We start from the raw sequence: 72089 nt of genomic DNA, 5'->3' as shown, positions 1-72089 counted from the left end.
AGGAGTAAAGGCCGAGTTCACTCAAACTATTCTCATAAGGCATGCTCCCCAATCCAGGCAACGTCTTTGTAAATCTCCTCTGCACCCTTTCTATGGCTTCCACATTCTTCCTGTAGTGAAGCGACCAGAACTGAGTACAGTACTCCAAGTGGGGTCTGACCGGGTCTTATATAGCTGCAACATTACCTCTCGACTTCTAAATTAAATTCCACGATTGCTGAAGGCCAATACACCGTACACCTTCATAACCACAGAGTCAACCTGCGCAGCTGCTTTGAGCGTCCTATGGACTCAGACCCCTAGATCCCTCTGATCCGCCACAGTGCCAAGAGTCATACCATTAACACTATATTCTGCCATCATATTTGATCTACCAAAATGAACCACTTCACAGTTATCTGGGTCGAACTCCAACTTCCACTTCTCAGCCCAGTTTTGCATCCTATTAATGTCCCGCTGTAACCTCTGACAGCCCTCCACACTATCCACAACACCTCCAAACTTTGTGTCATCAGAATACTTACTATCCCATCCCTCCACTTCCTCATCCAGGTCATTTATGAAAATCACGAAGAGAAGGGGGACCCAAAACGGATCCCTGAGGCACACCACTGGTCACCGACCCCTACAGATTATGACCCGTCTACTACCACTTGCCCTTCTGTGGCATCCAATTCTGGATGTACAAAGCAATATCCCCTTGGACCCTAGGACTCCTTACTTTCTCAATAAGCCTTGCATGGGGTAGCTTATCAAATGCCTTGCTGAGATCCATATACATGACATCTACTGCTCTACCTTCATCAATGTGCTTAGTCACAACCTCAAGAAATGCAATCAGGCTCGTAAGGCAGGACTTGGCCTTGACAAAGCCATGCTGACTATTCCTAATCATATAATGCTGCTCTAAATGTTAATAAATCCCGCCTCTCAGGATCTTCTCCATCAACGTACCAATCTCTGGTCTGCAGTTTCCTGGGCTATCTCTTCTTCCTTTCCTGAATAAAGGAACAACATCCGCAAACCTCCAATCCTCCGGAACCTCACCCATCCTCATTGATGATCATCGCCAGAAGCGGAGCAATCTCCTCCATCGACTTCCACAGTACCCTGGGGTACATTACATCCGGTCCCGGCGACTTATCTATCTTGATGCTTTCTAAAAGTTCCAGCACATCCTCTTTCTTAATATCTACATGTTTAAACTTTTCAGTCCGCTGCGGGTCATCACTACAATCACTGAGATCCTTTTTCCATAGTGAATACTGAGGTAAAGTATGCATTAAGTACCTCTACTATTTCCGCCGGTTCCATACACACTTCCCCACTGTCACACTTGATAGGTCCTATTCTCTCACATCTCTTTCTCCTGCTCTTCTCATACCTGTGGAATGCTTTGGGGTTTTCCTATGTCTATCACGGTATTCCTCAGCAGCTTGCAAAAGCTACCTGAAGAATATGAGATTGCTCAGCATCGGGACCTTGCGAAGGATTTCAAATATAATCAAATAAAATTCAAGTTTCATTATCATTCAACCATACATGAATACACCCGAACGAAGCCACGACCGCACACACGGACACACACACACACACACACACACACACACACACACACACACACACACACACACACACACACACACACACACACACACACAAGCACACACACACACACTCAAAGGTATATTTGAGTATATTTGGTATATTTCAAAAGTGATTGTAGGAAGGTATGAGAGGCGTCCAAGGTTTCGTTTTGAACTGAGAGCAGCAGGGGCAATGAACACAGTACCGAGAGAAGTAGTAGAGTTAGATACATTCAGGACATTCCGAGGACTCTCAGAGAGGCACATGGAGTAAAGGAAAGTGAAGGCCTATATGGGACAGCAGGGTTAGATTGATGTTTGAGTAAGTTAAAATATCGTATCCTCTCGTATTTGATTTGATATTGCTACCTGTGTAAACTCGTTGTCTGTGCATGATTATTTTAAACACGCCTTAAATGTTATCATTGTTTTTGTTTCTACCATTTCTAATGGGACTGCTCGGGTACCGAGCACCCTGTGGGCTAAAACCTGTTTAGAAACGTTCATTAAAACACCTCTCCCGCTATGGTCACCTGTATACACTTCCCCTACCATTAGTCTTTTCCACCCTCGAAGAATATTCTTTCATTGTCTGTCCCTGCTGTTCCTCTCTCAATCGAGTGGTTTCTCATTCTCCAAACTCCAAATAAACAATCCAGGTATGTCCTTTCTCTACTTAGATCTAATACTCTCTAAAGTGACGACATCCTAACGAGACTTTTCTGCACATGCTCCAAAACCGTCAGCCTTCCTGTAATGCGGTCACCAGAATACGTGAAATACAATTTCACCACAGTACTGAGGAGTTGCAGTTTAACCTCCCGACTTTTATACTTAACATCCAGGCCCACAAATTCAAACATTATTTATGGCCATATATGTTGTGCTGCCACTCCAAGAATGCATGGACCTTGCCATCAGCTGTGCAGTCGGCTCTTCAATTGGATCTCACAAGATGAGTTCGGCTGTGACGAATCACAAGAGTGAGTTGTGCAAATGGAGCTAATTTTCAACCAGTTCGCAGTTAAGATTCAAAAGGCAGAGCTTCAGGGCAGTTTCTCTGAAACGGCCTGCGACTAATCATCGAGTGGGATGCAATTGAAAGGGCGAATGATAATAATGCAAGTGTAAACGGAACGGCCGCTCTATTAAGTGCGCCGGTGTTGGTTTGCGTTGCTTAGCTGAGATCGGACTTGGGACAGGTAAAGTATTGTCAAGTTTCTCTCCTTTTTGTACGAAGGTGCTAAATCACTAAAAAGGATAAAAAGGCCCTGGTGGGAGTTATATCCAGACACCTAAACAGTAGTGAGGATGTGATGTATAAATCACCAAGGGCGACAGAAAATGCATGCCGAAGTGACAATGTTACAATAGATATGCGGGATTTAAATATACAGATGTATTGGGAAAATCAGGTTGGTGTTGGATCCCAGGAGGCGAAATTTCCAGATTATCTCCGAGAGGGCTTTTCAGAGCAGTTCGTGGTTGTGCCCTGGATTGTTTGTTGTGTAATGAACCAGAATTTATTAGAGAACATGAGTTATCAGAACCCTGATCATAATATGATGGATTTTACAATAAAATTTGTCAAGGAGAAGCTAAAGGCAGATGGTTCAGTATTACGGGATAGTAAAGGGATTTACAGGGACATGAGAAGAGAATTGGCCGATATTGATTGGGAAAGAACACCGGCAGGGATGACGGCATAGTAGCAGTAGCTTGAGTTTATGGAAGCTATTTGGAAGGCCCACTACATGTAGATCCGAAAGAGAAATAAGCTTTCTAAGGGCAGATGACACAACTGTGGCTTACAAGAGAAGTCAAAACCAATATAAAAGACAAAGATATGGCATATGATAGAGAAATGTTTTGGGAAGTTAGAGGATTCTAAAGCCTTTAAAATCCAACAGAAGGGAATGGAATGGTCATTTAGAAGGAAATGGTGGAATATGAGAGTAGGAGAGCAAATAACATTAAACAGGATGCCAAAAGTTTTTTTCGGATAGGTAAAGTGTCAAATAGGAGCAGGAATGGATGTCTAGCCGCTGGAAACGAAGCTGCAGAGGTAGTACTGGGGGCAAGAAATTGGCGGACGAACTTTTTTATCAGTCTTTGCTGCAGAACACACTGAGAGTACGATTTAAGTTCAAGAGCGTAAGCGGTTAGAAATGTGTGATGTTGCCATTGTTAGGTAGAATGTCCTTGGGGAGCTGAATGATCTCACCGTAGATAAATCGGATGGATCAAGTGGTGTACGCCCCAGGGATCTAAAAGAGGTGGCCGAAGAAATTGTAGAGGCATTAGTAATGATCTTTCAATATTCTGTGTAGTCTGGAACGTTTCCGGAAGACAGGATATTTGCAAATGTCTCTCCAATCTTAAGGAATTGAGAGAGGCAAATGAAAGAAAATTATAGGACAGTTAGCCTGAGCTCAGCAGTTGGGAAGATGTTGGAATCGATCGATAAGGATGTGGTTCCACGATACTTGGAAACACATGATAAAGTAGGCTGCAGTCAGCATGGGGTTTACAAGGCAAAATATTGCCTGACAATTCTGTTAGAATTCTTTGAAGACATAACAATCAGGATAGACAAAGAAGAATCGGCTGATGATTTGCACTTGGATTACCAGAATAACTTTGTCAAGGTGCTGCACATGAGGCTTCTGAACAAGTTCTGAATCCATGGTAATGCAGGAACGATATTAGCATCGATAAAACTATGGTTAATTTGCGGGAGCCAGAACCTTGGAACAAAGGAAAATTTTCCGTTGACCTGCGGTGACTAGTGGTGTTCCACAAGGGTCTATGTTTGGTCCGCTTCTTTTTAAGTGACATGTAAATGACTTGGATGACAGAATTGATGGTTTTGTTACAAAATTTGCGGGCTATACAAAGCTAGAAGTAAGGGTTGATAGTTTTGAGGAAGTCGAGAGATGTCAGAAGGTAGTTTAGGAGAATGAGAGAAGTGGCAGATGGAACTCAGTGTCCCGAAATGTATAGGCACGCATTTTAGTAAAGAAATAGAATGGTGACTATTAAAAAGAAAAAGAAGCTTATCTGTGGCCCTAACGGGGGTCCCTTCAGAACTGAGATGACGAGCTTTTATATTCAGTGGTGTATCTGAGGAATTCGTTGCCTTGGGCATCTGTTGAAGCCAAGATTTATGCATATGTAAGGCAGAGGTTGTTTGATTCTTGATTGGTCACAGCATGAAGGGATACAGGAAGAAGGCAGGAGTTTGTGGCTGAGAGGGATGATCAGTTAGCCATGACGAAATGTGGTAGGTGGGTTTAATGGCCTAATTCTGCTCCTATATTGTATCGTCCAGTGGTCTAAGTGCAGGACACAACACATATCTGTATTCAGAGTAACGTGTTTCTTCTCCTCCCACAGTTCAACTGTTCTGTTTCCTGCTGAGGAATCCATTGACAATATTGCTCGCTGTCCATAACTCCCCCACTTTATTGCGTCTTCCGCAAACCTGCAGCTATTCCACGCACATTTTCGTCACTAATCTTCACTGAACAAAGCTAGTGTCTGACTTCCAGTTAGGAGAAAATTTCCCAACACACGCAGTGTCTTTCATTGCTAAGTCATTTTCAAATCCAAACCCCTAAATCATCATGAGTCTCAAGGGGATTTTTAAGCTTTCCACGAGGAACGATTTCACAAACTTTACCTAGATTGATGTATATCGCATCTGAAGCCTTTTCTCCATCAGTCATCTTTACCATCTCCTCATAAAATCTCAGTCAGGTTTTTAAGAGATTACACAATCCCGAAGAAATCTTAATCGTCTATCCCAAATAAGTTTGTGCTGCCGCAAATGTGAGAAAACCTGGTGCCATTAAATCTTTCCGCGTAAGTTTTGCCACTGATGTAAATTTCAGCGGACTATAATTCCTAATTTGCCACGTGCTGATTCTAAAATCTCAGTTGTTTGTAAACTATGAAATCTAGAGTAGTTCTTGTCCTACCTTGCATATGACAGAGCACTCTGGATAAACCCCGCTCAGTGTCCATATAGGCGAACAGACCTGAACCTAATGAAGGAAAGGCATTTTCCAGTAAACGAGCTTGAATAAATGTAGGAAAACAGGTTGCGTTTAAATCTGAACTTGACTACACTGTCTAAAGTTGCCGTACCGTGCTCCTCGATTTCTTGCACTATTTTCTTCAGCTTCGGTAAGGTCTGGCGCATTTCTATGAAAGACTCCCACATCACCCTCCGAGCCCGAGACCCTTTCTCCATTACTAGGTTCAGAAGTAGTTTGGAACCGTTCTTCCTGCTACCTTTTTCAGCGAGTTGAGTAACCTTCTGCAATAAGTGATAAAAAAAATATAAATACATATAACATATGATCCTCCGTTCATGAATGTGTCATCTTCTGATTCATTTTTTTTCCGAACAGAAAGCGAGCCATGGACATGTACAAATATGATGAAAGTACCTTGGTTAAACTTATTTCTCTCCTCCTACATGACCTCCTTAACTATTAAAGCGGTGCAGAAGTATGTGTTCTAGAACTTTTGACGCCTTTAGAATTACAATTTATAGTACAGAGAAAATAGAATTAAAAAGAATGCATGTTGGAAATACTTAGATCCTGACACCGGACTCACATTATCTCGCCAGATCTATGAAATGTCTCTCAAGTGTGCAACCAAAATTACATTTTCAGGAATCTTGGGCAGCTTATGGATATTAACTGGTAATATGTTACTAAATGTATGAGTTTGGTTTACATGCTCTTACGAAAGAGTGGACTTTAGTTGCTTGAATACCCAGACGCAATGTATCCACGTGGACAACCGTTATAATGAATTAAATGAAGACAAAGGTGGCGGGGACCTGCCATAAAGATTACCTTAGGAGTTACCATGAATAAATGGCTATTGTCCAAATGCAGTATGAAAATCTGTCATGAGCGCTGGTGCCGGAAAGGTAACTTCCTGTCTTTGAAATTCTGCCTCCATTGGCATAAACTCTGTCTACATTTCTCCTACTTACGTGATACTCTTGGCCGGTGAATTGGTCTGCGCCTGTTAACATGAGACTGATGCCGTCCACCCCCTCTTCAATCGCCTGCTCCAGTCGGTCTCGGTAGAATCTCGTCAACTGCAGCAACTGGTGATCGTCACAATTTGACAAGAAACACGTGATTTTGGAGTTCGGATCTGTAAACAAAGCATCCAGAATCTGAAAACATGCCTCACCACTCTCCATATATTTCGAAGTGTTAACCCCAGATATAAAGCTGCGGACTCATCTCGTGCAGGTAGAACCAGACATGTGGCACTGACAAGAAGAACATAAATTACAGACAACTGAACAAAGCGTAGCTAAATTGTGAGAGATAAATGAGCGTTCTGGGGCAAGATTGCTTACTACCTCAACGATAACTTCCACTCAACGTCAGTAGAACAAAGCAGCTGATTTTTGACAGACGAAAGGGAAAACTCGGCGAACATACACCAACCTACATTGCGCCGAAAAATATCTGAAATCCAAATGCTTCCCGTGTGCAGAGTGGGAATACTCTCTCTTCTGAACATATTGTCCCTGGCTGCATCAAGCGCAGTCACGTTCCTCTAAAATTCGTCGTCCAATTCGATAGGAAAGGAACTGCAGCTCACACGTTGTTCTCACAACTCTAGCCCAGCTGATCTTGAGTATTATAGTTTTGTTCTTCAAATCAAACTACGGAAGTTAAATCTTGCCATTCTTTTATTCATGTAAACGCAAATATCCTATTGCTCCCACATTAAAACACGTTCTTAGAGAATCCCACAGCATGCGCAGGCCATCTGCCTAATTCTTCAGCGGCATCTGGAAGTTATCGTTGAGGTAGTAAGCAATCTTGCCCCAGAACGCTCATTTATCTCTCACAATTTAGCAACGCTTTGTCCAGTTGTGGGTACCTTTCCTTATAAACCCTGTCCCCATCACTTCGCCCACAGCGATAAATGCCTCAGAGATTCAGATTTTCATCGACATACGTCTCAAATACTCAAAAATACAACTGCAGATGTTGTGGATCAAAGGATACGTACACAACGCTGGAAGAACTCAGCATCCGTGAGAAAAGAGCAGCCAACGTTTCGGGCCGAGACCCTTCATCAGGAATGGGGGGGGAGAGAGCCGAAGCCCAGTAATAGAGATAAGGGAGGTGGTAGGGCTAGAGGCGCCAGGTGGAGAACCAATCAGAGGAAAGATAAAGGGGAGAGGGGATAAGCATGAAAGAACTGTAGAGATAAAGGAGCAGAAAACTGAAAGGGGAGCGAGGCAGAGAGAGAACTGGGGTAGGGGGAGGGGGAGGGAATTACCGGAAATTGGAGAATTCCTTGTTCATGCCCTCAGGCTGGAGGCTACACAGACGGTAGATGAGGTGTTGCTCCTCCAACCTGAGTTTGGCCTCATCATGGCAGTAGAGGAGGCCATGTATGGACATATCTAGATGGGAATGAGAGGCAGAGTTGAACGGGGTGGCAACCTGGAGGACCTGCCTATTGTGACGGACGAAGCGATCCCCCAATCTACGTCGGGTCTCGCCGATGTAGAGGAGGCCGCACCGGGAACACCGGATGCAATAGACAAGTCCAGCAGACTCGCAGGTGAAGTGTTGCCTCACCTGGAAGGACTGTTTGGAGCCCTGAATGGTGGTAAGGGGGGGGGTGTGGGGACAGGTGTAGCATTTGCGCTTGCAGGGATAAGTGCCGGGTGGGAGTTCTGTGGGGAGGGACGTGTGGACCAGGTAGTCGCGGAGGGAACGATCCCTGCGAAAAGCTAAGAGGGAGAGGGAGGGAAAGATGTGTTGGGTGGTGGGGTCCTGTTGAAGGTGACGGAAGTTGCGGAGGATAATGTGTTGGATCCGGAGGCTGGTGGTGTAGTAGGTGAGGACAAGGGGGACCTTGTCCCTGTTGTGGTGACGGGAGGATGGGTTGAAGGCTGAAGTGCGGGAAGTGGAGGAGATGCGGGTGAGGGCATCTTTGATGACGCCAGAAGGGAAACCGCGATCCTGAAAGAAAGAGGACATTTGAGAAGTCCTGGAACGGAAAGCCTCATCCTGGGAGCAGTTGCGGCTGAGACGGAGGAACTGGGAATAGTGAATGGCATTTTTGTATTGGGCAGGGTGGGAAGAGGTATAGTCAAGATAGTTATGGGAGTCTGTGGGTTTTTAGAAGATGTCAGTGGATAGTCTGTCTCCGGAGATGGAGACCGAGAGATCAAGAAAGGGGAGAGAAGTGTCCGAGATGGACCAAGTGAATTTAAGGGCTGGGTGAAAGATAGAAGCAAAGTTGATGAAGTTGACGAGATCAGCATGGGTGCAGGAAACAGCACCAATGTAGTCGTCGATGTAGCTGAGGAAAAGTTGGGGATTGCTGCCAGTATAGATTTGGAGCATAGACCCACAAAGAGGCAGGCATAGCTGAGGCCCATGCGAGTGCCCATGGCAACACCCTCGATCTGGAGAAAGTGGTAAAAACCAAAGGAGAAGTTATTGAGAGTTAGAACAAGCTCCGCCAACCGGAGAAGTGTGGTGGTGCTGGGGAACTGGTGGGGTCTGTTATCCAAAAAGTAGTGGAGGGCTTTGAGGCCTTCTTGATGTGGGATGGAGGTGTATAAGGATTGAGCATCCATAGTAAAAATGAAGCGGTCGGGGCCGGGCAATTGGAAGTTATTGAAGAGGTGAAGGGCATGGGATGTATCCTGGATGTAGGTGAGGAGAGTCTGAACTATGGGGGATAAAATGGAGTCCAGGTAGGCAGACACAAGTTCGGTGGGGCAGGAGCAGGCTGAAACTATGAGTCTGCCGGGACAGTCAGGCTTGTGGATCTTGGGGAGAAGGTAAAACCGAGTTGTGCGGGATGTGGGAATTATGAGTTTTTTTGGCTGAGGGAGGAAGGTGTCCGGAGTTGATCAGGGTGGAGATGGTGCGTGAGACAGTGGATTAATGTTTTTTGGTGGGGTCCTGTGACAGGGGTAAGTACGAGGAGGTGTCGGAGAGCTTCCGTTTGACCTCAGTGAGGTAGAGGTCCGTCCGCCAGACTATTACAGCACCACCTTCGTCTGCAGGTTTGATGGTGAGGTTGGGGTTAGTGCGGAGAGAGTGGAGGGCAGTGCGTTCAGAGGGAGTGAGGTTAGAATAGGAGAGAGGGGTGGTGAAGTTGAGACAGTTGATGTCTCGGCGACAGTTAGAGATGAAAAGGTCAAGAGCAGGTAGAAGGCCCGATGGGGGTGTCCAGGAGGAGGAGGAGCATAGAAGCCGAGAGAATGGATCCTCACTGGGGGGAGGGGGAATCCTTGTTGAAGTAATAGGCTCGGAGATGTAGGCCGCGGAAGAAGTGTTCAGCATCATGGCGGGCACGGAACTGACTGAGGTGGGGGCGGAGGAGTACAAAACTGAGGCCCTTACTGAGGACAGAGCGTTCTACCTCAGATAGGGGAAGGTCGGGGGGTGGGTGGTGAAGACACGGCAAGGGTTGGGACTGGGGTTAAGGGAGGATAAGGAGTGGGAAGCCTCAGGAGGAGGAGGGGTATTGGAATGTTCAGGGAGAGCGGGCAGAGGGGAGGATGAGGGATCGGAAGGATGGAGAGGGGATAGGGGATGAAGGAAAGGCTGGGAGTCACAACGAGAATAGGAGGTAGCAGGGGAATAGGACGGGTGGTAGAACCGCGGCAGCACCGAGAGTCCCGGCCATAGGATCCCGGTCTGAGCCAGATCCGGAGCTGGGGCCTCTGGAGCTTATAGCCCGCAGGTCGTCAAATCTGTGGTCCAAGTCCCGAGCTGGAGAGTTCATTTTCCGCCGGGGGCTGGTGCCCATGTCCAGGGGGCCGTGGTGGACTAACCCTAATCCTAACACTCTTCCAGAGTGTTATATTTATTAAATATCATTCTTAGGTCACAGCACTCAGCACTTTCCAGCTTCCTGTCGAAGCAACGCATTTCCGTTTTCTCTGAAGAACATTTGCTGGTTGATATAATAAATACAGGCATTTCCTCCTCCTTGTAATCCGTCTTGTGTCACAACCTCGTGCTCATCTCTTCTTTTCGTGCACTGCCGGCGTAAGGAGTCCCTATATCCTTCCTAAACCTGCGAATGAAGGCCAATCTGGAGTTGGCCCTGAAACCGCAATAAACCATCCTCCTCCAGAAGGGTAGATGTATGTAATTGGATAATATGATGATGATTTCTGAAACATTTTGTACCCAGAATCCCAACCAATTCCTAAGCTATGCTGCTCGCCTCGAACTTCAATTACCTGTTAGATGCACTGAGGTTGTGGCTGCAGAGGGGCCTGTCTAGTCCCTGACTGTGGAGATTGCAACTGATAGCTCCCTTCCCGTTTGTCGCCACCTTATCGTCACCGTTATCAAAACGCTCATCGTAGTTATTTTGTGCTCCAGCTTATCCCTGTTATAATTTATCGGTAATGGCGCACAACACGTCACAGACACTTTGTTTAATTGTTACGCACCAGAACTCACTTCAATTAGAAGGTATCTTATTTCTGGTTCCTTTCACATCAGGGTGACAGTCCAGCGAAACTGGAGGAGCTCTACGTCCTCTCCCATGTCTAACTGGTCTTCCCCAACTTTCACTGACTTCAGCACCTGGTGGACATTTCAATTCTCCCCAGCAATGGTGAGCCACAATCTCTGTCTGTCTGTCTGTCTCTCCTCTCTCTCTCTCTCTCTCTCTCTCTCTCTCTCTCTCTCTCTCTCTCTCTCTCTCTCTCTCTCTCTCCCCCCTCTCTCTCACTCTTTCTCTGCCTCCCTCTCTCTTTCTCCTTCCCTCCCTCCCTCACGCCTCGCACAATTCCCTCCTTCCCTTTCCGTCGCAATCTCTCGTTCACTGTATTTAGTTTCAATTCCCTTCTCAGTCGTCGGATAATTTAATTCTTCCATCCCCTTTCCCCTTTATATTTCGTCTCAAGCAACCCATCACAATCCCAAAGCAGCATGCATTGCTTCCTCAGTCGCTGGCAATTCCAAATTTCGGATTGACATCCTTTGCTTTTCGTTTCAACGACAGGGATACATTTTTTTAAATTTCCTGAAATCCTACCTTTCGCCTTTTTCCGGGGATATATGCCCACGATTGGAACGTCAGACATGATGACTGCGGGTACTCTCAGAGTTAGATTCTCTGGAATAAACATTTAATATTCAAGATGAACGTGTCTTTGTAAATTTAAGTCCCTCTCATTACCGGACCACTCATAGAATTGGGATTGTTGACCGTTTTATCGTCACAAGGACAGAGCTGTACCACTGATACAAAACATCAACTCTATTCCTTGGTATCTGCAGAACGTTGTCACCATTTTCTGTTCTTTTTTGTTTCAAAGTTCGGTGATCAGCATCATTTTGCCTTTAAAGCATCGAGCTTGCGACCCTCCTCTGTCACTTTTATTCCTGCTGAGACTCCTTACCAAGAGGAATCACCCACATCGTCCACACCAGTATGCTCCGGAACGTTCGCAAATAGAGAATATTGGTCAGCAGAACAGGTAACTGTCCCTAATGATTAACTAATCCTAAACTGGGTTTACAGTTTCTCACGCAGTGCTCACGTGACCATTACAGGTTGACTTGCTTGCCTTGACAGGTTCATGCATTTTAGCCTTTTCGAAGATTATGCATTCTCTGCTTAATACGATTTAAATGCATAAACAGCACGAATAACTATATAATTGATATTAATCCTTTTGCTCTTTACATGCAGTGATATTATGAGATCTTGCTGACTACATTTATATATTTATTTTCAGTCCTGTTTGTCCCTCATAGCCTCGACTCTCAGATAATGATGATTAATTGTACATAATCACACCAATTTCCTCTGTTTCTGCTTGCATAAGATATCACAACTCTCTCTCTCTCTCTCTCTCTCTCTCTCTCTCTCTCTCTCTCTCTCTCTCTCTCTCTCTCTCTCTCTCGCGCGCTCTCTCTCTCCCTCTCTCTCTCTCTCTTCTTAATCCTAAAAGTCAAATTGTTGCATACAGTATGAGTGAATGATATGTTCTCCACTCTGGTCAGACAACTTGACGCGAGTGTGAGTTGAGGGACTTCAGTCTCGCAAACAAAAATGGATGTTGGAAATCCAGAGTAACATGCACAAAATGCTCGAAATCAGCAGTTTGAAAGATTATGGAGAACGGTAAGCAGTCGAATCCTGGGGTTGAACCCCTGCATCAGACATCTTCTGCCTCTCCATAGATCCCAACTTAACTGTCGATTTTGTGTGCGTTACTGATGAGTCTCCATTGACTTTCTCCTGTAAGGACTCCCTTAGTAGATCGAATTGCAGTGAAGAGATATGTACTTTTGCAAATTGACCGGGTTTTGAATTAGGTGGGCGGGTGGATATTGTCATTGGGAGGACATGGCCTTCTCTACAGTAGTTGCTATCCCAAAAAGAAGAATAGATTATGCACCTGTGTTTACAAATCACCAATTCCATATAATGTATTAAGATCCATAATGGACTAGGATGTTACGAGGTTAAGAAGATGCCGTGGAATTTCATGGAATTCCCTGTCTGTAGCCGCATTTCTATTAGTTGATTCCTCTGCATCTGTTGCATGAAACCTTGTTCTTTGTGGGGGAGCGGGGGGACCAAAGGAATCTGATTTGGCTGTTGACATTGTTTGAACGTTCAAATCATGTTCACTTAAATTAACAACGCTTATGAGTTATCCAAAGTAACTGTGGCGAGTTTAGGAGAATTTCGCTTCCACAGCAGGGATATTCAGCATAATTAGTAGAAGAAGCGGAGGGGAGAAGGTGAGAAAGGGGTTTCAGTCAGGGGTTGACAGGAGTGTAGAATTACTTGCATGTTAACTCAATGAGAGAGATCGGACTTCCTTCAGAGTTAAAGAGTATTTTGGAGTTTACGAGAAAGTGAGTCCCTTCCGTGCACATAGCTTTTGCTGTCTCGCAGCTGGAATTTTACTTTATATAATGTGCCGCGCTGGCTTTCTGGCCGTGTGAAACATTCCTGCTCGGATCAATAGTTGGTCAGCAAAGCTGTGAGAAAACAGATAGAAGGAAAGTTGTTTGAAGGGAATGGCAACGGTGGGTTTAATAGGGCGAACGTTGGGATCAATAGGGTGAATATTTTTTCCCTACTGGCACAGACTCACTATGGCTGATGTACCCTGTTGCACATTTTCTACAATTATATTTTCTCCTGCTCCGCCTGTATTGTCACTAGAATGCAAGAAAATGAAAGTTTACTTCTAGAGCCTATTGATCTACTTTGCGGCTAAAGTATGCAAACATTTCTACAAAGTGAATTCAGGAGTGAGTCTGACATGATTGGTGTCTGATTCGATCATTCAATTTCTTTAAAACAATCTATTTTCTTATATTTGCTATATATTTTTGTAGAGCATACAAAACAACGCCGGTGGAATGATTGCTTAATTTTCTAAAACTACCCAATGTTTCCAGTATATTTCATTTTGTCGAGTTTATTTAACGTTCCTTACCTTCTGTTGCGTCTTCTAGCTTGAGGCACAGAGTTTGAGGAGACTAGCGATTTGAGTCAGCACTTTGAGTGAACGCTGCCAGGGTGAAGATCAATTGCACATCACTATCATAAACCCGACCTATAGACTCTCTGCTGCAACCGCGCCCCGTCCTTTATGCACTGAACCACGCACATTATCATTCCAACCGAATTTTAAAGATTAGTTACTTGTCACACTGGTTATATTGCGGTTATATTACCCACGGTTCATCATTCGGTGCAACTTCACTTCCAACTAGGAATTCCTGCTTGTGGCTACGTGAGCTTTGATCTCAGCTGTCAGGTTTTACTGTGAGTGGTGTTATCAGTTGATTCTTTGCAATAAATTCGGGAGATAACGTGGGGCAAAGATCGGTGTCAGTCAATCTGATTCATAAACAGGAAAGGATATTCTGCACCTAATCGACTGTAGGAGTTATTGATTAACTTCAAGGAGAGTATTCGAACAACTCTAGAATGCTCACCCGAAATAGATTTGTCAGCTAGGAGGTTGATATGTACAACCAGAGAAGTCAATGTTGGTCGGCCATTCATAGCCATTCAACGTGGAAAAAGGACAGTCGGTTCACCGAGTGGACATGGACGGTCCAGCATCTATTTGCATGGAAACCATTTATTCTTCGCACATTCCCACGAACTCCCTGAGCTCTACAACCCACAGTGTCTTTAACTGAAGGATAAATCCGTTAAAAAAAATTAGTGACCAGTCCGCGAGATATCGGGAGGCGAGTAGAAACCTATCCGCACAGGGAATACCCAAATTCACATCGACAGATTGCATTTCAGGATTGAACAAGAACAGCTGCATATTTGAGGCAGCTTTCCGGATAGTTTGTGTTTCCAGACTGTTCAAATTCCCCCTTCCAATAGATGTTACTGCAAGATTACTGCAAGCCTGTCGGTACCCGAGGGAACCATGAATGACAATATATTGTGTTACTGATCAATAAGCGACGGTAAGATTGGCTCAACATGGTATCATTAGAAAGAGGTGGCATAGGGTTCGATGGTGTTGAATTATTTTTGATAGGGCGAAGGAACTGCAAGGGCTATAAAACACTGTTGGGAGTTGTATACAGACACCCAAACAGTAGAAATGATGTGGCCTACAAATTACAACGGGAGGGGGAGGATGCATTCCGGAAGGGCCATGTTACAACTGTCCTGCAGGACTTCAATGTGCATGTAGATTGGTGGATATCAGGTGGGGGCTTCATTACGGGATCCATAATTTCTAGAGTATCTACTAGATGGCTTATCAGAGCCCCTCGTGTTTGAGCTCAATGGATCGGCTCTTCTGAACTGGGAGATGAGCAATGAACCAAAATTGATAAGAGAGCTCCAGCTATCAGAATCCTTAGGAGAAAGTGATCATAACATGATCGAATTCCCCCTGAAATTTGAGAAGAAGCTAGAGCCAAATGTATCAGTATATCAGTGGAGTAATCGGAATTACAGAGGCTGAGTGAGGAGTTGGCCAGAACTGATTGAGAAAGAAAAAAAAACACTGGCAGGGATGACAGCTGAACTGCAATGTCTGGAATTCGCGGAAACAATCCGGAAGGCACAGGGTATATACATCTCAAAGAGAAAAAAAATATTAAAGAAATGATGACACAACCATGGCTAATACCACGGCAAAGGATCTGAATGCGCATTTTAATCAGTCTTCACAGTGGAAGACGTCTGCAGTGAACTGGACAGTCAACAGTGTCATGGAAGTGAAATTTGTGCAGGGAAAACTACGACTGAGAAGGTGGTCAGGAAGCTTCCTCGTCTGTGGGTGGATAAATCTTCTGAACTGATGGAAAGCACCCTCGGGTTCTGAAGGGAGTAGCTGGAGAGATTGCGGAAGCATTAACGATGACCTTTCAAGAATCGATGAATTCTGGCATTGTACCGGATGACTGGAAATTTTCAAATTGCAAATGTTACTCCCCTATTTAAGAACGGTGGGAGGCAGCAGAACGGAAACTATAAACCAGTTAGCCTGATATCGGTGTTTGGAAAGTTGTTGGAATCGATTGAAAGGGATGAGATTACCGAGTATCTAGAGGCACATAGCAAGGTAGGCTAAAGCCTGAAAGGAAAATCCTGCCTGACAAACCTGTTGCGATTTTATTAGGAAATTACAAGCAGGGTAGTCAAAGGAGATGCAGTAGAAGTGGTGTACTTGGATTTTCAGAAAGCCTTTGACAAGGTGCTACACGTGAGGCTGCTTGACAAGTTAAGAGCCCGTAGAAATACAGGGAAGTTGGTGAAGCCAGGGAAGCATAGGTTGGACAAGAGGGCACGACTTCAGGATTGAAGAATGTCCATTTAGAATTGAGATGAGGACAAATTAATTTAGTCAGAGGGTGGTAAATCAGTGGAACTTGTTGCCACGAGCGTCTGTGGAGGCCAGGACATTGGATGTATTTAATTCAGGAATAGATAGGTTCATGATTAACTAGGTCATCAAAGTGTATGTGGTGAAGAGACAGGGAAGTGAGGATGACTGGAAGATTTGGATCAACCTATGATTGACTGGTGTAGCAGACTCAACAGGCCGAATGGAATACTTTCACTTATATCTTATGGTTTTCTGGTCTTAATACGGGATTTCAAAACGAAAATAAAAAGCAAAAGAGAGGGCTAACAATTGAGCAAGATTACTGGGAAGTTGGAGCACTCGAAAGTGATTATGAAGGGAAAGATCGAGTACGAAAGTAAGATAGCGAATAATATTAGTAAGGACATCAAACTCTTCTTCATATATAAAAGGTAAGAAAAATAGCGACACTGGACATCAGATCGCTGAACAACGATGCTGGAGATGTAGCAATGTGGGACCATCAAATACCGGAAGAACTAAATAAATATTTTGCATCAGCTTTCGCTGTGGAAGACACTAGCAGTGTGTTGGAAATTTGAGGTGTCATGGGTATGAAGTGTGTGAAGTTACCATGACGGGAGAGTAGGTTAGTGAGTAACTCAAATATCTGAAGGTAGATCAGATAGAACATACGGTGTACACGCCATAGTTGTGAAAGAGTTGGCTGAAGACATGGTTGAAGTATTATAAATGATCTTGCGACAACCACTCGGTCTGCAATGTTTCCGGAAGACAGGAAAATTGTAAATGTCACTTCACTCTTCAAGCAGGGAGAGACAGAAGAAAGGAAAATCTGAGCCATTTTGTTTGACCACAGGGGTTTGGAAGATGTCCGAGTTAATTATTACTGATGATGTCTCAGTGTACTTGGAGACACATGATAAACTAGGCCGGAATCAGCATGGCTTCATCCAGGGAAAATCTTGCCTGAGAAATCTAATGGAATTCTTTCAAGGGAGAACAAGCCGGACAAATGAGATTTTCCGAATGGTTTTGAGAAGGTGCCACACATGAGACTGCTTGACAAGCTACATGGTAATACAGTGAAGTTTCTAGCATGGACAAAGCAGTGGCTGATGACTGGGGGGGGGGGGGTAAATAGAGCGTTTTCTGACTGGTAGGCGTTGTCCAGTAGTTTTTAACAGAGGACTGTGTTGGGATCTATTTTTTTTTGCGTTATATGTCATTAATTTAGCGATGGAAATGGTGGTTTTGTTTCTGCCGATTAACGCACACTCTGTAGTTACTCGCTTTATCCTGATTTCCGTTCTGCAAGATGGAGCAACATAGCTATTCCCCTGTCCCACAGAGTCCTTGGCAATCCGGGGTATTGATACATTGGTTAAGAGCCAGCAATATCATCTCTGCCTCTCTATCCTCAGGTAAATCCTATCAGATGCTAGAGTCCATGATTAATATTAAAAGTCCACTTTTATTTTAACTCCCTCTTTATTTTGTATTGTTTATTTGAATTAAATTGACTTGATTAGTGACATCATTCAGAAACATGAGGGTAAAATTTTTTTCGAAACGTCTTCGTATAAATGAGCAACTTGCAATTGCTGTAATTTCTAAGCAGAAATATGTACGCCAGGATAGTCATTATAACATAGAAATGCAGTTGCGTCAGCATTAAGTAAACCACCTGATGGCCTGGTGGAAGATATCCCGGAGCTTTTGTTCGCGGCATTTAAAATGTGGTACAGTTTCACGGATGGTAGCAGCCGGAACAGTTTGTGATAGCGTGACCGGGGTCTCTTATGATCCTTCGGACCCTATTTACACACCTGTCTTTGTTTACGTCCTGAATAGTGGGAATTCCATATGTACAGATGCGCCGGGATGTTAGAGTCCTGCGATGGAGCGAAGTACAGTGTGCATACCAGGCAGTGATGCAGCCAGTCAGGATGCTCTCAATCGTGCCACCATGGAAAGATCTTAGAACTTGGAAACCCATACCAAACTTTTTCAAACGTCTCAGGTGAAGGAGGCGCTGTTGTGCCTTTTTCACCACAGAGCTGGCGTGTACAGACCACTCGAGATCCTCGGTGATGTTTATGCCGAGGAATTTGAAGCAGTTCACCCTCTCAACACCAGATCCATTAATGTCAATAGGAACTCAAAGTGAGAAACAATTCCACTGGTCAAATCAATCACTGTGCCAAAAATCTTCTGTTTGGGCTTTCCCGAAGTTTCGTACTCCCCTCTACTTCTGGTGATCCCGATGGTGAATCCTCACTCTGATCTTCAACCCATCAGCGAGCGTCTTGGCAAAGGATGGGATTATAAGTCGACACTGAGACCCGTGTTTAGGAAGGCTGTAAGGAATAATTGTTAACATAATTAGCAAACACAGTAACGCCTCCAGCCTGGTTTTCATTTGAACATTCATGTTTTATTCAATATTTCTAATCATTTATCAATTGTATAGAACTCAATTTTTTCCCGATTATGGTGTGTGGACCAAGGTCCACAATATACACTATTGGGCTGCTTCTCAAATAAAACTATTGTATGTTTGCATGAATTTTGTGTATTAGTGTTTGTAAAAGAATGTCGATTTGAAACAGTGCAAGCCGAAGGAGAGTGATCATTCACTGAGTACATGTACAGACATTTGGCTCATTTCTGAACGCGTCCCACTTACCAGAAAACGTCCGTCCCCAACCGACACTTGTTAAGTGTTTTGACACCGTCAAAACTGACCTTTCTCCAATGAAAATTCTCAACGCACGAACGACAACGAGCAAAAAGCTCGTTTACATATTTACATTGAAACCAGTGGCATTGTGATCACGAGTTACAACGAGTTCGTTAAATCAAGCTGCTATCTCTTGCCCCGACTCATTAATTTCATAATAGTACATCAAGTATCGCACACGCTCTCGGCAGCTCGTAAACACACATTTTTAAAAAAAAAATCCTGAACACATTGGACGATCTCCTACCCATATAGTCCTTTAAAAGTGTGGAATTAACAATCAATGTGCGGAATGTTAAAAACACCTACTCTAACAACCGTAATGATTTGCAATAAACAGCGATATCTCCTCAACATTGGCCGTCTAAATACGATTGACTATTGGGTGGTCAGTAAACTATCCCCATTAACGTGATCATACCTTTTCTCTTTTTCAGTTTCACTCATAAAACCACAATAGTTTAATTCTGCATCTGTGCTGACTGAAGTCAGCCGTGACATTTTCGCTGACTATTAACGCTACTTTTCCTGCTTTAGTCCATCCCACTCTATCACTCTGAAACAAGGAACTCAGGGATACTAAAATCCCAGACCAGACTCTTCTGCAACCAAGTCTCATTAACGGCTCAGTTACCATGATTCCAGGTTCCAAGCCCAGAGTTCATCGACTTATTCTCCGATACTTCTGCTACGGAAGTATACGCAGTGCAGGGCACTAGTCGTACCTTCCTGCCGTTGTGTGAAATCTTATCAAAATGTCGGTACAATCTCTCCACTAACTGTTCTGGCACGCTCCTTCCCATCTCCCGGCAAAAGTTGTTTAAACTTAATCATGCAGCGCTAGCTAGCCTTCGGCAGGATATTAGCATTTCTAGATCACGTGCAAATCCTCTTTATCAATGGGTCTCAGGTTCCCTGGAAGAGAGATCAATGATCGAGAAATCGTATGGCCTCCCTCCTGCACCAGACCCTTAGCCACGTGTTAATCTGCATCATATTTCCTTTACAGGCCTGATTAGGCCGCGGCACGAGTCGCTGTCAGAACCCCGAAGATCCTGCCCTACACCTCAGCACCTAATTCTCTGAATTTCCATTGCAGAAATTCGTCACTGTTCCTGCCGATGTCATTGGCACCGAAATGGAGCCAACCCCTGCCGGCTCACGCTCCTACTGAAGAATGTTCAAGCCTTAATCCAAGTTGTCCCGGACCCTGGCACACGGGGGGCAACATACCATCCAGGAATCTGTTCTTCCCTTACCATTCTGAGTCACAGACCATACTCAGTGCCAAAGATCCGATCTCTATGTCTTTCCCCGTCCAGGTCATCCAACCAGAAGCGGAATCCAGGTGTTGCTGACGGTGATGGCCATAGAGATAGTCTGCACTGGGTCTTTAAAAACTTTTTCCTCCTGATTGTCACCCAGTTTTCTGTGTCTTGCACCCTGACAGTCCTACCACTCTATATGTTCTGGTCCATCACGTCCGTGGCCCTGAATGAACCAGAGTTCATCCAGATTCAACTCCAGCACCCTAGGGCGATTGTTACACGCTGCAGCTGTGTGCACTTCCCGCAGGTGTCGTCATCATGAACTCTGGAGGCCTCCCCGTCTTCCACATCATGCGAGGAACCTTTTACTTAGTCGATGGCCTCCAGGGCCTGTCCCTGCCTTATTTTAATGCATTCTGTGGTTTTAACACTGGATCAGAGAACCTGAGCGAATTACGTTCCCTTAAGCGGCTAATCTCTCAGAAAGGCCGCTGCTCTAACGTCCAAAACACCCTGTTTCTGTCTCCTCTCCGTCAGATTAAACATTGACCGACAAGCCTGCACAACATTCTGACTGTCATAACTCATCCATGATGGAATGATGAAGCAAACTCAGGAGACCGAACGGCCTTTCCGCACGATGTCTTATGTTCTTGTGAACCTTGTCACATCTTCGCTTTCTTCCACAATCATCAGATTATTGGGCCTTATAGTCTACTTATCAACATCCATCTGTAAAGCAGCGTTGCCCGGTATAACTGAACAACCTGTGTTCACTTTGTGTTGACATTGTTGCGATCAACTCCCACCCAGTTTTTAGATTCAGTCCTGTCTATAAACGTTTATTTCTCTGCTTCCCTAAATGTAAAATTATTGAGTCTTCCAAGCGTTCTCATCCATCTCAGCAAACGTCCTTCACAAATTCTGGACGAGACGCGTCTCACGAGTCTTCGATTTGTAATTGTTTTACAGCTTCACTTTCCACAGAAGTTGCCTAACCTGAGAAAATTGTAACACTCTCGCTTTCATTTCCGATTGGCAGGACGATATGCGTGATTGTGTGTCTATAACTTTGCTTCCAAATCAAGCATTCATTCCATTCTCAAACACAACTCAAAAGTTGTTAGGATGGCCGAGTGGTCTAAAGCGCCAGACTCAAGCAATGAAAGTCCTTCTGACAAACGGGAGGGTTCCGGTCTCCATCTGGGGTCGTGGGTTCGAATCCCACTCCTGACATAATTTCTGCAAACAAACCCTGGGTTGTTGAGGTGGATTAGAAAAACGGTTGGAATATAAGACTATGTTTTTGATACTGTTCATCACATTAAAACAGATCACCGTACACCGAACTGTGGGTAAGTGATTTATTCAGAAACAATTTCACGGTGAAGGATCTCGTCCCGAAACGCCGACTGTTTACGCCTGTCCATAGATGCTGCCTGGTCTGCTGAGTTCCTCCTGGCATACTCAGCTGCTCAATATAGTTTCTAAAGTGAAATGATTGGTTGTCGGAATATTCAATGGATGGGCGCGTAGTGTACACTATCACCTTTTGATCAAAAGTCCGGTGTCGGATGGGTAGTAACTGAGACTCCTGTACAATCTACCCGATGGCAGCAGCGCAAAAAGAGCATGGCAGGATGGAGACGACCTCTGACGGTGGATGCTGTTTTCCGATGACATCGTTTTATGTGGATCTGCTTAATGTTTGGCAGTGCTTTTCCCGTGATGGGCTGAGCCGAATTCACTAACTTTTTAAAGATTTTCCTTCAAAGGTACGGTATTTCCGTACCACGTCTTGTTGCAGACAGACAATATACTCTCTACGACACAACTATAGAAGCTCATCAAGGTTTCTGATGTCATGCTGAATCTCCGCAGTCTCCTAAGAAAGTAGAGGAAAGAGTTATACCAACAATTTAAAGTTACTGACGCGCCCCGCCTCTGATCCTCCAAGGAGAACTGGCTCAAGGACCTCTGGTTTTCCCTCTGCTGAGGACAACAATCAGTCCTTGGTCTTGCCGACATAGAGTGGTAGGGTGTTGGCATATCTTGTTTAAAACGATCCCCTCTTAGTTGAACTGTATGCCCTAAGAGGGGATCGTTTAAAGACATGTAAACCCTGGAATGGAGATAACTTCTGCGTGCTCTACCATTATCTATGCCTGAAAATCTAAGAAAAGTCCATCAGATTCCCCCTCACCTCCGATGCTCCAGAGAAAAAGAACAATTTTGACTAAACTCCCGTTATTGCACAAACAGTGTAATTCAGGTAGCATCTTGGTGATGCTCATCTGCACACTCTCCGAATCCGCGTCATCCTTTCTCTGGAGGATGGCCTGAACGGAGTGCAGCACAATTCCAGTGCTGTGATGCTGTACGCTCTGATTCCGCACATGCTCAGCAATCTGAGAAAATGCATCCCGTCCATATTCATTTAAAATCCCAGGATATAGAGTGCGTTTGTATGTATACCCGCTCAACAAAACAGTCAGTCAGACTATTCCGAAATACAGCTGTTTATCTGGCATGTGGAGACAGTACTGCAGAGGCTGTCAGGGTGGCCGAGTGGTCTAAGGCGCCAGACTTAAGGCGAGTAAGTCGCTTCCTAGTAAACGCGAGTGTTCTGGTCTCCACCTGGAGGCGTGGGTTCGAACCCCACTCCTGACAAATACTCTGTTTTTCACGTGCTGTTTTTTATAATGTGACCACTGTAATTTTACTGAGCGACCAAAGCGTGGTCTGTTTGGGAGTATGAGAAAGATACAATTAAGATAAAAATTTTGTTTTAGTCACAACAGAGAGCAGAACAACGGGTTACATGGGATTCAGTCTGCAGAGTTTGATGAGAAAGAGGCCTCGTTGAAGAGTGTCTGTGTCACCTTCTTAACCGTGGCTGTTATTTGGACAGAATGACATTGGGGCCATTCAAACACGTTGTTGGTCTCTGTATTGAAACGTCATTTTACATAGTCGTTCTTAAGCGTACATCTGCCCTGGAGCTCCGTAACATGTGTTTAAAACCTTTCTGGATTTGGGAATATCGGATTGATCATTTTGGACTGGATTATATTCACTTTCCGTTGTTTAACAGGCCACTCTTCCTTGTTTTGCAATGCAGATATTTTAAGTCGTACAGCATGGAAAATAGCCTTCGGCCCAATTGTTTCAAAGTTCAGAGCAGAAAGTAAATTTTGCATCACAGCATATCTATATACATATATCACCATTTGCAGCAATGGGATTGACATTCCTGCGGGCATCCAAGAACCACAATAAAATCCATGAAGGACCGCACTAACAGGACGGTCAAAACACTCAATGTGTACAATACAGCAATCTGTGCAAGTCAAGTGAAAGAATAATGATAATAGCAATATTAATTGTTATTTTACACAATAATCCAGGGCGACTATGAAGCTCACTGGAGTTTGTTTCGATTTAACCTCTCTCAGAGACAACCAGATGAATTACACATTGACAGAGGATCGAATATGCACGATTTGAAATTATTCACGTAAAGCTGAAATACTTAATACAGATAGTAAATATGATTTCAAAAGATATACAAATAAAATCTGGACAAAATCAGCGTATTGGATTAAACGTAAAGAGAGTTGCAATTGAGGTAGCATAATATGTAACAGAACTGCAGGATACAGTACAACTGATGGATGAATACTCTTATTTTATATGTTAATGACTTGGATGCTGGAATTGATGATCATACGAACAGGTTTGCGGTCCAGATGAAGATAGGTGGAGGTGCAGGAAATCTGGAGGAAGTAGAAAGTCTACAAAATGACAGAGGAAGTGGAGGAGAATGGGCAAAGAAGTGGCAGACATAAAACACAGGCACGAAATGTATGGTGCTGCACTTGAGCAGAAGAAATAAAATGGAAGACTATTTTCTAATCGTAGAGAAAATTGGAAAATCTGAGGTGCAAAAGGACTCAACGTTGTTCGTCCAGCATTCCCTGAAGGATAATATGCATGTTGCGAAAGTGGTGAGGAAGGCCAATGGGATGTTCGCGATCATTTCCAGACGAATGGGGTATGGATGCAGCGATGGAATTTTCAGGGTTTAAAATGCACTGATGAGGCTTTGCCTTGAGTACTGTGAGCAGTTTGGAGCCCCTTGTCTGAGACAGGTTGTGTTGACACTGGAGACGGTTCAGAGGTGGTTTAGAAAATTATTCCCGGGTTGAAAGCTTTGTCATGCGAGAAGCATGTGCTGTTTCTGGGTCTCTACTCAGGGGAATTCAGGAGAGTGAGTGGTTCGCGCATCAAATCACCCCTTGGACAGTCTCTATCACTCGTGTCACCCAGCTGACTACTGGACCGTCTCTCCCCGTGTCTATCACTGATGTCACCCAGCTGACTACTGGACCGTCTCTCCCCGTGTCTATCACTGATGTCACCCAGTTGACTACGGGACCGTCTCTCCCCGTGTCTATCACTCGTGTCTCCCGGCTGCTTAGGCGCTCCTGCTCCATGACTAAACTCAGCTTCCCTCTGTTTCATCAGCTGCGGATGAATGTCAGGAACCCCCGCTGGAACCAATCGGCGAGACCTCTCTCGGAAAGGGATGCCCTCGGTTGCTCTAATACTGTGGCAAGTACTCTTAGAGAAATCAAACTCAGAACTGCCAGTGGAAAAGGCGTCTTCGCGTTCCAACACGTTATCAGTTAATCTCCATTTCCATTCCTCGAACATTTCAGCAAATGTAGGGTTTCCGGTCGCTCTAAGCTGCTCCCAGAACGTAACATGACAGGTTTAGACAGGATGCACCTCACAGTTCCTCCTTTCCGCTCATCATCCTACTTAGCAGGAACTTGCACCTTCTCAAAAGCAGCTCTGAACACATGGTGAATGGACAAGGTGTTCAAAAAGTTCTCTCTACTTCTCTCTGCTTGCTCCTTGGAACCTTCTCACAAGAATAAAAAAAGTTCCATCCGTTTCCATAGTCTCAGTTAACCCAACATCTGCTTCCATAAATGCCAGCTTCAACGAAAAGTAGACATTGTATGGGTATTTATCAGTACTAAGCCCCAGAATTCCAAGGGCACTAACAGGCACCAATGGCAAGTACGTGGACACCGATTGTAAATGACACTAGAAGACACTAGACAACAGGATATGACAGCACAATACAGACCCTTCGGCGCTCGATTTTGAGCCAAACCATATATTTCTTCAATCCATTTGCCTGTGCAAGAGGCTCTTAAATACCCCTAATGTTTTAGCCTCCACCACAATACCTGGCAAGTCATTGCAGGCACTCACAACCCTCTGCGTAAAAAAAATTACCCCTGATGTCTCCCATAAACTTCTCTCCCTTAACTTAACTGTGTATGTATGGCCTCTGGTGTTTGCTATTCGTGCCCTGGGAAACAGGTACTGGCTAGCATTTATCTATGCCTCTCGTAATCATGTAGACCTCTATAAAGACCCCTCTCATCCTTCTATGCTCCAAAGAAAAAAGTCCCAGCTCTGCTAACCATGCCTCATAACACTTGTTTTCCAATCCAGGCAATGTCCCTGTGAATCTCCTCTGCACCCTCTCCATACCTTCCACATCCTTCCTATAATGAGGTGACCAGAATGGAAAACAATACCCTAAGTGTAGTCTCACTAAAGTTTAGTAGAGTTGCAACATGACCTCTCTACTCTTGAAATCAATCCCCCTATTAAAGAAGCCTAGCATCCCATAGACCTTCTAAACTATTCTATTAATCTGTGCTGCGACCGTGAGGGATGAATAGATTTGAACCCCAATGTCCCTCTGTTCATCCACACTCTTAAGTAACCGACCATTAACCCTGCACTCAGCCTTCTGGTTTGTCCTTCTAAAATGCATCACCGCACACTTAATCGGATTGAACTCCATCTGCCACTATTCTGGCCAACTCTGCATCCTGTACATACCCTCTTGTAACCTTCGACAACCTACAGCTCCATCCACAACTCCTCCAGTCTTCGTGTCATCCGCAAACTTACTCACCCATCCTCCTGCGTCTTCATCCAGGTCATTTATAAACATCACAAAGAGCAGGGGTCCCAGGACTGATCCTTGCAGCACTCCACTAGTCACCAAACTCCAGGCGGAATACTTTCCTTCCACAACTAGCCCCTGCTTTCCTCCTGTAATTTTTTTTTATCCAAACAGCAAGGATCCACTGATCCCATGCCTCATGACTTTCTGGATGAGTCTCTCACGGGGTACCTTGTCAAATGCCTTGTTAAAATCGATGTAGACGACATCTACCGCCCTACCCTCATCAATTTATTTTGTTACCTCTTCAAAAAACTCAATTGGGCCCGTGAGGCACGATCTTCCCTTCATAAAGCCATGTTGACTATCCTTGAGTAGACTGTACTTCTCCAAATGCTCGTAGATCCTATCCTTAAGAATCCTTTCCAATGGTTTGCAGACCACCAACGTAAGACTCACCGGTCTATACCAGGTCTCACCAGGTTTCTCTGTTACCTTTTTTAACAAGGAAACTACATTAGCCGTTTTCTAATCCTCCGGCACCTCCCCTGCAGCCAAAGAGGATTCAAAGATCATAGCTACTGCTCCAGCGATCTCTTCTCTCACTTGCCACAGCAACCTGGGGTATATCTCGTCCGGACCTGGGGATTTGTGGTTTTTAAGAAGATCCAACACTTCTTCTTCCTTAATCTCCACATTCTTCAGCACACAGGCCTGTTCTATTTCGACCTCACCCTGATCAAGATCCTTTTCACTTATGAATACTGAAGCAAAGTATCCATTTAGTAACTCTCCAACCTCCTGCGCCTCCAGGCACATGTTGACCTCTTTATCCTTTTGCGGACCCATCTTCATTCTTGTCATCGTTGCTCTTCACATACGCATAGAACACCTTGGGGTTTTGCTTAATCCTAGATGCCAAGGCCTTTTTATGCCCCCTTCAAGCTCTCCTAAATCCTTTCTTAAGCTCCTTCCTGGCTATCCTATATTTCTCATGAGCCTCTCCTGCTTCCTGCTTCTTCTTTCTAACATATGCTTTCTTCTTTCTCTTGACGAGTTGCCTCACATGTTTTGTCAGCCACGGTTCCCTTTTCCTACCACTTTTTCCTTGCCTCAGTGGGACAAACCTATCCTGAACCCAGCACAAGTGTTCCCTAAACTTCCTCCACATGACTTCTGTGCTTTCACCTTTGAACATCTGTTTCCAATTTACTCCCGCTAGTTCCTGCCTCATTCCTTCAGTTAGCCATTCCCCAGTTAAGCACTTTCCCATTGCCTGTATTTATCCTTTTCCATAGCAATGCTGAAGCTAAGGGAGTTGAGGTCACTCTCACCAAAATGCTCTGCCACCAAGAAGTCTGTCACCTGTTCAGGTTCATTACCTGGAACTAGACCCAATATGGCTTTTCCTCTTATCTGCCGGTCCACATACTGTATCGGGAATCCTTCTTGAACGCACCTGACAAATTCAGCCCCATCTATCCCCCTTGCAGTCAGGTGGTGTCAGTCAATATGAGGGAAGTTGAAATCACCCATAACTACAACCCTGTATTTCCTGCACCATTCCAAAATCTGCCTGCTTATCTGCTCCTCGGTATCCCAAGGGCTATTTGGGGGCATATAGACTACTCCCAGCAAACGTGATTGTTCCCTTCCTATTTCTGACTTCCACCCTGACCGACTCAATGAACACGCCCTCTGCAGCGTCCTCCCTTTCTATAGACGTGAAACTATCCCTGACCAGTAATGCTACTTCCCCCCGCCCCCCCCCTTCCTACCTCCCATCCTATTCCTTTTAAAACACCTCAACCTCGGTACCTCCATCAGCCAATGATGCCCTTCCTCCAGCCAGGTTTCAGTAACGGCCAGTGTCATAACTCCACATACTGATCCATGCTCTAAGTTCATCCACTTTATTCCCGATAGTCTTAGCATTGAAATAGACACATTTCAACCTCTTTGTGGCTACATTTATGTTTTATTGCCTGCCTGACCTACCTCACCATCTCAGAACACATAGCATCATGCCCTTGTCCTTGTACCCTAATCTCTGCACTCACATTCTGATTCCCACCCCCAGCCAAACTAATTTAAACCCTCCCCAACAGCTCTAACAAACCTTGCCGCCAGGTCCCTTTCCAGTTCATGTGCAGCCGGTCCATTTTGTACAGGTCAGACCTTTCCCAGAAGAGATCCCAATGTTCCAGAAGTCTGAACCCCTGTCCCCTGCACCAACTCTTCAGCCACCCATTCAACTGCCATGACTTCCAGTTCCTCCCCTCTCTGCATCGTGGCACAGGCAGCAATCCTGAGATTCCCACCCTTGCTTTTTAACTTTTGTATTAACTCTCTATATTCCTTCTTCAGGACCTCATCCCTACTCCTATCTATGTCATTGGTCCCCACTCGGACCACAGTTGGCTGCTCACCCTCTTTCCTGAGAATACCGAGAACTCGATCCAAGATATCACGGACCCTGGCACCAGGGAGGCAACACACCATCGAGGATTCTCGATCTTTCCCACAGAACCTCTTATCTGTCCCCCCAACTATCGAATCCCCAATCACCACTGCTCTCCTCTTTTCCCTCCTTCCTTTCTCAGCAAAGGGGCCAGTCACTGTGCCAGAGACACAACCACTACAACTTGTCCCTGGTAGGTCATCCCCACCAACAATATCCAAAACAGTAAACTTACTGTTGATGGGAACGGCCACAGGGGTGCTCTGCTCTCTCTGTCTATTCCCCCTCCCTCTCCGGACAGTCACCCAATTAGTTCCCTGTCTCCTGACTTTTAGGGGAGACTGTCTCCCTGAAACTTCGATCTATTACTGCCTCTGCCTCCTGAATGATCCAAAGTTCATCCAGCTCCAGTTCCCTAACTCGGTTTGACAAGAGCTGAAACTGGATGCTTCTCTTGCTGGTGTAGTCATCAGAGACAATTGTGCTGTCCCTGACTCCTACATCCTACAATCGGAGCACTGGACTGCCCTATCTACTGCCTCCATCAACAACTCCTAAGTTAATTAAATTAATTAAAGAACCTTACCCGGCCTTACCGACTAGGAGCAAGTTCGTCCTCCGCCTCTGCTCACCAAAACCTTTCGAGTCAAAGCCTCAAAGCTCCACTGCTGCTCTGGCCCCACTCACTCACTGGCCGCTCCGCTTGAGCTACCCCTCTTTTTATTTGTTTGTTGAGCTATTCAATTTCCGATTGCCCAATCAGACTGCTTGGTCACCTGGCCTCGACAGCCCAATCAGCTGCTTTCTGCGGAGTCTGATCTATTCAAATCTTTTCATTATTATTGTCCAAAATAACAAGAGTACATCGAAGTAAATAACACTTACAATGTATCAAGGAAAAACAAAACATTGTTTTAAAGATTGAAAAATATGGTGACACAAAAAAAGAAAAGGAAAAAAAAAACACTAAAGCAAAGAAAAGTGAGGAAAAAAAATATTAAGAACTCAACCCCGGAGCCATGCGTCATACAAAAAGCTTCTAAAGATAACCATCAAACCGCCAGCAAGAAAAAAAAATACAATTAGATCGTGGAGAAAATTATCAATGAACTCAAATGGTAATAACGAGAAAATGAACCCCTTTTTTTCTCAAAATCAAACACAGGTTCAAAGGTTCAACTTCTAATTTTCTCCAAACTAAGACATAGCATCACTTGGAAGAACCATTGTAACAGAGTGGGAGCCGACGTATCTTTCCACTTCAACAGAATTGCCCTCCTAGCTATCAATGTAACAAACGCAATAACATGTTGGTCAGACAAAGAAATAGCTTGGATATTTTGAGGAATTATTCAAAAAGTACAGTTAATTTGTTAGGTTGTAAATTAATTTTAAGTGCTTTAGAAATTGTAGAAAAAAACTGACTTCCAGAACTGTTCCAGTGTAGAACAAGACTGACACATGTGTGTCAGAGTAGCTGTCTCAGTTTTACATCTATCACAATAACTATCAACATCAGGAAACATTTTAGACAATCTCTCCTTCGTCAAATAGCAATGATGTACAACTTTAAATTGTATCAGTGCATGACTAGCACAAATCGAAGAAGAGTTAATCAACTTCAGAACCCATGTCCAGTCCTCCGTCATAAAAGTCAAATTAAGTTCCAATCTTGTTTAATCTTAAATAAAGGACACTTATCCCATTGTGATAGTAATTTATAAATTCTTCCAATGGAACCCTTCATCAAAGGGTTCATACTCGTAATAGTACCTAACAAGCTGGCATTCAATATGTAAGGAAAATTAGTTAAATGTTTTTGTAAGAAATGTCTAACTTGAAGGTATTGTAAAAAGTGTGAGTACGAAAGAGAATATTTATCAACTAATTGTCTATCTTCTTTAAATAGATCCAAAAAAGAATTAATACCTTTATTTTCCAAAGTAAAAAAATTGGATCACTCAAAGAATGCTTTAAAAATTATAATAAATTAAACTACAAAGTTTAAATTTTTTAAGATTAAAAAATTATGGAACTGGAGCCAAATTTGTAAAGAATACTTAATCACAGGGTATAAATTTAAATTAGCAACTTTAGCTAATTGTATAGCTAATTGTAAAGCAGCTCCCAATAACGAGGTTAAATAAAACTGTTTCTCAGCTTTCAATTCCAAATCTACCCAAATTGGCCGTTCATTCTTATCAACCCAGTGCAACCAAAAGGACATATATTGCACATTAACAGCCCAGTAATACATTCTTAAATTAGGCGAAGTAAGACCTCCATCCTTTTTCAATTTTTGTAAGTGACATTTACTAATTCTTGGTCTTTTATCATTCCATATAAAAGATGAGATAATAGAATCAATCCGATCAAAAAACATCTTCGTCAAAAAAACAGGGATATTCTGAAATAAATATAACAATTTTGGTAAAATCAGCATTTTGACTATATGGATGTGACCAACAAGTGAAAATGTAAGTGGGTTCCATCCACTAAATAAATACTTCATAGAATCTACTCAGGGAACAAAATTAGCTTTGTAAAGATCCTTATTTTTTTTAGAGATTATAACGCATAAATATCTAAAAGAATCCATAATGTTGAAAGGAGTATTACCATATATAGAAACAGATTCATTTAAAGGAAACAGTTCATTTTTATTAAAATTTATTTTATATCCTTAAAAACCTCCAAATTCATTAAATAATTTTAACAAGGCAGGGAGATTCCTTGGGATTAGATACATAAACCAGAAAATCGTCAGCGTAAAGAGAAATCTCATTCACAAGAATCCCATGAATATCTTTACCTTCACGAAGAGTGATACCAAGGGATTCTAATTTTAAGTTAAATAACAAAGGTCTTGTCCTCCGTGAAAGCTGAAAAAAGAGATCTACAATTATTAGTAATAACAGAGGCAATAGGAGTTTTATATATCATTCTAATCCAATTATTTAAATTAACACCAAAACCAAATTTCTCTAAAACATTAAATAAATATTTCCATGCAACTCCGTCGAACGCTTTTTCAGCATCAAAGGAGAAGACACATGGTGGAGTTTTAAAAGAAGATGGGTATATAATGTTAAATAATCTCCAAACATTTGAAAAGGAATAACGGCTGTCTATAAAGCCTGTTTGATCTTTAAAAATAACTTTACCCAAAAATTTTCCAACCAATTGGCCAATATCTTTGACAGGATCTGAGCATCAACATTCAAAAATGAAATAGGCACAATCCAATTTTTTTATAAAATTCTACAGGGTACCCATCAAGTCCAGGGGCCTTACCAGATGGCATTGAAAAAATAGCTTTATGAATTTTGGGTTCGGTAATTTGGGCATCAAGAGTTTTCTGACCCTTAACAGAAATTCGAGGAAAAACAATCCTTCGTAAAATAAAATAATTTTAGAAGAATCTACTGGAAATTGAGATTTATAAAGTTGTATAAAAATCTTGAAAAATCTTATTAATGTCTTCATATTCCCAAGCCAGGGTACCATCTTTCCTACAGATTTTCAAAATTTGCCTTTTGGCTCTGGCCGTTTTTAATTGAGATGCAAGCAGTTTGTTATTTTTATCTCAAAACATATAAAATTGACTTTTTAGCTTAAGCAAATAGCCTTCAATAGGAAGAGTTAATAATAAATTATATTGTGATTGAAGTTCCATCCTTTGTTTAAATGTCAATATTAGGGGAAATCGCATAAATAATATCTAAGTGTTTAACTTGTTTGGTCATCTGATCTAATTCTACTTTATAACATATAACCATATAACAATCACAGCACGGAAACAGGCCATTCCGGCCCTCCTAGTCCGTGCCGAACTCTTAATCTCACCTAGTCCCACCTACCCGCACTCAGCCCATAACCCTCCACTCCTTTCCTATCCATATACCTATCCAATTTTACCTTAAATGACACAACTGAACTGGCCTCTACTACTTCTACAGGAAGCTCATTCCACACAGCTATCACTCTCTGAGTAAAGAAATACCCCCTCGTGTTTCCCTTAAACTTTTGCCCCCTAACTCTCAAATCATGTCCTCTCGTTTGAATCTCCCCTACTCTCAATGGAAACAGCCTATTCACGTCAACTCTATCTATCCCTCTCAACATTTTAAATACCTCGATCAAATCCCCCCTCAACCTTCTACGCTCCAATGAATAGAGACCTAACTTGTTCAACCTTTCTCTGTAACTTAAGTGCTGAAACCCAGGTAACATCCTAGTAAATCGTCTCTGCACTCTCTCTAATTTATTGATATCTTTCCTATAATTCGGTGACCAGAACTGTACACAATATTCCAAATTTGGCCTTACCAATGCCTTGTACAATTTTAACATTACATCCCAACTTCTGTACTCAATGCTCTGATTTATAAAGGCCAGCGTTCCAAAAGCCTTCTTCACCACCCTATCTACATGAGACTCCACCTTCAGGGAACTATGCACTGTTATTCCTAGATCTCTCTGTTCCACTGCATTCCTCAATGCCCTACCATTTACCCTGTATGTTCTATTTGGATTATTCCTGCCAAAATGTAGAACCTCACACTTCTCAGCATTAAACTCCATCTGCCAACGTTCAGCCCATTCTTCTAACCGGCATAAATCTCCCTGCAAGCTTTGAAAACCCACCTCATTATCCACAACACCTCCTACCTTAGTATCATCAGCATACTTACTAATCCAATTTACCACCCCATCATCCAGATCATTTATGTATATTACAAACAACATTGGGCCCAAAACAGATCCCTGAGGCACCCCGCTAGTCACCGGCCTTCATCCCGATAAACAATTATCCACCACTACTCTCTGGCATCTCCCATCTAGCCACTGTTGAATCCATTTTATTACTCCAGCATTAATACCTAACGACTGAACCTTCTTAACTAACCTTCCATGTGGAACTTTGTCAAAGGCCTTGCTGAAGTCCATATAGACTACATCCACTGCCTTACCCTCGTCAACATTCCTCGTAACTACTTCAAAAAATTCAATAAGGTTTGTCAAACATGACCTTCCACGCACAAATCCATGCTGGCTACTCCTAATCAGATCCTGTCTATCCAGATAATTATAAATACTATCTCTAAGAATACTTTCCATTAATTTACCCACCACTGATGTCAAACTGACAGGTCTATAATTGCCAGGCTTACTTCTAGAACCCTTTTTAAACAATGGAACCACATGAGCAATACGCCAATCCTCCGGCACAATCCCTGTTTCTAATGACATCTGAAAGATCTCCGTCAGAGCTCCTGCTATCTCTACACAAACTTCCCTCAAGGTCCTGGGGAATATCCGGTCAGGACCCGGAGATTTATCCACTTTTAAATTTCTTAAAAGCGCCAGTACTTCCACCTCTTTAATTGTCATAGGTTCCATAACTTCCTTACTTGTTTCCCACACCTTACACCATTCAATATCCTTCTCCTTAGTGAATACCGAAGAGAAGAAATCGTTCAAAATCTCTCCCATCTCCCTCGGCTCCACACATAGCTGACCACCCTGATTCTCTAAGGGACCAATTTTATCCCTCACTATCCTCTTGCTTTTAATATAACTGTAGAAGCCTTTCGGATTTACTTCCACCTTATTTGCCAAACCAAACTCGTAACTTCTTTTAGCTTTTCTAATCTCTTTCTTAAGTTTCCTTTTACATTCTTTATATTCCTCGAGCAATTCCTTTACTCCATGCTGCCTATATCTATTGTAGATATCCCTCTTTTTTCGAACCAAGTTTCTAATATCCCTTGAAAACCATGGCGCTTTCAAACCTTTAACCTTTCCTTTCAACCGAACAGGAACATAAAGATTCTGTACCCTCATAATTTCACCCTTAAATGACCTCCATTTCTCTATTACATCCTTCCCATAAAACAACTTGACCCATTCCACTCTCTCTAAATCCCTGCGCATCTCCTCAAAGTTAGCCTTTCTCCAATCAAAAATCTCAACTCTAGGTCCAGTCCTGTCCTTCTCCATAATTATATTGAAGCTAATGCTATTGTGATCACTGGACCCGAAGTGCTCCCCAACACATACATCTGTCAGCTGACCTATCGCATTCCCTAACAGGAGATCCAACACTGCCCCATCTCTAGTCGGTACTTCTATGTATTGTTACAAAAAGCTATCCTGCACACATTTCACAAACTCTAAACCATCCAGCCCTTTTACAGAATGAGCTTCCCAATCTATGTGTGGAAAATTAAAATCTCCCACAATCACCACCTTGTGTTTACTACAAATATCTGCTATCTCCTTACACATTTGCTCTTCCAACTCACGCTCCCCATTAGGTGGCCTATAATACACTCCTATCAGCGTTACTACACCTTTCCCATTCCTCAATTCCACCCAAATAGCCTCCCTAGAGGAGCTCTGTAATCTATCCTTCCAAAGCACCGCCATAAGATTTTCTCGGACAAGCAATGCAACACCTCCTCCTCTGGCCCCTCCTACTCTATCACACCTGAAGCAACTAAATCCAGGAATATTTAGTTGCCAATCACACCCTTCCTGCAACCATGTTTCACTAATAGCTACAACATCATAATTCCAGGTATCAATCCACACTTTAAGCTCATCCACCTTTCTTACAATGCTCCTAGCATTAAAATAGATACATTTAAGATACTCTCCACCTCCTCCTCTCTTTTCATCCCTAGCAATGCATTCAAATTTATTATCCTTTTCTTTCTTCTCCCCTACAACTTCGGGCTGAGCGCATCCCTCCTCCATCACCTGCCTGTCCTCCCTCACACACGGTCTACTTACTTGCTCTACTGGTGAACTAACCTCCTCTCCCATAGTTTCCTCAAATTGATTTCCGCCCCCCCATCTTACTAGTTTAAAGTCTGCCCCGTAGCCCTAGCAAACCTCCCCGCTAGGATATTGGTCCCCCCAGGATTCAAGTGTAACCCGTCCTTCTTGAACAGGTCACGCCTGCCCCAGAAGAGGTCCCAATGATCCAGAAACTTGAAAATGATCTGACCACCTAAAAATGCTTTAAATGTATCCCATATGATTAATTTAGACATACCCCCTATAACATTAAAAAGAAAAAAATTATTTTATCTGGTTTTAAATGAAGCTAACAAAGTCTGAATTCTGCAATGATGTCTGAGACAGGCACCAAGGTGGGTGGGCAAGGATGGCATCATCAAATTCGAAAGACAAACTGAAAGCTGCATGAGCAGATACAGCGATAGTGTCATATTCACAATTCTTAACACTAGGCAAGAAGTAAGGGTCAACTATAATATAATCGATCCTTGAATATTTTCTATAAACATGTGACAAAAAAGAATATTCTCTATCATCAGGGTGTAAATACCTGCATAACTCAATCAATCCGAAAATCAGTCAAAAAGGAATCAATAAGTAGTGCGGAGTGATTTGGAAGTTGCTGGTTGGTTGAGCTCTTGTCAATCAAAGGATTTAAACAAGTTAAAATCCCCGCCCATTATCAACATATATTCATTTAAATGAGGCAGTAAAGCAAATACATTTTTTTTTTAAAAATCATCTGTTAGGACCATACAAATTGACCAAAACAGCTTTTCTGTTACAAATTACTCCTTTAACAATTAAAAATCGACAACAGAATCTGACTTAATGTCCTCTTGAATGAATGAAATATTGGATTTAATAAAAATAGACACTCCCTTAGTTTTACTTTGAGAAGTGGAGTGAAATTGCAAACTCTTCCATGATCCAAAAAACCTGTTTTGATCTCCCGCCCTGATATGTGTCTCCTGGGCAAAAATTGTATCAGGTTGAAATCGATTAATGATTTTAAAAGTCTTTTTTCATTTGATAAGATGATTTCAACCACATACATTCTAACATATTACATTGATCTGCTTAGATTCCATACTATAATTTTATTCTACTTTACACATGCGCCGAGCACATACCAATACGGGATGATCAAAAATGGTGGCGATGGAGAATACAACCACACAGAAAACACACATGCTCCGGAACCACCCAATGGGAAAAAAAACCCTAATTCTAACCCCATCCCACTCCCCCCACAGCCCAGAAAAAGCAGGCAACCTATGATAGAAAACACATCCAAGACTGCTCTGTCTGTCTGAAAAAAAAGATTAAAAAAGGTTCTCTATCCCTCCCCCAGTTAAAAAATGAAAACCACTGACCTTGTAAGAGGAACGGCAAAGTCTCAACAAAGGAAAATGTTTACATTCCAGCATCTACAAACTATCCCATGTTTATATTTAATCTTTTTTTAAACAAAGAGGAAACCAAAAAATTGTTATCTCTTAAAAAGTAAAAAACAGCTCCATATTAAAGTTAACATTAAATCCCCTAAAAAAGCTTTAAATTCAGTTATAAGATGCAATAATATTCATTATATTAAAAACATTCCAATATATTGAAAATAATTTTAAAAATAAGCAGTTATTAAAATCTAAAACATATTATCTAGAGAAAACAAGCATAGTGTTTAATAACAGATCAACACAATCTTTAAAACTAATATTATACAAATAATTGAAACCTCTGCTAAGTATATATAAGAGAAGCAAATAGCCCCATTAGTAGGAAAAACTACCAGTTAGTTAATTAAGAGAAAAACACAAAAAATATCAAACCAGATATTAGGTTAAAGGAGTAAGTCCTTTTATGTTCTTTTTCTCTGTCGAATGTCCAAATAACCATTTAAACAGTCATACCTGAACCATAAATCTTCTTACCAAAAAAAAACAATGATATGCAATAATAAACAAATCTCCTAATCTTCTTTTAATAGTCTCTTAATGAAATGTCCAAGTAGCCTTCATAAATCTTCTTTCTGAAATGCTATTATGCAGATAATATGCCAGACAGTTCAATCTGCAGTCACAGCAGGTATAGTTTAAACAAACGGCAGTGCAACTTTAGGATCACAAAATGTACGAGGAGGAGAATCAGGAGGAAAAACTTTAATCCTTGTTGGGTGACGCAAGGAAGGAAACAATTTCTTATCATATGCCTGTTTCATTACCAGAGCAAATTTTAATCTTTGTTCCATTACCTCCTTAGAAAAATCTTCATAAAAACCGAGCTCAGATGTCTCAAATCTAAAAACTCTGTTTTCTTGCCTGTCACATTATTTGACCTTTAATCCTAAAATAATGAGAACAAACCAGAACAGCCCTTGGTTTATTTGGATCTTGAGATCTGGAAGTAAAAGTTCTGTCTGCTCTTTCTACAGTAGGCGGCTGTGATAGTATAGAAGGAAATAAGGTATGAAAAAGGTTACCAATGTAAGCAGTTAAATCTCCATTTTCAACTCCTTCCTGCAGCCCAACAATTTGTATATTCCTTCGGCGAGACCTAGTTTCCAGGTCTATAATCTTATTTCGATATCATTCCAAACGAGCTTTACTTTATTTTACTTTCAAGCAATTTTTGCTTAATTATCTTCAATTCCTCTTTGTGTGTAGTGACTTGAGCTTCCAGATCCTTAAGTTTTCCCAGAAATGACATCATTTCATTACTATTCTTTTCAAGTTAGCCTTTAAATGAACTGCGTCCAAGCCATATCTTCAGCCCACAATGGCATTTCATCAGATCCTTCCTTTTGCATCTTTGCTTTCCTGTTGCCTTTATCACTAAGTTCAGACAAGTATTTCCCACTCCTCAAAGATATGTTGTTCCCCTTCAAGAATCAGCAACTGAAGATATTAAATTCAGTTTAAACTAGGGGGAAAGGGACAAAACTAGGAGCAGCTCGGAAACAGCTGTTACTCCATTCACAGACAGGCGCAGCCTCCAGGAGCTATTCAAATCTTGATTGACTTGATTGCACAATCCATCTGCCAAAACTACTTCAGCCAAAGCCTCAAAGCTCCACTTCTTCACTGGCCACACTCCACCCCAGTCAATATTAAACTCCAGTCCCATTAAAGGTGAATATGCAGTAGAAGAATCACCTCCCATGCCCAGAACTGGATGTGGTGAGCAGCAGCAATAATTGCAGAGTTCAGCACTGATAGTCACTCTCAAAATAGCTTTAGCAACAGTGATGGACAAATATCCAGCATGCAGCTTATTGAAACTTTCTCCCCAGTGTGAACCCGGTAGTGTGTCACAAGTGTAACATACTGTGAGATGTCACTGCTAATGTAATGGTCTCTCTGTTATTTTTCACTGCTGAGCTAATGGTTTCTCTGCAGCAGCAATGTTTAGCTTATGACTGGAAATAACAGGATTTTGCAGTGCCTAGCTATCCAATGAGAGAGATATTGTTCTTTCCTGTGAGTCTGGAAGGTAGACTTTCACAGACTTTTGCCAGGGAGAGTTGAGAAGACACAAATGGAGAGAAAGGGCCCTTTTACTTTTCTTTGTTTCCTTTACTAATCTTATAGTCAAAGTAAGAATTAAATAGCTCAATTGTTTAATCGCATATTGTGTACGATTTGTTATTTTTGGGGTATTGATTTGTAACAGGGGACACATCATGCAGCATTCACACAAACGAGATTTCTTAGGTTTGGCCAAGCTCAGGGGCTATCACCCCCTATATTAAGTTGCTAGTTGAAGCAAGAGTTACATAAGGTTAAATGACCTGAGTGAATCGCTCCCCACATTCACAGCAGGTGAACGGCCTCTCCCCACTGTGAACTCAATGATGCACATTTGGTTGATTTTGCTGACAGAATTACTTCCCAAAGTTTCAGCAGCTGATCGGCCTCTCTCCTGTGTGAACTGGATTGTGTGTCTGTAGATGAGATGACTGAGTCAATCCCTTCCCACACACTGAGCTGGTAAACGGCCTCTCCCAGTGTGAACTCGCTGATGTACCTTCAGTTTAGATGAGTAAGTGAATCCCTTCCCACAGTCTGAGCAGGTGAACAGCCACTCCCCACTGTGAACTTGCTGGTATGCCATTAGGGTGGATGATCGAGTGAATCCTTTCCCACAGTCTGAGCAGGTGAACGGCCTCTCCCCAGTGTGAACTGACTGATGTCTCTGTAGATGAGATGACTGAGTGAATCCCTTCCAACAGTCTGAGCAGGTGAACGGCTTCTCCCTAGTGTGAACTCTCCGATGTGTTAGTAGGTGAGATGACAGAGCAAATCCCTTCCAACAGTCTGAGCAGGTGAACGGCTTCTCCCTAGTGTGAACTCTCCGATGTGTTAGTAGGTGAGATGACAGAGCAAATCCCTTCTCACAGTCTGAGCAGGTGAACGGCCACTCACAAGTGTGAAATCGCTGATGTACCATCAGTTGGGATGAGCAAGTGAATCCCTTCCCACAGTCCGAGCAGGTGAACGGCCTCTCCCCAGTGTGAACTCCCTGATGTACCATCAGTTGGGACGAAGAAGTGAATCCCTTCCCACACACTGAGCAGGTGAATGGCCTCTATCTAGTGTGAACTCGCTGATGTACCTTCAGTTGGGACGAAGAAGTGAATCCCTGCCCACAGTCTGAGCAAGTGAATGGCCTCTCGCCAGTGTGAACTGACTGGTGCATCATCAGCTGAGATGACTGAGTGAATCCCTTCCCACACACTGAGCAGGTGAATGGCCTCTCTCCAGTGTGAACTCGCTGATGTACCTTCAGTTGGGATGAAGAAGTGAATCCCTTCCCACAGTCTGAGCAGGTGAATGGCCTCTCTCCAGTGTGAACTCGCTGATGTACCTTCAGTTGGGATGAGTAAGTGAATCCCTTCCCACAGTCGAAGCAGGTGAACGGCCTCTCCCCAGTGTGAACTCGCTGATGTACCTTCAGTTGGGACGAAGAAGTGAATCCCTTCCCACAGTCTGAGCAGGTGAACGGCCTCTCCCCAGTGTGAACAGACCTGTGCACCTGTAGGTGGGATGATTGAGTGAATCCCTTCCCACAGACTGAGCAGGTGAATGGTCTCTCCCCAGTGTGAACTCGCTGATGTACCTTCAGTTCAGATGACTTAGTGAATCCCTTCCCACAGTCTGAGCAGGTGAACGGCCGCTCGCCAGTGTGAACTGACTGGTGGCTCAGAAGGTGAGATGATTTTGTGAATCCCTTCCCACACACTGAGCAGGTGAATGGCCTCTCTCCAGTGTGAACTCGCTGATGTACCTTCAGTTCAGATGACTGAGTGAATCCCTTTTCACACACTGAGCAGGTGAATGGCCTCTCTCCAGTGTGAACTCGCTGATGTACCTTCAGTTTAGATGACTGAGTGAATCCCTTCCCACAGTCTGAGCAGGTGAATGGCCTCTCTCCAGTGTGAACTCGCTGATGTACCTTCAGTTGGGATGAGTAAGTGAATCCCTTCCCACAGTCGAAGCAGGTGAACGGCCTCTCCCCAGTGTGAACTCGCTGATGTACCTTCAGTTGGGATGAAGAAGTGAATCCCTTCCCACAGTCTGAGCAGGTGAACGGCCTCTCCCCAGTGTGAACAGACCTGTGCACCTGTAGGTGGGATGATTGAGTGAATCCCTTCCCACAGACTGAGCAGGTGAATGGCCTCTCTCCAGTGTGAACTCGCTGATGTACCTTCAGTTCAGATGAGCAAGTGAATCCCTTCCCACAGTCTGAGCAGGTGAACGGCCGCTCGCCAGTGTGAACTGACTGGTGGCTCAGTAGGTGAGATGATTTAGTGAATCCCTTCCCACACACTGAGCAGGTGAATGGCCTCTCCCCAGTGTGAACTCGCTGATGTACCTTCAGTTCAGATGAGCAAGTGAATCCCTTCCCACAGTCTGAGCAAGTGAACGGCCGCTCTCCAGTGTGAACTCGCTGATGTACCTTCAGTTGGGATGAGCAAGTGAATCCCTTCCCACAGTCCGAGCAGGTGAACGGCCTCTCCCCAGTGTGAAGTCTCTGATGTACCTTCAGTTTAGACGAAGAAGTGAATCCCTTCCCACAGACTGAGCAGGTGAACGGCCTCTCTCCAGTGTGAACTCGCTGATGTACCTTTAGTTGGGATGAGTAAGTGAATCCCTTCCCACAGTCCGAGCAGGTGAACGGCCTCTCCCCAGTGTGAACTCGCTGATGTACCTTCAGTTGGGACGAAGAAGTGAATCCCTTCCCACAGACTGAGCAGGTGAACGGCCACTCCCCAGTGTGAACTCGCTGATGTTCCTTCAGTTTAGATGACTGAGTGAATCCCTTCCCACAGTCTGAGCAGGTGAACGGCCGCTCGCCAGTGTGAACTGACTGGTGGCTCACTGGGTGAGATGATTTAGTGAATCCCTTCCCACAGACTGAGCAGGTGAACGGCCTCTCTCCAGTGTGAACTCGCTGATGTACCTTCAGTTGGGATGAGTAACTGAATCCCTTCCCACAGTCCAAGCAAGTGAACGGCCTCTCCCCAGTGTGAACTCGCTGATGTCCCTTCAGTTGGGACGAAGAAGTGAATCCCTTCCCACAGTCTGAGCAGGTGAACGGCCTCTCCCCAGTGTGAACAGGCCTGTGCAACTGTAGGTGGGATGATTGAGTAAATCCCTTCCCACAGACTGAACAGGTGAATGGCCTCTCTCCAGTGTGAACTCGCTGATGTATCTTCAGTTGAGATGAGCAAGGGAATCCCTTCCCACAGTCTGAGCAGGTGAACGGCCGCTCGCCAGTGTGAACTGACTGGTGTCTCAGTAGGTGAGATGTTACAGTGAATCCCTTCCCACACACTGAGCAGATGAATGGCCTCTCTCCAGTGTGAGCTCTCTGATGTACCTTCAGTTTAGATGAGCAAGTGAATCCCTTCCCACAGTCTGAGCAGGTGAACGGCCGCTTGCCAGTGTGAACTTGCTGTTGTGCCATTCGGTCAGATGATTGAGTGAATCATTCCCCACAAATTCAGCAAATGACCAGCCTCTACCCAGTGTGAACTGACTGGTGTGTCCACAGGTGGGATAACTGACTGAATCCCTTCTCACACTTACAAAAGGTGAATGGCCTTGTCCCAGTTTGAACTTGCTGATGTACCTTCAGTTGAAATGACCGAGTGAATCCGTTCCCACTGTCTGAGCAGGTGAATGCATTCCCCCCGTCTAAAATGACCGGCACGCCAGTTGTTCTGATGATCGAGTGAATCCCTTGCTCCTCTTCTTAAATATCTGGACAGAGACAGCAAAACTGGCGTGTTGTGTTCGAGATTCCTGGAGACAAATTCCTTGTCATATTTAACCTGTAAAAAGATTTTCAAAATCGATCAATGGGTGTGGGACAACATTTCAGATGAGATCACTTGAGTTATCAAGGTGTGCTCTGGCATCACACTGTTACAGTGAAGTTCAACCCAAGTTGGAGAGAGAAATCATCTTCTAACTGGGCACAGTGCTGGTATCTGGAATGACCATCAAACTGTCTGATGCTCTTCCTGTCTCTACAACATAGGGGCAGTTCTGCCATCTCCAACCTGTGATCTGGCTCAGTTGTCTCTCTCCATTGGTATTATTCCCTGTTCCCAATGAGCTGCATGGGTGCCTGGTCCCACAGGAACTGAAGCACTCCCACGCACCCACCACTCTCTGTGTAAAAAAACTTACCCCTGACATCCCCTCGGTATCTACTTCAAAGCACCATAAAACTATGCCCCCTTGTGTTAGTAATTTCAGCCCTGGGAAAGAAACCTCTGACTATCCACACGATCAATGCCCCTCATCATCTTATCCACCTAAAAAAAAAGGCTCTAAACATAAACAAGGAAATTATACATTGCTTTAAGGATTTATTAGAAGTCTACAAAACTATGAGGAAAACGATAGGTTAAATGCCAGCAGTTCTTTCCACTGAGGTTGGGTGGGATGACAACCAGAGGTCGTGGGTAAGTGGGGAAGGTGAAAATTTAACAGGAACATGTGGAAAAGCCATTCACTGAAATGGTCGCGAGAGTTTGGAATGAGATGCCAGCACAAGTGATGAATGTGAGCTCGGTTTCATCATTTAAAAGAAGTTTGGATGGGAGTCTGGATGGTAGGGGGATGGTCCCGGTGCAGGTAGAAGCATCAGACAGCTTAAATGTTTTTTTGGCATTGACTATATGGGCCAAATAGCCTGTTTCTGTGCTGAACTTCTCCATGTTTCTATGATGGAGAAGCTGGTCTAACTTGCTTCGAAGGGAAAACAAGTAGGAGTGACAATGGAACAGCAATGGCTGGAGTTTCTGGGAGCAACTCGGGAGCTGAGTGATCGATACTAACGAAAGACATGGAAGCATTGGAAAGGCAGGAGGACACAACCATAGCTGAAATGAGAAGCAAAAGTCAACATAAAAGCCAAAGAGACAGCAAACAAAAGAGCAAAAACTATTGGGAAGCTTTTAGGAACCAACAGAAGACGACTAAAAAAAAAGTCAGATGAGCTCAGGAATTGGAATGATGATTAATGAGTCAGTCGTTAATGAGTCTTGGCTTCACCCAACAGTCTGATGCATTTAGAGGAACAAAATATCCGGGGCCTCAATCTCTCTTGAAAACCAGGGTTCCCTGCACCAGTTACCTTTCAACTTTTATTTTGACTGGCACATACAAACTCCACACCCTCAAAATTTCACTTCTGAAGGCCTCCCACTTACAAGTACTCCTTTGCCAGAAAACAGCCTGTCCCAAACCACACTTGTCAGATCCTTTCTGATACCATCAAAATTGACCTTTCCCCAGTTTAGAATCTCAACCCATGGTCCAGACCTCTCTTTTTCCATATTTACTTTCAATTTCATGGCATTATTATCATTAATTTCTGTCAACAGCCCTGGATCATTTCCTAACAGCTTATTGCACACTTTACATCGGGAATTCTACGTCCTGATTAAGGGCACATTTGACAAACTTTACCCCATCTAATCCTTTCACAGTGTGGGAATCCCAGTCATTATCTGGGAAGTTAAAATCACCAACTGAATCAACCTTTGTTTCTTGGCATGGTCTGTGATCTCTCTACAAATTTGTTCCTCTAAATCTCTCAGACTGTTGGGTGTAACCAAGTCCCAGTGATGGCTACAATATCATAATTCCCTGTCCTGAGCTCATCTGGCTTTCCTACGATGCTTCTTGCATTGTGATATCCACAGCTCAGCACATTCATCACACCATGCTCAGCCATTTGATTGCTGACTATATGTGAGGGCTGAACAACATCTGACTGTTGTCAAGAAAACAAACTCTCAATCATTGTCACAAATGCAAAGGAGCTAATTGTGGATGACAAAAGGAATGGAGACAGGCTAACCCCTATTGGCATCAATGGATCTGGGGTTGAGAGGGTCACCAAGGATCTGACATGGTCTGTATATACTAGCTGTGTTGTGATAAAAACACAACAGCACCTCTTTCACCTCAGACGGTTGAAGTTTGGGATGGGGACCCAAATCCTAAGGACTTTCTACAGGAACACAAATGAGAGCATCCTGACTGGCTGAATCACTGCCTGGTAAACTGCACTTCCCTTAATTGCAGGAACCTACAGAGAGGGGTGCACACAGCCCAGCACATCCCTAGATGTGAACTTCCCACTATTCAGGACATTTGCAGAGGCAGGTGTGATAAAAGGGCCCGGAGGATATTGAAGACCCAATTCACCACAACCACAAACTGTTCCTGCTGCTACCATCCAGGAAACGGTCCCACAGCAAAAGGACTAACGGGCTCCGGGAGAATATCTTCCACCAGGCCATCAGACTGATGAATTGATTTCTATGTCATATTGACTGCCCTATCTACATACTATTTGTTATAAATTACTATAAATTACACATTTAGACAGAGACGTAACGTGAAGATTTCTACTACTCATGTAGATGCAGAATGTATGGAATAAATTCAATTCAATTCTCCCTCTCCACTATCTGTTCTGTCATTCTGGCTCCCGTTCCCCCTACAACTTATTTTAACCCCATCACACCCCCCCCCCACACACACATTAGTTCTAGCAAGCCTTACCGCTAGGATATTAGATCCCTCTTGTTCTGTTCCCATAACTAACGAATCCCCTATCAACCCTTTGACTTTCCTCTGCTAATAAGCCCCAACAGTTTCTAAAGTGGTCCACCTGTTGTTGTGTGGGATGGTCACAAGAGTATTTTGTGAGGGATGTTTAACCTCATCCCTTTCCTTTCCTGTGTCCTGTACCTTGGGTGTAACTCACCTCACTTCATGTCATATCTATCACCCCTTCCAACTCCTGGATGATCAGGAATTCATCCATTTCAAGTTCCAACTCCTTCAAGTGCAGGGTTACAAGCTGCAGCTGGATGCACATCTTGTAGGTGAGGGCATCAGGGACACTGGAGGTCTCCCCTCCTTCCCTCCAATGTCCCCTCTAACTTGTAATGACCAGTGGGCACATAAATCTCGTAATGTGCATTTTTTTACCCAGTGACAACATGTGCACAGTGTATTTTATGTAGAGAGGTATTCATTTTAACAGCTAGCAAAGCATTGTCCATAAGAACTTTGATCTCTGAGTTAGATCAAGTTCATCTGCACTCTCACACAACCTATGTAACAAGCTTGTTACGGGTAATGAAAACTTTTCTCAGCAGAGCTTTTGTACTTTGTCCATATGCGGTTTGCTTGCTATATTACACTTTAAAATGTCAGATTTCCAAATATCACTCCACATCTTCACCCTTGTAAATTCTCCAGCAACTTCTGCATCGCCACAATACACACAGGTAACATGAGTATTTCTCCTGAGCACTCCTGGGGAATTGAGGATATATAACAAAATAATTTTGAACCTCTGCAACCTCTGACTAAAAGAATAATTGGGACTGAATAGGAATTTTTGAACTCAAGTAAACTCTGTCTTCAGCGGTTAACTAAGACAGGCTCATTCCCAGTTCTCTGTGGCTTGCAGAGAGACACACTGAGAGCTGATAAAATTATACATTGTAACCTTATTAGTTGATAACATTATACATTATACCCTCATTAGTTGATAACATTATACATTGTACCCTTGTTTGAGTAAAGGGAGGAGGACTCGCTGAAAAGGACAGGAATGAACATCCGTCTGTAACTAAGTCAGGGCCTCGCAAAGGGAATAACTGATAAGGACAGAACAGTACGTGCATCTGCAATTAAAACCTTCATTTGTGGAGAGCGCCCTCTTCTTTGTGGTGGCGTGTTGGGAAGGAAGCATTAAGAAGAGGGACGCCTCACGTCTTAATAAGCTGGTAAGGAAGGCGGGCTCTGTCGTGGGCAAAGTACTGGAGAGTTTAACATCGGTAGCTGAGCGAAGGGCGCTGAGTAGGCTACGGTCAATTATGGAAAACTCTGAACATCCTCTACATAGCACCATCCAGAGACAGAGAAGCAGTTTCAGCGACAGGTTACTATCGATGCAATGCTCCTCAGACAGGATGAAGAGGTCAATACTCCCCAATGCCATTAGGCTTTACAATTCAACCGCCAGGACTTAAGAACTTTTTAAAAGCTATTATTAATGCTTTTTGAGATAGTGATTTAGATGCATATCATATTTTTTACTGAGTTAAGTATTGTATGTAATTAGTTTTGCTACAACAAGTGTATGGGACATTGGAAAAAAAAGGTTGAATTTCCCCATGGGGATGAATAAAGTATCTATCTATCTATCTATCTATCTATCTAATGGCAACATCCTCTCCATGTCCACTGTATCCAGGCTTTTCAGCATTCGTAAGGTTTACTTAACCATACATCCCACCACCATCCCCACCGTCCCTCTGAACTCCATTGAGCACAGGTCCAGAACCATCAAATGCTCCTCATACATAAAGCTGATCATCCCTGAGATTATTCAGGTCAAACTTGTTAGTAACTGCACTGAACACATTCCCAAGTATAACAGACAATCAGGAAATTTAAACCATTCCAGAGTGAATGGAATAAAAAGAAACTGGATTCACCAGAATCACTCAACAGGTAAGGAACTGCTGTGGGGAGAGCAACAAAGTTAACGATTCAGGTTCACAGTCATTTGTCAGAATGGATTCAAAATTTATCATTTTTAGTGCAGATCTCCAGCAACCTGAGTTTCTGTTTGATTTCCACTGTCTGACAGACAGGTGACAGCGAGGAGGAATTTCCAAACAGTTCAAACACTGAACACCCCCCCCCCCCCCACCCCAGGTCTATTTCTACTGGTTCAAACACAGACCAGCCCATTTACTCACAGCCTCTCCTTGAGAGGGATGGAATATAAACTCATTCTCTCCTCAGATTAGCAGCATTGCTTCCAAAGGAACTGAACTCCAGAAAAAAAAACCATTTGATCCCAGAGCAGAAATACTCGCTCAACACCTCGTAAACCTGGGCAGCTTGATCCCCGGGTCCATGTTACTTGGATCTAAACAGGGGTGCAGTGCTGCCGGAGCTCACCGGAGCATCACCCCAGCACCTCTGTAAAAAAATCAAAATAAACAAGCGGGGAATTTAACAGCTGCTGCATATTAAATTGAGGGAATTTTACGGAAGCGGGGGTTAGGGAGAGGGGTAGGTGGCTGGTGAGGAAAATATCACTAATAACATTAGCATAGGATATTGGATTGTTTTTGGTGAAATCCCGGAGCTGTCACTGTGGTGGTCCGTGGATTACTCGCTAATACAAAAGTAAATTTTTCTCACTAACAACATTATGGCTTCTAAGCAAACAACATAATTTCACTTGCTTGATAATTAGATTTGATGATAATTAGAGAATGCAACCATGCAATACTTTGTCTTATTATTAAATTAAGTATTATATGTTGTATTGTACCAGTTATATACTGAAATGCAGTGATTGGCTATAATCTTGTTAATGTCTTATTTAGCACTGCATTTCTGTGGAGCTCTGGAAATCATATATATTTCTTTCATCTTGGTATAGTGGTTGACATTATAAAAAGCGCTATCCATTCATATATATATATAATACACACACACACACACACACACACACACACACACACACACACACACACACACACACACACACACACACACACACACACACACACACACACACACACACACACACACACACACACACAATCTGTGTACCTGCTCATTACATGAATGGGACAAGGAAGTTGCCCAGTACACGAAAGGAGCAGGTACACAAATACACAAATTGGGTGACATACTAGCGGTGATTGATAAGTTTGTGGCCTACGGTGAAAGGAGTCAATTTTACAAAACCTAGCAATTTTCAATTATCTGTAACAGAAAAAGCACAAAACTGATTAACTTTCTGCATAATCACTCAAAGAGTTGAACTGCACGTGCAGGTACCGAGAGCTGTATAACTTTCAGCCGCGAACTTATCAATCACCCCTCGTACAGCTCAGGTTGGGGGGAGGAGCTACCCAGACAGAATAGAAGGTGCAGATCCTGGACTTTGAGGATGGCCTTAACTTGGCAGAAGAGGAGGTGATGGATTGACACGTCGGAACGGGAATGGGAATGCGAATTGGAATGAAAATGTTTGGACACCGGGAAGTCCCGCTGGGAGCGGACAGTTCAAAGGTCAGTTTATTATCAAAGCACGTATCCATGAAGAACTCTTGCAGTTTTTTTTCTTCTCCAGAGAACCACAAAACAAAGAAAGAGCATGAAAGTCGTTCAGAGAGAAAAATCAAACTCCCACCCCACCCCCCGCATCAAAAAGAACGGCATCCCGATCATCAACCCCCAAAACCCACCCCTCCCGCACAAAAGGGAACAATAACATCGATCCGCCCCCCAAAAAAACAACCCTACCCCGCACAACTGCGCAGGAGCTGGTGTCACCAGTGTAGAGGCGGCCGCATCGGGAGCAGCGGACACAATAGGCGACCCGGGAAGATTCACAGGTGAAGTGTCGCCTCACCTGGAAGGATGTTTGGACAACGGAGAGAGTTCGGCCATCCGGCCCTTTCACTGTGACTCCCTGAACTCCACATCAAATCCGTCCAAACAAATCTGGGCGAACTTTAATGACCAATAAATATAAATCCTGTCAGCGATCAGCTGTCTGAATGAATGACAGACTTTAAAGAGGAAGGGGTGTCTATGGTCCACATTGTCAGGGTGTTGAGTTTACCAGGAGACAAAGACTGCAGGGACGAGAGGTTTTCTGTTGACTAATACACTGTGTCTGGACCCCGCTGGCAATTCTGGTGTTGTGACCCGAATCGAGACAAACACCACGCTGCCCACTCCACCAACAACACTGCACAGCCGGACACATAACAGGGGGCTTTACATCTCACAACACTGGATTCAGTGATGAAACCCGTGATTAATGTTGTTGTCCCACTGAAATCATCAGAAACGTCCATTAAGGTGTTTTTAATTACAAGCGCTCCCACACAAGTGCAGCCAATGTTTCTGGATGAGTGACCCATTTATGTGAGAATTTAGCTTTTTGATTCATCAGAGCTTCCCATAAATATGTACAGTTCAGCTAAGCTTCACTCCAGAATTTCCAGAGCAACAACCCAGTCAAATGGTTCCACACAATTAAAATGGTTTATTACATTTGTATTAATTTTAAATTTTGTACAACCTATTTAATTTAACTATAGAATATGTATATTTTTGTAATTCATAGCTGTTAAAATCTATTGTTATGAGTTAGGTTCTACTGCTGCCGCAGAGACAACAAATTTCATGACATGTGCCGGTCTGATATTGATTCTGATATTGATATGGGAGACCCACCACCGGTCACCTGATCCCAGTTACCGCAGATCGTAATGCGAGGCTGAAGCCTTTTCTATTTATTGGTATTCCTCAGAAAAGTCTACAGTTAAGTTTCCTTCTGTGGTTCCAAAGCAGAAGCTCAGTCTGTCTAATATTTCCACACAATTAAAATGGGGATATTGTTTATTATCATCATGTACTGAGCTACAGTGAAAATCTTGCCTGACGTACCGGCCACACAGATCAATACATTACGACAGTACATTGAGTTGATATACGACAAAACAATAACTGTAACAAAGCATTATGGCTGCAGAGAAAGTGCAGTGTAGATAGACATATGGTGCAGGGTCACGTCGAGTTACATTGTGAGGTCAATTACATTTTATCATTCATTTGGCTAATAACCACAGACAGGAAGCCGTCCTTGAGCCGGGTGGTTCGCACTTTAAGACTTTTGTATCTCTTCCCCGATGGGGGAGCGGGTTTGCAGCAAGAATGTCCAGATTGTAAGGATGTTTGAGTACATGGCCCGCTTTTCCGAGGCAGGGGAAGTGTAGGAAGAGGCCATGGAGGGGAGGCTTGTTTCTCTGATGTTCTCTGTTCTCCAAAGTTCTCTGCAGTTCCTTGCAGTCATGGCCAGAGCAGTAGCCATACCAAGGCGTGAAGTATCAACAAGAAGCTCAGAGACCTCGGCCTTCACCCTGTCTTGTGCAGCTGGATCCTGGACTTACTGTTAGATTGCCAGCAGGTGGTAAGAGTGGACTCCCTCACCTCTGTCTCTCTGACCCTGAACACATACCCCTCAGGGTTGTCTCCTTGGCCCCCTCCTTTACTCTCTGTGCACCCACGACTTGTGTCGCCACTCACAGCTCCAATCTGTGAATTAAATTTGTTGACGACACTACATTGATTGGCCTAATCTCAAATAATAACTTTCAATCAATCTCCTGACAACTCGGTCCAAACAAACTTTTCACCCTTCTTCAGGAGATTAGTCAGCGGAAGAGCAATACCAGCAAAGTTCTTACAGAACTTGCGATAATATCCAACCATTCCCAGAAACCTTCCAAGAGCCTTGTTACCAGTCGGAATAGAAACTTCAGAAAATTGCCTGGACTTTTGCCTGAACAGGAGCTAACTTGACTTGACCTACAACATAGCCAACATAGGTCACAGTGGCATGGCCAAATTCACTCTTAGGTAAGTTAACTGTAAGGCTGGCCTGGGAAAGCCTGTCAAAGAGCTTTTCTGCTGCAGAGATACGGTCATTCCAAGTGTTGCTCCCTGTGACTAAGTCATCAGTATCGGTATCTGTGTGCTCCAACCCTCGAATTACAGAATCAATCATTCCCTGGAATGTTCCTGGGGCATTTTTCATTCCAAACAGCAAAACATTGTATTCGTACAACCCAGATGGTGTCACAAACACAGAAATTTCTCTACCTCCGTCCGTCAATGGAACACACCGATACTCTTTCAACAGATCAGTCTTTGTTAGAAATATAGCTTTTCCAACCTTACGATGCAATCATTCAACCGAGGGATAGGATAGGCATCTGTTTTTGTTACTGCATTTACCTTTCCATAATCAGTGCAAAATCTAGCAGTGTTATGCATATATAGTTTTAAATATATATTTCCCAAACTTGGGTGGGAAATGATACAGTCTTACGCTGGTGTGGTAAGGATATTCAGTTCAGTTCACGGGATTGAAGTGAGTGAGAGATTTGGCATCCAAGTAAACAGGTGTCGATGTTCTCCGAATCTTCCAATTTAGTCAAACGTGACCAACTAAAGAGCTTCGTCTTCAAGTGACAATCTACCAACCCAGCCAAGGGTTTTCAGCAGATTTCACAGGGTTGCTCTGACATGCACTAATAGTCACAGACCGATTCCTCTTAACCGATCCTCAACCCCAAACGCGTGGACATTTTAAACTTCAGTGACAACTCTTCCCACTAGCCTTTGTGTGTCTGCGTGTCCTACGAAACAAACAGCAACACTCCTTTAAATACCATTGTCCTGAACACCAGCTGTCCATCATGCAGGCTCTCCACTCTATCTGTCTCTGTAACAAGCTGCTTGTGCTTGTCTCTCTATCTCTCTCTCCCTCTCCCTTATAGACATGGTTCTTAAAGGCACAGTCCATAATCACAGGCAATTTACACTTTTCTACATTCATGCAATATGTGTGTTGTTTAATTGGTTTGCCTTGACCAATATCTACGTCATATACTGTGACCGTGGTTTGCTTGGGAATGGCGGGAAATAAATCTTTAAACTTCAGAATTAATTTCTTCAGCTGTTGTTGTTGCTTTGGCTGCAGATGAGCCAACTTATTATCAATGTTTTCTTGAACAACCGAGTTCATTAGCCTAACTGGGACCGTGTTTGGCTTGTGAAAAGTCTCAGACGAGTCAATTGTTTCATTCTCAGGGTTGCCAGATTCATATGTTTTGACAACAACACTCACAGATGGTGCCTGCTTGTCAACATAAGGCTTTATCTTATTTATGTGTAGCACCTGTGTTATTTTACATTGGTCTGGTCTTTTAATAACATAATTCAGATAGTTAACTTGAGAGACTATTTCATACGGTCCATTGAGTTTCACCTTAAGTGGGTTCAGCCACATTGGAAATAAGGCAAGCACCTTAACCCCACCTGGTATTTTCTTTCACAAGTCTGCTTATCAAACAAAAACTTCATTGTGTTTCGACAAATCTTTAAATTTTGTCTTACTAGACTACAGGACTGGTGTAGTTTGTTTTTGAACTTCAAAACATAGTCTAACAAGTTAACATGTACATCCCATCAATCCACTGTTCCTTTAACAAGGTCAAAGGTCCCCTCACTCTCTGACCAAATACAAGTTCAAATGGACTAAAGCCCAGTGATTCCTGTACCGACTCTCTTACTGCGAACAAAAGCAAATGTATTCCTTCATCGCAGTCTTTTCCATTTTCAACACAGTATGTCTTAATCATTGTTTAGAGGGTAGAATGAGATCTTTCTAAACCCCTTGTGATTCTGGATGGTATGCAGATGATGTAATTCATTTAGCTCCCAGTTCATAAACTACCTGCTAGAATAATCCAGATGTAAAATTACTTCCTTGATCAGACTGGAATTCTTTAGGTAAACCAAATAAAGTAAAAAACTTGGTAAGAGCCTTTGCCACATTTTAGCTTTAATATTCCTGAGAGGTATTGCCTATGAGAATCTGGATGCAGTACACATAATAGTTAGCAAATACCGATGGCCAGCTTTAGTCTTTGCCAATGGGCCAACACAATCCACTATAACTTTGGAAAAGGGTTCACCGAATGCAGGTATAGGCCACAGTGGGGCCACTGGGGTGACCTGATTAGGTTTACCCACAACCTGACAAGTGCGGCAGGTTCTGCAAAAGATCACAACATCTTTCCTCAAATTAGGCCAGTAAAATTCCTTCATAATCCTTTTTACAGTTTAATTCACTCCAAAATGGCCACCTAAGGACATACTGTGGGCCAAAGTTAAATTTTCAGTCCTGTAAACATTAGGAACTACAACTTGGTGAACAATTGCCCATTCCTCACTCACAGGTGTAGCAGGTGGCATCCACTTCCTCATTAACACTCCATCCTTGGGATAATACCCTACTGGCACTTTCTTAATCTCATCATCAGAGAGAGCTGTTTCTTTTAAAGCTTCAATCTCAGGGTCTCGGTTCTGTTCTGCTATAAACTCCTTCCTAGACAGGGATACGTCTTTCTCATCAGACTGTCTACATGAATCCTGTTGAAACAATGAAGGCAGAAAAGTCCCTGACAAGTCAGCATAATCTGAATCCCGATTTTGGCTATCACTGGTATCAGAATCATGCTGCACAGTACTGTCTGCGTCGGCAGACTTTTTAGCCATACTGTGAGTTACTGCGCAGGAAGGATAAATGATAAAATCCATCTGTGGGTCGTCAGTGGTTGGTTTAGTTGTCAACTGCACTACAGGAACAACTTTACCATCTGCCAGGTCATTCCCTAACAGCAAAGTAACATCTTCCACCAGTAAACTGGAGCACAATCTGATCTTAACAGGTCTGGAAACCAACCCTGACTGTAAAGGTACCTTGGGCAATGGCACAAAAACCACGCTGCCCCCAATGCCTTTAATAAGATTTACCTCACCAGTGTCAGTCTCATCACCAAACTTTAGAACGCTGTCTCATATAAGTGACTGAGAAGCCATCAGAGACGCACCTTTTGAATTCTTCAATTACAACCAACTCTTTCAAGCTGTTAAAATCATCATTTATATTTTTATATCTGCACCAGCCAAAACACAAACTTCTCACAAGAAAATTCCATATAAGTCTGGTTCACACATTTCCTTGAATTTCTAAACTTTTGCCTGTATGATTCTGGGACCAACTTGTAAGTTTGAGCACAGTCTGTTTCACTATGTCATAATCAGCTGCTTCATCAACTGTCAAAGCAGAATAGGCTTGCTGAGCCTTCCCCTCAATTACACATTGTAAGAGAATAGGCCAACCCTTTTTGGCCACTTTAAACTCTGAGCAACCATCTCAAAATGCTGAAAGTATTTATCAACCTCTGCCTCATCAAGTGGAGGTACCAATTTAACTTCCCGACTGTCCTCAAACTTATCACCAGAGTCTAACGCTAGACCCCTTTGCTGCAATCTCTCTATGTTTTCCAGCTCGAACACCCTCTGTCTTTCTGCTTCCTCCCTCTGTTTTTCTGCCTCTCTGGCCTCAAACTGCCTCTGCCTTTCCGCAGCCTCCATCTTTAACTTTTCTAACTTGTAATGGAGCTCAAGCTCACTAGGTTTACTTTCAAGAAACACCTCCAACTCCTCCACTTTAAACACACCTCAGATACATGATGTTCAGCTATAATCCTCTGCATCTGTGCCTTCCTCAGTGTCAATTTCACCTTAGCAAGTTTAAACCTTTTCACAATACACAACAACACGATCCTTCTGGCGTCCTCTAATGCCTCAGAGGTTGGTGCTTCCAGACATTTATCAACATCCATTGCTGCTGATTTTGCAGACAAATAAATCAAAAGGGATTTCCCCAATGAAATCAATAATTAATTAATCAACACGCCCTCAAATTTGTTCATATCCCAGATGCAGGCCCCAATTTTGTTATGAATAAAAATTTAGAAACTAAAGTTTTAGAAATTAACCAGGAACAATAGACTACTGGAGTCTAGTTTTGATGTTAAAACCACTATCTTTATTAGTATCTACTTACAATAAAGTAAATTAAGCAAGATACTAGCAAAAGTTAACAGTTTTATGTGTATATATGTGTGTGTAAATTGTTACATACCCCATAACTGGGTCACTTACCAGCAAAGATAGAAAGGTCCATTGAAGTCTGATGGTACTATTTTTAACAGTATTTATTGATAAAAATACACAAAAATAATATCAATGCAAACATACATAATATACGTTGTCAATGCTAAATCTAAAAGCACGGGTATAATAATTATCAATAAGAAATAACTCTATCGTTGTGTAGGGGATAATGTATTGTCCGATGGAAATATAAAAGTCACTCAAGTTCATGCAGGCTGCAGCCTTTTGTTGGAGTCAAGAGAGACAGATGTTTTAAACTTGCCTGCTTTCCTTTTTATGATGTCGATCCTTCGAGAGTTCCGTTTTTGTAGTCGGTCCTTTAGCTAAGCCGTTCCGTGGAAAACTCATCATCCGGGCAAGGATGGACACACACACGTGTCACCACCGGCAGTCGCTATTAAATGCTGTCACGGGATTTCTATCGTTTCTCCTGGTGCCTCTAAAGGGGTTGTTCCCCAGACCCTATTTTATGCTTACTCACGGGGTCTCAGATGTCAATCAGGTTGGGATGATGCAATCCCTCAGCCAGCCCCCTCGGCTCATTCCCTGAGGGCTTCAAATAAATAGTACAGTACTCAATACACAATTCCGTCTCCAAGAGACAATGGCCGTTTCCCGTGGCTTCGTATCGCTGAGGGGCCAGGACGTTCCAAACCACATGTGGACTCTGCGTGTCTTTCTCTCATTTCCTGCGTCTCCTGACCTGAATTAATAGCGATCTTGCGATTCTCAAAAAGGTGGGGGCTACTTTGTACCCTTCAGCCCCTCAGAGTTGGGGCACAGGTGTAACAAAATATAACTCCCAAACTATTGAGCTCGGGGAAAACAAGGCTTAGAGTCTTGAGATGGTAAAGTCTGGAAGTTCAGTTCATGCACGGAATAGGTGATGAAAGAGAGATATTTGTAATCCAGGGTAAATGTCGAGAGAAGGCAATTACGTCGAATTCCAAAGGTTCCATTGTGGTGAAACGAGAGAACAGTTGCTGTAGATTTTATGCTTCATCGTTTCAAATCCACATACGAATTATCACCGAAAGTGACTTGTCACAAGGGGTATCGCCTTCAAGTGAATTATCACACCACACCCAGCCAAGCGTTAACACATAAGTAGTCTTCACAGGATACCCCAAATCCGATCCACACCTATGGATCAAATGAGGTGATAACCACACATTCGATGTATGGTGAATCAACACTTAACCCACCTTTGTGGGCATAGGAAAGCTCTAAACAGTGACCCTTGGCCACTAGTTCCCTGGTTTCGATCCTTCCATTTTTCCTCCGTCTTCTCAGCCTGACTCTGAGTGTGAGTCCTCGGTTAAAACCAAACAAGCTTTGAGCGATGTAAACAAGCTGCAAGCCCGACTGATTTGCCTTCTTAATCACTCTCTCTCTTAAAATGAATGTCCTCAGCAAGCAAAAGCAAGGAATTAATAAGAACGTGAACTGACTGGTGTGCCAGTAGTTGGGATGACTGAATGAATCCTTTCCAACATTCTGTGCAGGTGAATAGTTCAGAATGTGTGAACTGACTGGTGTTTCTGTAGGGTGGAGGACTGAGTGAATCCCTTCCCACAGACTGAGCAGGTGAACGGTTTCTCCCCAGTGTGAACTCGCTGATGTACCTTCAGTTTAGATGATTGAGTGAATCCCGTCCCACAGACTGAGCAGGTGAACGGTTTCTCCCCGGTGTGAACTGACTGATGTCTCTGCAGGTTGGATGAATCAGTGAATCTCTTCCCACAGACTGAGCAGGTGAATGGCTTCTCCCCAGTGTGAACTCGCTGGTGTGTCAGTAGGTGAAATGACCGAGTGAATCCCTTCCCACAGACTGAGCAGGTGAACGGTTTCTCCCCAGTGTGAACTCGATGATGCACCTTCAGTTTAGATGATTGAGTGAATCCCTTCCCACAGACTGAGCAGGTGAACGGTTTCTCCCCGGTGTGAACTGACTGATGTCTCTGCAGGTTGGATGACGAAGTGAATTTCTTCCCACAGACTGAGCAGGTGAATGGCTTCTCCCCAGTGTGAACTCGCTGGTGTGTCAGTAGGTGGGATGACCGAGTGAATCCCTTCCCACAGACTGAGCAGGTGAATGGCTTCTCCCCAGTGTGAACTTTCTGGTGACTCTGTAGGGTGGATGAATCAGTGAATCTCTTCCCACATTCTGAGCAGGTGAATGGCTTCTCTCCAGTGTGAACTTTCTGGTGACTCTGTAGGGTGGATGAATCAGTGAATCTCTTCCCACATTCTGAGCAGGTAAATGGCTTCTCTCCAGTGTGAACACGCTGGTGTCTCTGTAGGTGGGATGACTGAGTAAATCCCCTCCCGCAGTCTGAGCAGGTAAACGGCCGCTCCCCGGTGTGAACTTGCTGGTGAGCCATTAGGTCAAATGACCGAGTGAATCCCTTCCCACAGTCTGAGCAGATGAACGGCTTCTCCCCAGTGTGAACATGCTGATGACACTGCAGGCTGGATAACCGAGTGAATCTCTTCCCACATTCTGAGCAGGTGAATGGCTTCTCTCCAGTGTGAACACGCTGGTGTCTCTGTAGGTGGGATGACTGAGTAAATCCCCTCCCGCAGACTGAGCAGGTGAATGGCTTCTCCCCAGTGTGAACTTGCTGGTGTCTCACTAGTTTCGATGCCAAAGTGAATCCCTTCCCACAGTCTGAGCAGGTAAACGGCCGCTCTCCGGTGTGAACTTGCTGGTGAGCCATTAGGTCAAATGACCGAGTGAATCCCTTCCCACAGTCTGAGCAGATGAACGGCTTCTCCCCAGTGTGAACATGCTGATGACACTGCAGGCTGGATAACCGAGTGAATCTCTTCCCACATTCTGAGCAGGTGAATGGCTTCTCTCCAGTGTGAACACGCTGGTGTCTCTGTAGGTGGGATGACTGAGTAAATCCCCTCCCGCAGACTGAGCAGGTGAATGGCTTCCCCCCAGTGTGAACTTGCTGGTGTCTCACTAGTTTCGATGCCAAAGTGAATCCCTTCCCACAGTCTGAGCAGGTAAACGGCCGCTCTCCGGTGTGAACTTGCTGGTGAGCCATTAGGTCAAATGACCGAGTGAATCCCTTCCCACATTCTGAGCAGGTGAATGGCTTCTCCCCAGTGTGAACTCGCTTGTGTGCCATCAGGTCAGATGACCGAGTGAATCCTTTCCCAGAAATTCAGCAGATGACCAGCTTCTGACTGGTGGGTCCACAGGTGGGTTGACAGACTAAATGCTTTCTTACACACAGAACAGGTGAATGACCTTGCCCAGTGTGAACTTGCTGATGTACCTTCAGTTGAGATGACTGTCTGAATCCATTCCCAATGTCTGAGCAGAAGAATGGGCTCTCCCCTGTGTAAAATGACGGGCGTGCCAGTTGGTCAAATGACTGAGTGAATCCTGCCCCGTAGTCTGATCAGGTAGGATGGTCGATTGGACCCCTTGCTTCACTTCTTAAATATCTAGACAGAGACAGCAAAACTGGTGTGCCATGTCTGAGCTTCCGGGAGACAAATTCCTTCTGATTTTTAACCTGTAAAGAGATTTACAAAATCCATCACTGGGTGTAGGACAACACTTCGGATGAGATTACTTGAGTTGTCAAGGTCTGATCCAGCATCACACTGTTACAGTGAGGTTCCACCCAAGTTGGACAGAGAAATCATCTTCTAACTGGGCACAGTGCTGGTATCTGGAATGACCATCAATTCTCTGATGCCCTTCTTGTTTCTATAGGAATGGGGCATTTCTGCGGTCTCCAATTTGTGCCTTGGCTCAATTTGGCTCCCTCCATTGGTATTATTCCCTGTCCCTGCTGAGCTGCATGGGTGCCTGGCCACACAGTAACTGAAAAATTCTCACGCAAATAGTCTTTCTTGACGTGCAGCTGGGATTTTCTTATATGTATTATTAACTTAAAGTGCCACAGTTTTAATGCCTTATAAAAATTTCTTGCTGAGATGAATGGTTGGTCCGCACAGCTGTTAAAGGCTCTTGCAGAAAAGTACCAACAAAGAAACAGGCCCTTTGGGCTATCTAGCTTGTGCTAAACTATTTAAACTCCCCACTCTCACACCCCTACCATTCAGGTCCCTACACAAAACTCCTTAAATGTTGAAATCCAGCTCGCATTCACCATTTGTGTTGGCTGCTCATTTTGCACCCAGATGACCATCTGTGTGAAGAAGTTTCCCCTCATGTTCCCCTTAACATTTCACCTTTCACCCTTAACCCATGGCCTCTGGTTGTAGTTCCACACCATCTCCGTGGTTAAAGCCAGCTTGCATTTTATCTATGCCCTTCTATCACAATCAAATCTCCCCTCAATCTTCTACATTCCAAGGAATAAAGTCCTAACCTGTTCAATTTTTCCTCGTAACCCAAGTCCTCCAGACCTGGCAAAATCCTTGTAAATTTTCTCTGAACTCTCGGAACCTCTTTTACAACTTTCATCTATCTACTGTTGTCAGTGCTTTGGTTCATGAAGGCCAATGGGCTGAAATCTTTCTTTCCGTCTCTATCTAACTGTGATACCACTTTCAGTGAATTACAGACTTGTATTCCCAGGTCCCTTTCCTCTAAAACACTCCTCAGTGCCCAACCAGTCACTGTGTAATACCTACACTGGTAGGTCCTACCAAAGTGCAACACCTCACACTTGTCTGCATTAAATTCCATTTTCCATTTCTCAAACCATTTTTCCAGCTGGTCCAGATCGCACTGTAAGCCATGATAGTCTCCCTCGCTGTCCACTACACCCCAATCTTGGTGTCATCCACAAATTTACTGATCCAGTTAACCACACTATCATCCAGATTACTGATATAGATGACAAACAACAACAGATCAAGCACTGATCCCTATGACACACAACTAGTCACAGGCCTCCAGTCAGAGAGGCAATCATCTGCTACCACACTCTGGCTTCTCCCAAAGCCAGTGTCTCGTCCAATTTACTATCTCATCTTGAATGCTGAGTGACTGAACCTTCTTGACCAACCTCCCATATGAGACTTTGTCAAGTGCCTTGCCGAAGTCCATGTAGACAACATCCACTGCCTTGCCTTCATCCACTTTCCTGATAACTTCCTCGAGAAATTCTATAAGATTGGTGAGCCATGAACTACCAAGCACAAAGCCATGTTGTCTATCCTTAATCAATTCACATCTATCCAAATACTTATATATCCGGTTCCTGCACATAAGTTCCAATAACTTTCCCCCTACTGATGTCAAGCACACCAATGTACAATTTCTTAGTTTATTTTTAGAGCCATTCTTGAACAGCGGAACAACATTGGTTGTCCTCCAATCCTCCACTACCTCACCTGTCACTAAGGATGATTTAAATATCTGTGCTTGGGCCCCGACAACTTCTGCACTTGTCTTCCAAAGGGTCCCAGGGAACAATTTGTCAGGCCCTGGGGATTTATCCATGGCAATTTGCCTTCAGACGGCAAACACCTCCACCTCTGTAATCTGTACAGTGTCCATGAACTTGATGCTGCTTTGCCTCACTTCTATAGACTCTGTATCCACCTCCTGAGTAAATACAAATGCAGAAAAAATCTCCCCCATCTATTTTGTCTCCTCATATGGATTACCATTCTGATTTTGTAAAGGATTATATTTTTCCCTTGCAATCTTTTTGCACTTAACATATCTGCAGAATCCATGAGGATTCTCCTTCACCTTGTCTGCTGGGGCAACCTCATGCCTTCTTTCATCAGAGTTCACTTGAATTTCCTGTATCTCATAAGTAGCCCATTTGTTCCTATCTGCCTGTATGCACCTCCTTTTTATTGAACTGGGAGATGAAAACAAAAGGGGTGATAGAGCTGCATGGTGGGGGGTGGGGGTAAGGGGGGTTAAACTAACGTCTCAGGGGGAATGGATGCCTGAATAACAGAACAGATAGTGGAGGGGTTGTGGAGACAGGTGTTGTTCAGACCTCAGACAAGGTCAGGAATGAAAAACGTTGAGCATGGTGCAGTGTATATGCTGAGCCCTGTATATCTCAATGCAAGGAGCATGATAGGAAAGGTGGATGTGTTCAGGGAATGGATCAACACCTGGAATTAAGATAGTAGGATCTGTCAACTGTGGACTGGGACAGGCTGCTTTATGGCAAAGGTTTGCTTGGTAAGTGGGAGGCCTTCAAAGCGAAATTTTGAAAGTACAAAGCGGGTATGTGCTTGTCAGAATAAAAGGTAAAGATAGAAACTGCAGGGAACCTTGGATTTCAAGAGATATTGAGACCCTGGTGAAGCACAAAATGGAGTTTCATAACAGGGATAGGCAGGCAGGTTCTTATGAAGTATAAAATATACAAGAGAACACAGAAGAGATAAATCAGGATGGCTAAAAGCAGGCATGAGGTTGCCATTGCAGAAAAGATGAAGGATAATCCTCAGGGATTCCAGAGATAGATTAAGAGCAAAAGGATTGTAAGGCACAAAGTTGGTTCTCTGGAAGACCAGAATGGCAATCCACGTGTGGAACCAAAGCAGATGGGGGAGATCTTAAATATGTTTTCATCTCTATTTACTCAGGAGATGGACAAAGGTTCTATTGGAGTGTGAAAAAGCCACATTAAAATTGTGGACCCTGTACAGATTAAAGAAGAGATGTTATTTCACTGTTCAACATAGAACATTGAGCATAGAAATCTACATCATATTCCAGGCCATTCAGCCTACAATGTTGTGCCAACCACATAACTTACTCTAGAAACTGCCTAGAATTTCCCTAGCACAGAGCCCTCTATTTCTCTAAGCTCCATGTGCCTATCTAAGAGGCTGTTAAAAAACCCTATTGTATCTACCTCAACCACCACTGCTGGCAGTGGATTACATGCACACACTATTTTCTAGGTAAAAAACTTACCCTTGCCATCCACTCAGTAACTATTTCCAAGCACCTTAAAACTATGTCCCCCCGTGTTAGCCATTTCAAACCTGGGGGGAAAACCTCTGGCTATCCACACGATCAATGCCCCTCATCACTTTATAGACCTAAAAAGGGTCTAAAGATCAGAAAGTAAATTATACATTGCTTTGAGGATCTGTTAGAATTATGAGGGTATAAGAGGGTAAATGCAAACAGCTTTTTCCACTGAGGTTGGGTAGGATGACAACCAGAGGTCATGGGTAAGTGGGGAAGGTGAAAATTTAACGGGAACATTTGGGAAAGCTCTTTAATGAAATGGTCGTGAGACTGTGGAATGAGACGCCAGCAAAAGTGGTGAATATAAGACCAGTTTCAACAATAAGAGAAGTTTGATAGGTACTTGGATGGTAGGGTCATGAAGGGTGATTGTCCCTGTGCAAGTAGTTGCATTAGACAGCTTAAATGTGTTCTCAGCATTGACTAGGTGGGCTAAACAGCCTGTTTCTGTACTGAACTTCTCCATGTTTCTATGACAGAGAAGCTGGCCAAACTTGTTTGGAAGGGAAAGGTAGAAGTGACAACAGAGCAGCAATGACTGGAGTTTCTGGGAGCAATACAGGAGCTGAGTGATCGATACATCCCAAAGAAATGGAAGTATTGGAAAGGCAGGATGACACAACCATGGCTGAAATGAGAAGCCAAAACAAACATAAAGACCAAAGAGAGAGCAAACAAAAGAGCAAAAACTATTGAGAAGCTTTTAGAAACCAACAGAAGACGACTAAGTAAAAAGTCAGATGAGCTCGCATGGAATTATGATTTGTAGTCATTAATGAGTCTTGGTAGCACCCAACTGTCTGAGACATTCAGAAGAATAAAATATCCGGGGCCTCAATATCTCTTGAAAAGCAAGGCTCCCTGCACCAGGTACCTTTCAACTTTTATTTTGACAGGCACATACAAACTCTACACCCTCAAAATTTCACTTCTGAAGGCCTCCCACTTACCAAGTACTCCTTTGCCAGAAAACAGCCGTCCCAAACCAGATTTGTCAGATCCTTTCTGATAACATCAAAATTGACCTTTCTCCAATTTAGAATCTCAACCCGTGGTCCAGACCTCTCTTTTTCCATATTTACTTTTGAATCTCATGGCATTATGATCACTAATTTTTGTCATCAGCCCTGGATCATGTCCTAACAGCTTATTGCACACTTCTACGTCGGGATTCCTACGCACTGATTAAGGGCACATTTGACAAACTCTACCCCATCTAGTCCTTTTATATTATGGGAGTCCTAGTCAATATATGGAAAGTTAAATTCACTTACTGTATCAACCTTTGTTTCTTGGCATGGTCTGCGATCTCTCTAAAAATTTGTTCCTCTAAATCCCTCAGACTATTGGGTGCAACAATGTCCCAATCATGGCTACAATATCGTAATTCCCTGTCCTGAGCTCATCTGGCTTTCCTACGATGCTTCTTGCATTGTGATATACACAGCTCAGCACATTCATCGCACCATGCTCAGCAATTTGATTGTTGACTCCATCTGAGGTCTGAACAACTTCTGACCAAGCCTGTAAAGATGGGAATCTGTCCCCCCAGTTTAACGCCCTACTGCTCCAATACTTACCAACTAAGTTGGCCAACATGATTAAACAAATAATATGGATTGGCCTAACAATGACCAAAATCGAATGTGACGAGCTTTGACATCTTGTTGGGACCTGACTATCAAATCCCAATCAACCCTGAAAGGAACTAATATTAAAGGAGAAGATGTTCAGTGGGAAGAAGGATGTGAGAGGGCTATATCTGGGGATCAGAAATGGGAACAAAAACCTACCAAGGGACAGGTGGGGCAACAACCCATTTTCAAATTAACAAGCAAGGATGCTTCCTGCCGTGAGTACCACCCCTCAGGAAGAGCCCAATGTAATATTGCAAGTTGCTGGAATTCCAATTCCATTTATGATTGATATGCCGGCAACCACAACCACTCTCAATCAGGAAATAATATTGGAAAATGGATTCCAGCTATCAAACACGACAATCACTCTGTCTGGGTTCGAAGGCACGGAACGCACGTATTCACATACACAGCCACTACAGGTGGAATTCCAGGGGGATTGACAAAAGCCAGTATTATGCACCCCTCTAGGGACAAAGTTCCCAGTCACATTAGAGAGGTTAAAGGAAGAGAGAACAGTGCATTACTGGCCGAAGTTCCGGATTTCCTTTGGCGACAGACAGGACAGGTGGTTCCCCATACCACCGTGAGGGTTTGCCTTGGGTTCAAGCCAAAGAGCCTAGGTTTCCTTGCCTACACCCTGATGAAACAAGCCTCCAGCACCAAGGGAGGCTGGCCAGACTTGGCCGCATGCCAACTCTGATACTGGAAGGACTCAGGTGAAGACAGGACATCTGGTAAGACACTCTTTTAATATTGACCGAACCCAAGAGGCTGTACCCCATCTCTGGGCAATCTCAGGCCATGAAATTGGCCTTGCTTGTTAATTTCTAAAACTGCCCCCCGTCTGGATCACCATGAAAGAAGGACAGACTCTCCCATCCACTCTGCAATATCCCCTCAAGCACGAGGCAATGTTTTATGAGAATGGAAGCCCTTTTGTGGATCCAGCAGGGAAACAATATTCTGGTGATGCGATAGTGACGGACAGTGAAGTAATTGAGCAGGCCTCTTTTGAAGCAGCTGTCTCGTCCAGAAGGCTGAGCTGTTTGCTCTGACTTGTGCCTGTATCCTAGCAACAGTTAAAAGTGCGAACAATTACACGGACTCCCGTTATGCATTTGGAGTTGTACATGACTACCGGGCTCTCTGGGAACATGGGGATTCCTGACTTGCTCTGGCCACCCCATTAGTAATGCCTCCTTTGTAAACAACTTACTCACCGCTCAACAGCTACCTCGAGTTTTGGCTATTATTAAATGTGCAGCCCACACCCGCATGGCCAACCAGGTCACTAAACTCAATGCTTCAGCAGATTAGACAGCGAAAAGTGCTGCACAATCCTCGATAGTTGTAGTCTCCTCGGGTCCCCATCAAGCAATCCTCCATGACTCAAGCAGAACGAGTTTGCCAGACATGTGGGAGGTACGTACTTTTCAGGGGGACGCCTCTGAGGAGGAGTGCAAGCTGTAGTTCCAGGTGGGGTGCCAGAAAGACCCCGACCGAGGTTTCTGGATCACCCCAGCGGGACTGGTTTGTGTTCCTACACAGTTTTTACCTATATTGGTCAATTATTCACACACCTGGAAAAGGAGGGAATGGTTGTTAACCTGCACCCTGCACACCGGGTACGACTCCCTTGACCATTTTCGTGTCTACAAGTTGATGTTACTGAATTGCCTAGAGTACATTGCTATAGATACTGCTTAGTTATTATAGATGCATTTAATAGATGGATTGAAGCTATTCCAACTACCAATAATACTGTTATGACTGTTGTGAAGGTATTATTACGGGATATAATTCCCAGGTACGGCCTGCCAGAGATGATGAGCTCTGACAATGGCCCACATTTTGTGGCTAAAGCAAGCGAAGGGGTGTGTAACAAGCTAGCTATCAAGCAACAATTCCACTGTGTACACCACCCACGGGCCGCTGGCTTAGTGGAAAGTGTCAATGGCACTCTGAAGAGTAAATTGGCCAAACTAACAGCAGAGACTGGACTCACTTGGTTGAAGGTCCCACTGTTAGACCTATTCTACATGAGGGTCACCCCACAGGGGAAAACAGTGTTGTCACCAGCTGAAATCATTTATGGACGGCCCATGAGGACACCCTGTGGACCAAGACCTTGTGTACCATTGTTCCCAGAAAGTCTACCAGGTAAATTGGATATGCATACCCTCGGGGAAGAGATGGGGAAATACATATGCCAACTAAACAAAATTTTCCAAGCATTACATTCACAGGTACGACAGGCTTACAAGGAAGAGAACCACCCCGCAGAGAGGAGTGACTATCCCACCCAAGAACCTGGGAATTTTGTCCTGACCAAGAACTGGGATTGAGGGAAACTCGGACCTCGGTGGAGAGGACCATATTAGGTGTTACTGACCACTCCACGGCTCTGAGACTGAAGGGGCAATCTCGGTGGATACATTGAACAGACTACAAACGTGTTACTGAAGGAACTGAGTAGAAGGACTCTCTCGGACTAAAGGAAAAAGTATTGGTTGATCGTGGTGTGATGAACCTCTAGGTTTCTTGTCATTTTAAGAGAGAGTGCCTGAGTGACGTCAGCCGCCGGCTTTCTCGGCTCCTGTTTGATTCTTACTGAGAGAGAGGGAGGGGTGGAACTATTTGGCTCTGCAGCGTGTTTACACTTGCTCACAGCTTGTGTTTACATAGCTCGCAATTTGCTTTATTTAAGCAAGAACAGTCAGAGACAGACAGTCAGATGGAGAGAAAGAAAGAAGATGGAAGGTTCGAAACAAAGGACCTAGTGGCCGAAGTTCGGTGTTTGAACTCTCCTGTGCCCACAAGGGTGGGTTGATTATTGATCCAGCAAATACCTGGAAAATACCTGAGGAGGAAGGTAAAGCTGCGCGAGCGCGGGTGACGTCAGCGGCGAGCGCAGGCTTTCAAAAGCGACCCATTTTCAGGAGCGGGCAGTGTTGATGCGGGCAGCGGAGTGGGAGTAAGGTGTGCTCGTGATCGACAGACGACTGGAGATCGGAGGATCAGTCGTTGTAGGTAGGCCGAGACCCTCGGACCTACCTGGAAAATACCTGAGGAGGAAGGTAAAGTTGCGCAAGCGCGGGTGACGTCAGCGGCGAGCGCGGGCTTTCAAAAGCGACCCACTTTCAGGAGCGGGCAGCGGAGTGCGCAGGAGCGGAGTGCTGGGCTTTGGCTCAGCGGGCTTCGGCGCAAGAGGACTTCGGCAAGAAGCCTGCTTTTCATTTATTCTGACTAATCTGGGATCCTGTAATGGGGGAGACGGTTAGAGCAGTGGTGTGCTCCATATGCAGTAAGTGGGAGGTCAGGGTCAACACAGTTGTCTCTGATGACCACACCTGCAATAGGTGCATCCAGCTGCAGCTCCTATCAGACCGAGTTAGGGAATTGAAGCAAGAGCTGGATGAACTACGGATCATTCGGGAGGCAGAGGCAGAGATAGATAAGAGTTATCGGGAGGCAGTCACACCGAAAAGACAGGAGGTAGGCAAATGGGTGACAGTGAAGAGAGGCGGGGGAGCAGACAGAGAGAGAAGAGCACCCCAGTGGCCATTCCCATCAAAAATAAGTATACCGTTTTGGATACTGTTGGTGGGGATGACCTACCATGAACAAGCTGCAGTGGTCCTGTCTCTGGCACTGAGGTTGGACCCGCAACTAGGAAGGGGAGGAGGGAAGAGAAGAGAGCAGTAGTGATAGGGGATTCTATAGTCAGGGGGGCGGATAGGAGCTTTTGTGGGGAAGATTGGGAGTCTCGGATGGTATGTTGCTTCCCTGGTGCCGGGGCCCGAGACATCTCAGATCGGGTACAGGTTATTCAGTGGATTTCTGTTACTTGGGCCTTTGTTTCTGTCAGGGCCCCTGCATTATTGTGTCCAGCTACTCAAGTGCTGTAGCCAAATTGATTATCTTTGGTGGATTCCTGGCTACTCCATAGGAGAGAAATGCTGTATACGGTTGCTTTCAAAAATTACTGCTTTGTTGATCATGTAATGATCAAAAGGAGGGAGTGGTAAAGTATGTAAAAGGGTTAACACTTCCTTAAACAATAGCCGCCTGTTCTTCTGAAAGAAATTGCTGATGATCAACCGATGTACTAAGCCATGCTGAGCCATATTTCTTCTTGAGGGTAGCTAGCTAGGGTTTCTGGATGTTTATCTGAATTGTACACTCATGCGTAGAGATAGGACAGCTTCAGTCTGTTCTGTGTGTGTAAGCCATTATGACTATTTTGTAATTTATCTTAAGGGGCTGTAATATAGCAAATAACTTTGGCTCCAGCCTGCCTTGTGTGGTGGGTATCTGGACAGATATATCTGTGGTGTAAGGGGAATTGTTAGTCAGTTAGTGGATTGGGCGGGAACAGTCATAGACTGTTACTGTTGGAGCGACTAACTGAGTAAGCCCCAGGTGCTTGGAGTAAAGAGTTTGTATTTATATGGTCTCTGAGTGACTTTTTCCAGATTCGACTTCCACAGAATGGGAGTGGTTTTAAAGGGCTGGGCTGCTGGAAGCACATTACCAGACCTGGAGTGATTGCAACTGGATCTGACAGAGGCATAACTGGTTCTTCTGGGCACATTCAGTCTCACTCCAACTATTTCCTACCTTCCTTTTACAGGTATGTAATGTCTAAAGGACCAGTGTTTGAGTAAATGAGACTCACCAAACTTTCTCCTGACTGAATCACTGGATTCTCTGAGTCAGATGGGTTCTCTCCAGTTGAGGCTCTCAATCCTCGGGCAGGTTCACTTGTTGATATTCCACTGTCTTCAGTTGTGGTTTGCTTCCAGTTGGGTTTTTCTTCCAATATATCTCTCACCGCAGGTCTAACTTTAACATGAAAGATAATGAAGCACATTGACAATAGAAAGGAGAACCAAACATTTCTGCTTAATGTTACTAAGAGCAAAACTCACTGAGATTTAAATGTTGAAGGTAGATATAATGATCTCAGTGAACAAACTTTTATTGTCCCTCACACGTCACAAAACGATATGGGATAAGAAGGAGCCATCATTCAGTTATGGTAAGACATATGACACAGGAACAGAATTAGGTGATTCGATCAATCTGGTTTGCCCACCACTCAACCATGGCTGATTTTCATTCCAACACCATATTCCTGCCTTCCTCCTGTTACCCTGAAACTACTTAGCAATCATCAATATATTAATCTCTGTCATAAACATACTCAAATGGCAGCCTCAACCACCCTCTACAGCAACAAATTCCACAAATCAGACATCCTTTGGCTGAAGAAATTTTCTCACCTCAATTTTAAAGGGAAGCATCTTTATTCTGAGCCTGTGCTGTCAGATCACAGATTCTCTGTCTAATGGAAACATCCTTTCCATGTCCATTTTATCCAGGCTTTTCAGCATTCGGTAGGTTTACTTAACCATACATCCCTCCACCACCCCCCACTCTGAACTCTATTGAACACAAGTCCATAACCATCAAATACTTCTCATACATAAAGCCGATCATTCCTGAGATTATTCTTGTAAACATTGTTAGCAACACACCACGTGATCGTGCGTCACAAAGCAGATCTGCGGCGCACAGCCTCACGTGACCTGTTGGCGGGACGTCCGTTTCAATTCTGAGGAAATAGGCAGCCTGGGCTCCTGGTTTGGATCGCTCAATGCAGATTCAGTGAAGCCGACACATTTCTGACGAGCCCAGATAACTGGGTACTAAATGAGTAATTGGCCCTCATTTCGGGGCTCAAGGCCAATATCGGATCTCCCCGCTCGGGATCGCTCGCAGTACTCACCAATGGGAAAGTGATATCTTCGGCCCGCAGACAGTGATCCCGAATCCGCGGAACGGCGCCCGCCTGGAGACTGTGAGCATGCGCAAAGTGATTGGTGCATCATCCGGAGGGCGGGGCCTCGGCAGCGACGCAGAGATGCTGCCCATCTGTGGTTAAATGGGAGGGGAAAATGAGATCACGTGACTCCTCCTTCCCGCCCCCGGGCAGTGACTCCAGCTAGCCATTACTCTGTGGAAAGAAGCAAACTTGCCACTCACATCTCCTATCACCCTAAATGTATTAGCCATTTCACCCCCAGGAAAAATATATCGTCTGTCCACAATTTATTCCTCTCGTAATCTTATAAATGTCCATCCAGTCTCACCCCAGTCTGCGCCGCTCTGGAGTAAACAACACAAGTTTGTTCATTCTCTCGTTACAGCTCATGCCCTCTAATCCAGGCAATATCCTGGTAAACCTCTTCTGCGCCTCCTCCAAAGCCCCGACATCCTTGTAAGAATGGGGGCGAATAGAACTGTATGAAATACTTCAGATGTGGTCTAACTAGTTTTATAAAACTGTGTTACGAACTGTAACGTTTTAGAAACGAACCAGCAGCAATAGAGTTCATACTGGAGTCTTGTTTTGATGTTAAAACCATTTCTTTTTAGTATCTACTTACAGTAACTTAACGAAATAAAGGAAAGGTAACAGTGTTATGTGTAAATATAACTCCCAAACTATCGAGCCTGAGGGAACAAAGCTTAGAGTCTTGAGATGGTAAAGTAGGAAAGTTCAGTAATCCCCGGAATAAATGATGGGAGAGAGATATTTGTAATCCAGGGTGAAACGTAGAGAAAAGGCCGTTACTTCGAAATAACCGTCGTCGAAATTTTTATCCGTTGAACCTGTCCATATACGAGTTATCAGCGAAAGTGACCTGTCACAGGAATACCGTCTATCAGGGGTTACCGCACAACATACCCAGGCAAGGGTTAACACAAGTGACAACCATACACATTCGTTGTGGTTCTGTGCACCGATGATCAACCCACTCTTCTGGGCATCGGAGAGTTCCAAGCCTCAGCTGCGACAAACTGAAGCTATCAGCTTTTCCACTCACACACACACACACTCTCTCTCTCTCTCTCTCTCTCTCTCTCTCTCTCTCTCTCTCCCTCTCACTCCCCCCCCCCCCCCTCTCTCTCTCACTCTCTCTCTTCAGACTGGCCGACAGCCTGTCTGCAGATCGCTCTCTCTCTCTTATGGATAATCCACAGTTAGCGCTGGCAGTCTGTGACTGACGTCATAGTCCCGCCTCCTCACGCCGGCGCTCTTAAAGAAACAGTCACAGTACGACCCCAGGCACGTAACAGCTGCAACACAACTTCCCGACTTTTGAACTCAATGCTTCAACTAATAAAGACAACCACGCCATTTGCCTTCTTAACCACCCGATGAATCTGTGCAGTCTCTTTCAGGAGCGATGAACTTGGAGTCTGAGATCCCTCTGACCATCAACACTGTTCAGGGTTTTGCATTCAACAGTGTACTGTCTCATACATTCGACCTACCGAGCTGCCGAGATGATCATCACTGATCAAATCTCACTGAGATTTCTCAGGTCCTGTTGAATTTATTGCCAAGTGCACAAGTACGGGAAGGTACAGGTACAGAGAAACACTGACTTGTGGCAGCATCACAGGCAAGTACATTCGGATAACACACGGAACACAGATTATACGATTCTCTGTCAGTAACAATCTATTATCTATAAACATGTCATTAACCGTATTTTATATACAGTACGTTCTGTCATGATCA

The 72089-nt window shown here is 43.8% G+C and overlaps 3 protein-coding genes and 2 non-coding genes across 5 annotated transcripts in view; 2 read left to right on the top strand and 3 right to left on the bottom strand.

The window, feature by feature from the left end:
* The window catches only part of LOC140722247 (NACHT, LRR and PYD domains-containing protein 3-like), a 16539-nt gene extending 6124 nt beyond the window's left edge, over positions 1 to 10415 (bottom strand). Inside the window, exons 1-4 of the mRNA XM_073037033.1 lie at positions 10277 to 10415; positions 6601 to 6767; positions 5736 to 5907; positions 5567 to 5632 (exon numbers count right to left, since the gene is read on the bottom strand). Of these exons, the coding sequence (XP_072893134.1) occupies positions 5567 to 5632; positions 5736 to 5907; positions 6601 to 6767; positions 10277 to 10415 (544 nt within the window). The remainder of the gene's footprint in view (positions 1 to 5566; positions 5633 to 5735; positions 5908 to 6600; positions 6768 to 10276) is intronic.
* An 11179-nt stretch (positions 10416 to 21594) lies between these two features.
* On the top strand, positions 21595 to 21708 carry trnal-caa (transfer RNA leucine (anticodon CAA)). Its single transcript has 2 exons — positions 21595 to 21632; positions 21674 to 21708. It is a non-coding gene; the product is annotated as a tRNA-Leu (tRNA).
* A 1318-nt stretch (positions 21709 to 23026) lies between these two features.
* On the top strand, positions 23027 to 23142 carry trnal-uaa (transfer RNA leucine (anticodon UAA)). Its single transcript has 2 exons — positions 23027 to 23064; positions 23097 to 23142. It is a non-coding gene; the product is annotated as a tRNA-Leu (tRNA).
* Positions 23143 to 37393: 14251 nt separating this feature from the next.
* LOC140722246 (uncharacterized) lies at positions 37394 to 42704 on the bottom strand. Its single transcript, XM_073037032.1, is given in 2 exon segments — positions 37394 to 37397; positions 39901 to 42704. Coding segments are annotated over 2 exon segments (2808 nt in total).
* A 13206-nt stretch (positions 42705 to 55910) lies between these two features.
* LOC140722224 (uncharacterized) lies at positions 55911 to 70099 on the bottom strand. The gene is made up of 3 exons (XM_073037010.1): positions 69781 to 70099; positions 69174 to 69336; positions 55911 to 59442 (listed from the first exon to the last, which is right to left on the bottom strand). The coding sequence occupies exon 3, from the start codon at positions 59047 to 59049 to the stop codon at positions 57424 to 57426; it is 1626 nt and encodes a 541-aa protein (XP_072893111.1). The 5' UTR covers positions 59050 to 59442; positions 69174 to 69336; positions 69781 to 70099; the 3' UTR covers positions 55911 to 57423.
* Positions 70100 to 72089: the final 1990 nt, after the last annotated feature.

This window comes from Hemitrygon akajei, unplaced genomic scaffold (genome assembly GCF_048418815.1).
Source record: "Hemitrygon akajei unplaced genomic scaffold, sHemAka1.3 Scf000073, whole genome shotgun sequence".
NCBI classification, from domain to species: domain Eukaryota; kingdom Metazoa; phylum Chordata; class Chondrichthyes; order Myliobatiformes; family Dasyatidae; genus Hemitrygon; species Hemitrygon akajei.
This window is presented reverse-complemented; position numbering and strand designations above follow the sequence as displayed.

Bases quoted from the DNA above. Each gene is read 5' to 3' on its own strand.
- LOC140722224 (XM_073037010.1), bottom strand. From the start codon at position 59,049: ATGGCACACAAGCGAGTTCACACTGGGGAGAAGCCATTCACCTGCTCA.